Source organism: Eschrichtius robustus, chromosome 3 (assembly GCF_028021215.1).
Source record: "Eschrichtius robustus isolate mEscRob2 chromosome 3, mEscRob2.pri, whole genome shotgun sequence".
In the NCBI taxonomy this organism is placed as follows: domain Eukaryota; kingdom Metazoa; phylum Chordata; class Mammalia; order Artiodactyla; family Eschrichtiidae; genus Eschrichtius; species Eschrichtius robustus.
Genome location: NC_090826.1, coordinates 22364569 through 22435056, shown reverse-complemented (window position 1 = coordinate 22435056; position 70488 = coordinate 22364569). Strand labels below are relative to the sequence as shown.

At 44.8% G+C, this 70488-nt stretch overlaps 3 protein-coding genes across 3 annotated transcripts; 1 reads left to right on the top strand and 2 right to left on the bottom strand.

The window, feature by feature from the left end:
• Positions 1-11959: 11959 nt before the first annotated feature.
• Positions 11960-29679, bottom strand: SESN2 (sestrin 2). The gene is made up of 10 exons (XM_068539277.1): positions 29236-29679; positions 22376-22441; positions 20322-20519; positions 19753-19935; positions 19429-19641; positions 18693-18843; positions 18276-18394; positions 17729-17919; positions 14597-14741; positions 11960-13819 (listed from the first exon to the last, which is right to left on the bottom strand). Exons 1-10 carry the CDS (start codon positions 29296-29298, stop codon positions 13733-13735), a joined length of 1416 nt encoding a protein of 471 aa, XP_068395378.1. The 5' UTR covers positions 29299-29679; the 3' UTR covers positions 11960-13732.
• Positions 29680-42051: 12372 nt separating this feature from the next.
• On the bottom strand, positions 42052-44127 carry ATP5IF1 (ATP synthase inhibitory factor subunit 1). Its single transcript, XM_068537829.1, has 3 exons — positions 43977-44127; positions 43791-43882; positions 42052-42323 (listed from the first exon to the last, which is right to left on the bottom strand). Exons 1-3 carry the CDS (start codon positions 44061-44063, stop codon positions 42179-42181), a joined length of 324 nt encoding a protein of 107 aa, XP_068393930.1. The 5' UTR covers positions 44064-44127; the 3' UTR covers positions 42052-42178.
• A 2102-nt stretch (positions 44128-46229) lies between these two features.
• Positions 46230-68645, top strand: DNAJC8 (DnaJ heat shock protein family (Hsp40) member C8). The gene is made up of 9 exons (XM_068539276.1): positions 46230-46329; positions 49016-49117; positions 58176-58232; positions 60754-60820; positions 61338-61432; positions 62971-63042; positions 65710-65801; positions 66682-66757; positions 67825-68645. The coding sequence occupies exons 1-9, from the start codon at positions 46252-46254 to the stop codon at positions 67945-67947; spliced, it is 762 nt and encodes a 253-aa protein (XP_068395377.1). The 5' UTR covers positions 46230-46251; the 3' UTR covers positions 67948-68645.
• Positions 68646-70488: the final 1843 nt, after the last annotated feature.

Below are 70488 nucleotides of genomic sequence, written 5' to 3'. Positions count from 1 at the left end.
TCTTTGCTTGGAATTAGACTTTTACCTGTCTTTAGCTCCCTATGAGACTCTAAGCTTCTTGAAGAAAAGGACTACATCTTATTCATCTTTCTATTTCCTAAAAGTCTGTCACAGCAATCCTCTGCCACTTAATCAGTTCTGTGACATTAGGAAAAGCCCTTCCCCTCTTTGAGCTTTGACTTACTCTTTTGTAAAATAGGGATGATGGTGGTCCTTACCTCACAGCTTTTTGTGAGACCTGAAACACTCATGCATAACTTACTGAACATATACTATGTGTGTCATCATGTGCCTTATAAAGTGCAAATACCTAGTGCTAGCAGATCTGGGACTCAAATGTGCTTTTCTAAACCGGCTATGCTCCTAACCACTATTCCAAACAGCGTCCCATACTGGAGAAAGACAGTGCCTGGCACACAGTAAGAGTACAGTGAATGTTGCTAAATGCTTGGCTCTGTTGAATTGAATCAAATTCTGCTTTGGCCCCGCTTTCCCCTGGACTGTGGTTTGCCCCTCTTCAGTTTATCCTACCTGTGTAATCAGACCACGTGACACCTCCCTGGTGGGGGTGCCCCACTTAATTCCTGCTGACCTGGAATGTGTCTTCCCAGCACTCCTGCAAACTGGGAGGAGCCTATGGGCTGTAAATTCTGGATCTGGGACATCCCAGAGGTCTTTGCACCAACCCAGACAGCAGCTGGAACTCCAGCCGAGAGAGACACTGCCTGGTGGGGGAGGGGAAATGTGTGAGCCATCTCATCCTTCCCCCCAACAGAGGAGTCCAATGTCCAAGGCCTCCGGTGTCCTGTCTTGGACGTATTCCTCACCTTTTGGTTTCTGGGGAATTTGTGGAGATAAAACCACTTCATTGTGAGCCTCCTCACTTCGTAGCAACTTTGTGGCTAGATATTTGAGAAAAGGACCATGGGGAATCTGGATCTGCCAAATTCATATTCCTGTTCCTGGAAACGTGTTTTCCCCAAAGTTATTTGTTTTTCATTTACTGAGCAGTTGATATGTGCCAAGTGTTGAATTGAACACGTTATGTACATTATTTAATTCAGGATTTCTCAATCTTGGGACTCTTGATTTTTTGGACTGGATAATTCTTTGTTGTAAAGGACTGTCCTGTGCATTGTAGGGCAGCATCCCTGGCCTCTATCCACCAGATGCTAGTAGCACCTGCCCACTTGTGACAACTGAAACATGTCTCCAGACTTTGCCAGGTGTCTGGGGGGTGGCGGGGGGAGCGGCAAAATCATTCCAAGGTGAGAACCACTGATTTAATGGAACAGACTCTACAATATACTGTGGAGGGGGAAAACAGATTGTAAAACAGACCGTTTACTATGTTGCCATTTTGTTAGCATATTTCGACATAGAAGGAAGATCTAGAATATAAATTCTACAAAAGAATAACAGTAGTACTCTCTAGGGGTGGATTTTTTTAAAATAAATTTATTTATTTATTTACTATTTTTGGCGGAGTTGGGTCTTCGTTGCTGGGCGTGGGCTTTCTCTAATTGTGGTGAGCGGGGGCTACTCTTCACTGTGGTGTGCGGGCTTCTCATTGCAGTGGCTTCTCTTGTTGCAGAGCACGGGCTCTAGGTGCACGGGCTTCAGTAGTTGTGGCACGTGGGCTCAGTAGTTGTGTCTCGTGGGCTCTAGAGCGCAGGCTCAGTAGTTGTGGTGCACGGGCTTAGTTGCTCCGCGGCATGTGGGATCTTCCCTGACCAGGGATCAAACCTGTGTGCCCTGAATTGGCAGGCGGATTCTTAACCACTGTGCCACCAAGGAAGCCCCAGAAATTTCTTATAAAGTTAAATATACAGGGACTTCCCTGGTGGCGCAGTGGGTAGGACTCCGTGCTCCCAGTACAGGGGGCCCGGGTTCAATCCCTGGTCAGGGAACTAGATCCCATGTGCATGCAGCAACTAAGAATTTCACATGCCACAACTAAGGAGCCTGCCTGCCGCAGCTAAGACATGGCGCAACCAAATAAATAAATATATTTTTAAAAAAGGCACTTCCATACTGTTCTCTATAGTGGCTGTTACCATTAAAAATAAATAAATAAATGAATAAATAAATATACATTTACCACATGTCCCAACAATTTCATGCCTATGGTTTTACCTAAGAGAAATAAAAATCTATGCTCACACAAATAGTAGCTTTATTCATAATAGCCAAAACTACAAACAACTCAAATATCCATTAACTGGTGAATAGGTAAACAAATTGTGATATATTCATGCAATAATATTCTATTTGGCAATAAAAAGGAATAAACTACTGATACACACAACAGCATGATGAATCTCAAAAGCATTATGCTAACTGAAAGAAGCCAGCCACAAAAGCTTACATCATGAATACTTCCTTTTATATGAAATTCTAGAAAAATCAAAACTATAGTGGCAAAGCAAAACCAGTGGTTCTTAGGGGATGGGATTGGGGGAAGGGACTGATATTAAAAGAACTCAAGGAACTTTTGAGGGGGGATTAAAATATTCCATATCATGATTTTGGTGATGGTTAGGTGACTGTATACCTTGGTCAAAACTCAATGAGCTGTACATTTAAAATGGGTAAATTTTATTGTATGCAAATTCTACCTCCGTATGGCTCACTGTAAAAGTTTTGATGCCATGACAGACCTATTAGAATGACTAAAATGAAAAAGACCGATTATACCAAGTGTTAAAGAAGATGTGGAGCAACTTGTGCTCTTGAACACTGTTGGTGAGAGTGTGAAACAGTACAAACTCTTTAGGAAACAGTTGGGCAGTTTTTTGTGAAGTTAAACATACATTTGTCATACAACCCAGCAATTCCACTTCTAGGTATTTACTCAAGACGAATGCAAATATATGTCCACAAAAGGACTCATAACTGAATATTCATAGCAGATTAACATAAGTAGCTCCAAACTGAAAATAAGCCAAATGTTCAACTGATAAACAGAGGAAAGGCCTGGGGTATATTCATACAATGAAATAGCACTCAGCTATAAAAAGGAATGACCTACCAATATAGAAAACTCATGAATAAACTTTAAAAACATTAGGCTGAACAAAAGAAACCATACACAAAAAATATATACTGTATAATTCCACTTATATGAAATTATAGAACAGGCGCAACTAATCTGTACTTGAATGCAAAACTTTTTAAAAGGAATGGCAAAATAGATCCATCAAAGATATTCAAGCAGGAGAATTACATATACAAGGCTATGTTTGAGGAGATGACTTAACACCTGTTTGATGTGATTAGAACAATGAGAAGACAATTTGGTTTTCTTTCTTATATAATTTGCTGATTTTTCACATTTTAAAAACTAAAAACAAAGGTGGTGTGATGAATTGGGCGATTGGGATTGACATGTATACACTGATGTGGATAAAATTGAACCTGCTGTATAAAAAGATAAATAAAATTAAATTTAAAAATTTTAAAAAAAACTAAAAAAAAAAAAAGTTGCTGTACTACTCAGCCATAAACAACAATGAAATAATGCCATTATTCATCAACATGGATGGACCTAGAGATTATCATACTAAGTGAACACAGTCAGAGAAAGACAAATACCATATGATATCACTTATATGCAGAACCTAAAATATGACGCAAATGAACTTATCTATGAAACAGAAACAGACCCTCAGACATAGAGAACAGACTTGTGGTTGCCAAGGGGGAGGGGGGTGCGAGAGGGATGGACTGGGAATTTGGGATTAACAGATGCAAACTATTATATATAGAATGGATGAACAACAAGGTTCTGGGACTTCCTTGGTGGCGCAGTGGTTAAGAATCCGCCTGCCAATGCAAGGCACAAGGGTTGGAGCCCTGGTCCGAGAAGATCCCACATGCCGCAGGGCAACTAAGCCCGTGCGTCACAGCTACTGAGCCTGCGCTCCATAGCCCGCGAGCCACAACTACTGAGCCCGCGTGCCATGATTACTGAAGCCCGCGCACCTAGAGCCTGTGCCCTGCAACAAGAGAAGCCACCACAATGAGAAGCCCACGTACCGCAAGGAAGAGTAGCCCCCTCTACGAGGAAGAGTAGCCCCCACTCGCTGCAACTAGAGAAAGCCCGCTAGTAGCAATGAAGACCCAACGCAGCCATAAATAAATAAATAAATAAATAAATAAATAAATAAATAAATAAATAAATAAATAAATTTACGGGAAAAAAAAAAACAAGGTCCTACTGTATAGCACAGGGAACTATATTCAATATCCTGTGATAAACCGTAAAGGAAAAGAATATGAAAAAGAATGTATACATACATATAGGTATGTATGTATAACTGAATCACTTTGCTGTACAGCAGAAATTAACACAATGTTGTACATCAACTATACTTCAGTAAAATAAATATACAAAAGTAAAAAATTAAAAAAGAGTTGCTGCCAGTTATGTGGTCATCCCTCCTCTGAGCCCCAATGTTCTGGGAACACCACCTTTTGCCTTTTGTTCTCCTAATTGAGAGGTTGTAACTTCTTTCTACAGTTTTTAGTCTCTGGGTTACCTCAGCATCTGTCTCTTTTCACCTTTATTCTCTTTTAGGATATAACTATGTATCTAATTACCTGTACTAAATCTTATTTTATTTATTTATTTACCTATTTATTTATTTGGCTGTGCTGGGTGTCAGTTGCGGCACGTGGGATCTTTAGTTGCGGCATGCAGGATCATTTGGTTGTGGCATGCGGGATCTAGTTCCCCGACCAGGGATAGAACCTGGACTCCCTGCATTGGGAGCACGGGGTCTTAGCCACTGGACCACCAGGGAAGTCCCTTAAATCTTATTTTTTAAAAAAAAGAGTTGCTGTAATTTACTCCAATAACATGGGCCAGGTATTGTTTCGTCATTAACTGTCTTAAATTTAGAGCAGACACTTCTCCTGATGATTTACTCTTTCTTTGTTTGATATAATGATTGTCTTCTTATTCAACAATAAGAGACCCTGAAACAAAACTTTATCATTTCCCTCATTTCTTCCTTTTTTAAAAAATAAATTTATTTATTTATTTATTTATATTTTTGGCTGCGTTGGGTCTTTGTTGCTCCACGTGAGCTTTCTCTAGTTGCAGCGAGTGGGGGCTACTCTTTGCTGTGGTGCGCGGGCTTCTCGTCGTGGTGGCTTCTCTTTTTTTTTTTTTTTTAAATTTATTTTTTATTTTTTATTTTTTTAATGCTATTCTTGTCTGCTTACATTCTTTTTATGTATGTATGTATGTATGGCTGTGTTGGGTCTTCGTTTCTGTGCGAGGGCTTTCTCTAGTTGTGGCAAGCGGGGGCCACTCTTCATCGCGGTGCGCGGGCCTCTCACTATCGCGGCCTCTCTTGTTGCGGAGCACAGGCTCCGGACGCGCAGGCTCAGTAATTGTGGCTCACGGGCCCAGCTGCTCCGCGGCATGTGGGATCTTCCCAGACCAGGGCTCGAACCCGCGTCCCCTGCATTGGCACGCAGATTCTCAACTACCGCACCACCAGGGAAGCCCGTGGCTTCTCTTTTTGCAGAGCACGAGCTCCAGGCACGCAAGCTTCAGTAGTTGTGGCACCCGGGCTCAGTAGTTGTGGCCCACGGGCTTAGTTGCTCTGCGACATGTGGATCTTCCCGGACCAGGGCTTGAACCCGTGTCCCCTGAATTGGCAGGCAGATTCTTAACCACTGCACAACCAGGGAAGTCCAATTCTTTTTTTTAAAATGTCTTTTCTTTAGAAATACTTAAACTAAATTTAAAATATTGCCTTACATGTAAGCCATCATCTCTCAAGAAGCAATCAAGTTATCCACGTACCTCTTATAACTTTGTAGGTATAGTTTTTAAGCAATGTTCAAACTGTCTTCACTAAATGGACAAATTACCATTATTACTAATTCTTTTCTCCAGTTAGTTATTGTCAAATTATCTAATGACTACTATATTCATTAGCAAGTGCCTAGAATGAAATATTGTCCTAAGCCTAGTGAAGTAATACATTTTGTTGCATTTATGTTTTTGTTCTAATTTTTGAATGCAAAACTTTGTGATTTACTAATAAAGAAATGGGTGATTAAGAACAACAATGACAAACTAACCTGTAGTGACAGAAAGCAGAGAGTAGGTGTCTGGGTGACACAAGATAGGGGATTGGGGGACTCACTGCAAAGCACCACAAGGGAATTTGATTTAGGTGGTGGTTATGTAGGTGTGTAATTTTGTCAAAACTCAAGGAACTGTGTGCATTTAGAAAGTATGCATTTTGGGCTTCCCTGGTGGCGCAGTGGTTGAGAATCTGCCTGCTAATGCAGGGGACACGGGTTCGAGCCCTGGTCTGGCATGTGGGCATGCCGCGGAGCAACTAGACCCGTGAGCCACAACTACTGAGCCTGTGTGTCTGGAGCCTGTGCTCCACAACAAGAGAGGCCGCGATAGTGAGAGGCCCGCGCACCGCGATGAAGAGTGGCCCCCGCTTGCCACAACTAGAGAAAGCCTTCGCACAGAAACGAAGACCCAACATAGCCAAAAATAAATAAATTAATTAATTTTTTAAAAAAAGAAAGTATGCATTTTATTGCATGCAACTTATACTTTAATGAGTTTTATTTGAAAGGAAAAATAAAACAGGGTAAAGAAATGCACATTAGAGGAGAATACCAACCACGAAGGGAAGAAAGTAAAACCTAGAGAGCCTGGAGGGTCCTGCTTTTGTTGGTCTATGACTTTGGCTCTGAGCTTTGTTTCCCCCAAATCTTCCCCAAATCTTCCCTATCTTTAAGACCTAGCTGAAATGCTGCCACTTCTAGGAAAGTTCCCTGGCTTCCCCAGCCCATAGTGATTTATCTTTGAAGTTAATATTGATTCTGCATATTAAAACAAAAATCCTCCGTAAATGAGTACAGTGCTTTCAGTTTAAATGCTTTCAGCCCACTATTTCAGCTGATTCTCACCTTAACCACCAGTCAGGGCAAGGATTATTCTACTCATTTTAGAGTTGGGAAGACTAAGGCTTAGGAAGGGAAGTAACTCACCTAAATATTACAGCCTCCAATTCCTAGGCCTCCAATGCTCCTTCCTCATTGGAGGGGTGGGTAGAAAGAGCACAGGTCGAAGACTCTAGAACTCCTGCTAATTTGCTTGGCAGATTCCTGGGCAATATTAATATTGCTAGCCCTCAGCTTCCACGGCTGTAAAATGGGTGAAATCCCTGCCTGCCTATGTCCCAGGGTTGTGGTTAGGATTGCAGAAAACAGTCCCTGGTTGGTGAATAAGTTATCAACAAGTATTTAATGCAACCAACACACATAAATTGAGCACTTAACTCTAACACTATGGCAGACAGTGGGGGTACAACAGCGAACAAGGAGACAGGCAAGAAGCAATAAAGATTATGAAAGGTGCTGAAGAGAAAAGGGGTGGAATTAGGTTGAGAAACAGGGATCAGGTCAGAACTCTGACGAGATGATATGAAAGGTGAGGACTGAAGGTTTAGAAAGAGCTAGCCCCCACACAGGTCTGGGAGAGGAGCAGTCTAGGTAGCGGGAATTCTATATTATCTTGCATTTCACAACTCCCATTTCACAGATGAGGAAATTGAGGCTATTCATCTGAAAGAATAACATTGACCCAATCCCTGTCTTCCGTTGAAGGGAGGAAGTAAATTAACTAAACAGGTACTCTATGAACATTTCCTCATTTGATCTTGACACTAATAATTTTTGATGGTAATGTTCCCATTTTATAGATGAGGAAATTAAAGAAAGTTATCAAAGGTCATATAGGTACTTGGTTCTGTTTACTTACACTCTGCCTCATTCCAGATGGACTTGCACTCAGATTTGAGCCTTGTCTGACTCGTTCCAAAGTCCAAGCTCTCTCCCCGACACCAGATTGACGCTGAGAGTCTGAGAGCTGGCTATGGAACAGACAACTAGCCAGAGCAGAGGCTGAGTCCAAAACATGGGGAGGCTGTTATTTCTGGAACACTGTTGCCCATATCCAGCACTAGACCAGGCCTCCTGGTGGATACGAACCTGTATTTCACACCTATTTTATTTATTCAGCCCCTACCACATGCCAGGTCCTGCTCTGGGCTCTGGAGATAAAGCAGTGAACACACTAGACAAAAATCCTCTGCCTTCATGGGGTTTGCAGTCGAGTGGGGAGATGAGTGAGCCCCACAATGGTTATAATATTAGACATAAAAAACGCCTTCATAAAACAGAGGCGCTAGGTAAGCTTAGGCCAAAGGAGGAAGATGTATACTCAGGGTGGAGGTGGGGAACCAGAGAAACATTTTTGGTTAAGGGGATTTTTTTTCTTTTTTAATAAATTTATTTATTTATTTCTTTTTGGCTGCATTGGGTCTTCATTGTTGTGTGCAGGCTTTCTCTAGTTGTGGAGAGCGGGAGCCACTCCCTGCCGCGGTGCGAGGGCCTCGCACCGCGGTGGCCTCCCGGTGTGGGGTGGGGGCCTCAGCGGTTGTGGCACGCGGGCTCAGTAGTTATCGTTCACGGGCTCAGTAGTTGTGGCTCGCGGGCTCTAGAGCTCAGGCTCAGTAGCCATGACACATGGGCCCAGCCGCTCTGCGGCACGTGGGATCCTCCCTGCCCAGGGCTCCAACTGTGTTGCCTGCATTGGCAGGCGGATTCCCAACCACTGCGCCACCAGGGAAGTCCGGTTGAGGGGATTTTTGAGTCTCCATTCCATCACGTCCATCTGTAAAAGGGAGACAATACTAGGCTCTATAGGGCTGTTGTGAGGATGAAATGACGTCATGCTTGTGAATTACTTAGTGGAGGACCTGGTATGTAGGCAGTCCTAAATTAGTCTTACTACTTTCTTCACTCCTTCTTCTGATAAATGCTATCTATTGCCTTAGTTTGGGCCGCTATAACAAAAATATCTTAGACTGAGTGGCATAAACAACATTTATTTCTCACAGTTCTGGAGGCTGGGAAGTCCAACATCAAGGTACCAGCCAGTTGTGTTCCTGATGAGAGCCCTCATCCTCGTTATGTCCTCACATAGTGGAGCGAAAGTGAGAGAGAAAACAAGCTCTCTCCTGTCTCTTCTTAAAAGGGCACTAATCCCATCATGAGGGGTACACACTCATTACCTAATTACCTCCCAAAGGCCCCATCTGCAAATAACATCACACTGAGGATTAGGATTTCAACATATGAATTTGAGAAGGACATGAACATTCAGTCCACAACATCTGTTTTGTAATAAATAAAATCTCCTTTGAAGACTTCCCATTGCCAATAGGATAAAGTCCAGAATTCTTAATATGCCAGATCTGCCCTAGGCTTTCTTCTTACCTCACCCTTCCTCATATTCTCTCTGCTCCCTCTGCCCTGCCAGGCTGCCTTCCTGCTTCGAATTTTCTCCCATGCTGTTTCCTCTGCCAGAAATCTTTTTTGCTCTGCACCCCTTTCTCCCCTCCCATCCTTGCCCGGTCCTCTCTCATCCTTCATGTCCGAGGTATTTCTCTGGGAACGGTTCCCCTGCCGCACGCTCTCATGGCTCCCTGTGCTTTTTTTCCCCCGTCCAGGACTCATCACAAGTATTTGTATGATGTTTGTCTTTAACACTGGATTTTAAAGTCCATGAGGGCCAGGACTGTATCTGTCTCATTCACTGCTGAACTGCCAGCATCCGGCAGTGTCTGCGACAAAGTAAACACTTGATAATGTTGGCATGAGCCAAAAAAAGGGGTTCCCCCCTGGAATGTGAGTTTAGAAACTCGGAATTGGGGCAGAAGCTCAAGGCTTCCCTGAACAGGAACCAACATTGAGGTCAGAGGTGATTCAGACAGGAGGGGAAAGAAATTCTTCTGCTATAACCAGCTGAGATATGGTTTTTCTCAGAACCAGGGGCATGACACGGGCTGACTTAAGAGAAGGTAAAGCATTCAGGCAGTGAGTGTACTTAACCTTCTCCCCAGAGATGGCAAGTGACTTGCCCAAGGTCTCCAGCCATGGGAGTGGGGATGGGAGTGAGGACCTTTTCTGGCCTTTTCAGCATTGCAGCTGTCGCCTCCAACCTCAGGAGGAGAAAGTTTGTGAGCCACTTCTCCATTCCACTTGTCCTAGGGCTCTGGTGAATGTTTGAAACCTGATGGAGGAGACTCACCCAGCTCCTGTTTCTACCCACTCTCAGCAGCCCTCAATCCAAGCATGGCTTCAAAAGTCAAACCAACCAAGAATCAAGTCACCAGAAACTTCTACTAACTCCAACCTGGGTAGACATGCCTAGGTCCTGGATTGCAGGTTGCAGAAGTCTAAAACAGATTCACTGGATCCAAACTGGAGCCAAGAGTTTTCAATTCCACATGCAAATCAGCTTGAACATGATTTTTAGAAATACAGACTGAGGGCATAGGGAGTTTGGGGACAAAAGCAATGCTCTGGATGGGACTTCCCTGGCAATCTAGCAGTTAAGACTCTGTGCTTCTACTGCAGGGGGCATGGGTTCAATCCCTGGTTGGAGAACTAAGATCCCGCATCCTGTGCGGCATGGCCAAAAAAAAAAAAACAGAGTGATGTTCTGGAGTCAGACTGACAAGGATTCAAATTCTATCTCAGTTTCATGATGTTGGGCACATGTCTGAATACTGAATGGCTCACTAGTTCAAGGTACCTGAACTGTGCTAGGTGCTTTTCATGCATTATTTAATCCATACAACTCTCCTGTGACCCTAAGTATTAATTCTGTTGCATAGATAAGGAAATTGAGGAGGGAGAATTGAGGTAACTTGCTTACGGTCAAACATTAAATGTCAAAGTTGGAATTTGAACCTGGGTCTGTCTGTTATGTTAGTGTTCCCTAGACTCTCACTTGAGGTTCCTTTTCCACATCTGTAAAATGGGACCACCACTCTTTTCTCACAGGGTTGCTGTGAAGATGGAGAGATTACTTTTGAAAACATCTGGAAACAGTCACTCAATGATGCTACCTGGAAAAGAAAATGTTTTGCCCTCGTTTTTTTTTTGGCAAACTTGAGGCACAGTGAAATTAATCAACCCTCCCCCTCCCAGGGATAATAAATGACTAAGTCAGGACCAGAATCTAAGTTTTGTACTCCAAGTCTGACTTACTTTCTCTCATACCCGATCAAATGACTCCAGAAGGAAGAATGAGTGTATAGGAACACTGCAAAAATGAAGAAGGGAAAGGGTATAGGAGAGTCAATCAGGGGAGGCTTCCTGGAGGAGACCCAGTTTTCATTTTATGACGGCAGTACTTAGAGGAAGTGGGAAGCCAGCAGGAGAGGTCTTAGCTCTTAGTCATGATGTGGTCTTTCTGATAAGCTTGCTAGAGTTCCTAGTGCCCAGAGAAGCTAAGAAGCTTGACCAAGGTCACACAGCTACTAAATGGCACTGGCACAACTTGGAGTCACATCTAACTCCTTATGCCTGGATCTGTCTCCTTGGTGCCGGGGAGGGAAGGATGAGAAGCAAGTAAGAGTAATGTGATGAGGCAGGAGAAACAAAGGGTCCCCCAGAAATTCTCAAACATCCTCCCTCTGCCACAGGCCAAGGCCTCAGGATCAAGTTGACCCCAGTTGCAATCCTGGTTCCACCACTGACCACTGACGCGGCCTCAGCAATGTCACTTGACCTCTGAGTCTCAATTCCCTTACAGGATTTTGCTGTGGATTCAGAGAAATGACTCCAAGTACCCAGCCCGGGGCCAGGCACAGTGAGAAAAATAAGATAGCCATTATTATTCCACAATGCCAGGCCAGCCACAGATGAGTGGCAGGGCTGGACACCCAAGGGACAAAAGTAGACTTTTAGTGCCAACCACTCCCAATGCTGCGGTCGTGGGCACAAGTGCTTAGCAGGGTAAGGGCTGGCAGGTCAGGTCCATGATGCAATCACAGCTCCCTGCTTATGCCAAGAGGTGAACCATGACCCTTAGGAAATGGAAAAACAGCCCATTAACAAGAAGTACAAAACAAAACCTCAGTGAACTTTTACTTCTCATCATACAGAACTGGTAGCAAAGGCAAAGATTTCTGCACTTGAACACTGAATACTCCTCCCCACCCACCCGGGGACATGTACAGTCATCTCGTCCCCTCTGGAATCCAAACCCCAATGCCGGGGCCTCTTCTCTCCTGCCCAGCTTCATTGCAGGGAGGGCTTGGAGGCCTGAAGGGGGTGCCAGTCGCTTGCCCATGCCTGCACGGGTATGAAATGTGGCACAATGACCAGGCTCCTCTCCTGCCCCACCCCAGAGAGGAGGGTCAGAAGCAGCAGCAGCTTGGCCCTTGCCTTTCTTCAGTCACCTCCCAACTGGTCAGAGGGGAGGCACTTACTGCCGGAAGAAGGGCAAGGGAAGTCATAATTCACAGCTTGTTTGCTACAGAAAGTGCCTGGGATCAGTCCTCGGCTGCTTCTGCCTCCAAGCAACCCACCTAAAATTGAGGAGAAGGGACAGAAATTGGGATGGGGGTGGGGAGGTCCTTGGCAGGTAGCCCGGAGAGACTGACTACAAGAGTGGGGGGTTCCCCAGAAGCCCTCGAGATCCTGCAAGGATTGCAGTTGGCTGCTGGCCTCAGAATCTGAGTGAAGGCTCAAATATCTCAGAAACTACCCCTCAGTCTGCAACTGTGGAAATGGAGGTCACCTGGCCAGTGCCAGGGCCCACACAAGAACCCTGGGGTCTCCTGCCTCTCCCCCTGAGCCATGTGCCACCTAAACCACCTAGAAAGGCTTGCTTTTTCAGCAAATGTTTGTGGCAGAGCCATGGGAGATAGCAAAGTGGGGTGCCAGCTTCTGCAGGGCAGGTGCAGCTCTGGGGAGGACAGATTTTTCCCTGTCCTTCTCTCAGACACTGACTATGGCTCTAGGGTTGAGGCCCTGAAGAACCTCACCCATAAAAAACCAAAATACAAAAAACAAAAAAAACCCCAAAATACAGAGAATGTATAATATAATACTCCCTCCTCTTCTAAAGGCAAAGTGACCAACAGAGAGTCCAAACTCTCTAGAGATAATCTGCTTGTTTGATGTGCTGGGTCTCTCTCCTGGGGCCTCATACCACCAGGTGTGGGAGAAAAGGGTAAAACGGCAAACAAAGGAGGTCAAAGGAACTGAACTAGGACTGGGGCAACCAGGGAACGAAAGGCCTGCAGGCTGCCTAACGGAACAGGCTTTTGGGGAGCCGGATGCACAAACCAGCTGTGACCTTGACTTTCACATTGATGGATGAATGGCAGGTGGGAGGTAATGAAGTCTGAGAATGAGGAAGCAGGAAGAAAGGCAAAGCCGCTTGGAGTGTCAGTCCCTGGAGGTGTTTGCCCCTCTCCCTTGGGGGCCAGCCAGGGACTTCCCAGGCCAGGAAGGCCAAAGTACTTGTGCTGCCCGGGCCCCTGCCTGCTGGCACACAAGTCTGAGCTCAGCTCATTTTCCTTCCTGTGCCCTTGGCCTCTGAGGGTAGGGGCAGGAAGAAGGGCCTTAGCGCCTGGAGATTTGCTAGTCCTCTTCCAGCTCCCAGGGGCAGAGCTGAGATCCCAGAATCAGTGCAATGATCCTGTCCATTCCAGTGAGAAGGAGGGTGTGGCTCGGGGGCTGCACATCACACACAGGCCCACCACCAGAATAGGGTGGGTGGGCGTGGGACAGGCAGGTTTAGGGTCTGCCTCCAGACAAAGAAGTCCTTGCAGGGAGAAGGATGCCCCCAGGGTCAGCTGCTCCAGGCCCAGGTCCTGCACACGAGTCAGGTCATGTAGCGGGTGATGGCGCGGAGGGCATAGAGCAGGGCGGCTTGCATGCGGGCCTCCAGAAGCAGCAAGTTCACGTGGACCTGGGGCACAGAACAAGGGCTTGTTGGCAACTGATGTCACTCCTCGCCATCCCCTTCCCTCCCAGACTGCCACTAGCCCTGACCACTCATCCTTCCCCACTCTTTTTTTCTTTTTTTGACCATGCTGTGTGGCATGCAGGATCTTCGTTCCCTGACCAGGGATTGAAACTGTGCCCCCTGCATTGGGAGCGCAGAGTCTTAACCACCTGACTGTCAGGGAAGTCCCTCATCCTTCCCTTTCCTACAGAGATGCCTTGACCTTTCCTAAGGCTCTAAGCAACTTGGTGCAAGGACTGTGTTAGGATTTCAAGCACATTTATCCCTATCACAGCTAATCTCTTCATCCCCCGAAACTAAAAACAATAGCTAACCCTGACATCTATTTGGGATCAGAGGTTTACATTCATTTTCTTATTTTATCCTCCCAGCAACCTTGAAAGGCAGGCAGTTTTTATTCCTATTGTAAAGAAAACAAGCTCAGAGAGGCAAAATGACCTGCCCAAGGTCACATGACTACCAAGTAATAGGGTTATGATTTGAACCCAGGTCCTTCTGGCTGCCACTGAGGACCCTGTGAAGCACACTCCTATTTTACAGGTGAGTAAATGGAGTCTGAAACCACACAGTGGAGTAGGACAGGAACCCAGGACAATACACCCAGGTGCCCCATCTGGCAGAACAGACTTAGTCTGGGGCACCTCACTGGGTCCCGACCCCTTGCCTCCTCCATGGGCCAGGCTGTCTGCTTCCGTCCTGCTCCTCCCCCGAGAGCCGCACCTTCTCTGAGTGGCGGAAGTGCCTCCAGAAGTGGTTGTACATTCTTCGGGTGGTCTTCTCTGGATAGCAGGCCACTGTCTTGATATAGACCTTGAGGTTCCGCTCCAGGAGCTGGTTCACCTCCCCGTAGTCATAGTCATCGTATCTGGATGGAAAGGCCCCAGGAGCATCACTTACCCTCTGCTCCCACAAGTATCTCCTCTCCCCAGCCCCACCCTGCAGAAGGAGGAACAGAGAGTGGCAAGAAAAGGCAGAAGGGAGGAAGCAACCAGAAACTTTGTTCCTCTTAGAAAAACAGCTGATGTCATATATCACAGGCCACTGGACTCGTAGGGGAATGCACAGAGGGTGAGCATGCTGTACTGACCATGTGATCATGTATTCATGGCATCCTCAAAACTACTGTACACTACTGTACACAAAACTATTGTATACAATTTATTGTATTTCATCAGCCTCAATTTTATAGATGAAACTGAGGTTCAGAGAAGGGAAGTCACCTGCCCTAGGGCATACATCTGGGAATGGGATTCAAACTCAGCTCTGCCTGACTCCAAGGTCATAGTCACTACTTTACAGCTGAGGCCATGCATGGAAGATGGGGCAGGAGATCAATGCAAATATTTACCCTGGAGAAGGAAGAGGGAAAGAAAAAAAGGAGCCGGTAGTCATTTTACAGATGGGCAAACTAAGGCCTGGGGAAGGCAATTAGCTTGTTCAAAGTCAAAGAGCAAGTTGGTGACAAGTCTAGAAGCCACTTTGTCACTCCCTAGTTCAGTGAGCCAGTGAGTCATCACAGATCAGTGTGGATGAGGAAGACTGGTTTTTCTTTTTTTTTTTTTAAATCAAAAAAAAATTTTTTTTTTTTTGGCCACGCCTCGCGGCACGTGGACCCTTAGTTCCCCGACCAGGGATCGAACCCGTGCCCCCTGCAGTGGAAGCACAGTTTTAACTACTGGACCACCAGGGAAGTCCCAGAAGACCAGTTTTAGACTAGAGGACAGATTTGGTAGACAAAGGTTTAGGAGTGAGGGCCATGTTGGAGAGCGGAGGAGCCTGGACCTGGCAGCTGGGCAGGAACTAGCCTGTGCCACACACACCCTAAGATGCCCGTCCATCCTTGGCCTTCCCTGGCTTAGAAACCTGCCAAGGAGGTTGGCCAGAAGGAGGCTGGCCAATTAAGCACAGCTCAACCCACTCAGTGAAATATGATTTACAGCTAGTAACGCACAGAAATGCACATTTTTCTACAAGGAGCATGTACCTTTTTAAAACTTTGGGGATTTTTTTTTTTTTGATGCTTGGAATAAATAGCTAAACTAGAAAAGCAAGAAAAAAAAATCATGTGTTCTCTAAAATATGCTCTCATTTGATTAAACTGAGCAAAATAAATACAGTAGACAAGAAAGTCTTATTTTTGTAAAATTATATATGTTTTGGTCATTTGTGCATGGAAAAAAGACAGGAAAGAAATATTTGACAATAATAAGAGCAGGTGGGATTATGGATGATTTTTATTTTCTTCTTTTTGTTATCTGTTTCCTAAATTTACGAAAAATCTGGCTCTTTACAAACATCAAGCATATATTTTAAAAAACGAAACAACAATTATAATTTCAACTATACAAAAGCAACTACATAAGAAAGAAAAAAAGCAATGGAGGAAAACATCTCAGAATGTAGATGTGGTTATGGAGTAGTAGAATTTTGGGAAATTGTTTCTTTCTTTAATTCTTTAAATTTCCCACAACATTATCAGAGTGAGGTTTTTAAAAATAAAAAAATTGTTCTGTGTATATTTTTGACAAGTAATTTCACATCTAGGGTATACCTACAAGGACTTAGGTATAGGGCTTCCCTGGTGGCGCAGTGGTTAAGAATCCGCCTGCCAATGTAGGGGACACGGGTTCGAGCCCTGGTCCGGGAAAATCCCACATGCCGCGGAGCAACTAAGCCCGTGCGCCACAACTACTGAGCCTGAGCTCTAGAGCCCGTGAGCCCCAACTACTTAGCCCACATGCAGCAACTACTGAGCCCGTGCTCCGCAACAAGAGAAGCCACCACAATGAGAAGCCAGCACATTGCAACGAAGAATAGCCCCCACTTGCCGCAACTAGAGAAAGCCTGCGTGCAGCAACAAAGACCCAACGCAGCCAAAATAAATTAAATAAATAAATTAAAAAAAAAAAAAAAAAGGACTTAGGTATAAAACTAGTCATTGCACATGGTATTTGTAATAGTGAAAAACTGCAAACCACCTAAATATCCAACAATAGGGAAATGGTTGGATAATTACACTTCATCCATAACAACACTATTCAGTGGCTAAAAAGCATGAAAGATCTATTCACACCAACAAGGAAGGTGGTTCACAATAGATTATTAGGTAAAAAAAGCAAGTTGCAGAATATATCAAGTATGATCCCATCAATTAAAAAAAAAACCTACTCAAAAAAAATCAGAAAATACTTAGGTAACAGAATGAAAATGTAATTCATCATATACTATACAGAGACAACCATTATCAAGTAGAATTTTAGGGTACAGCCTTCCACACATTTTCCATGCATGTACACACTTTCAGTTGAAAAAAAAAAAAAGGAACAAAAAGAAGATTCTGGTTGGTAGCCAGCTTTCTTTTCTTTCAATACAGTTTGACCATCTTCCCATGGCAATATAAATAAACCATTATTATAATTTTTAATAGCTGCATAATATTTCACTGAATGGATATGTCATTATTTAAAATCCCCTCCTGTTGGCATTTCTGTTGTTTTATTTGTTATGAGAAGAAATGCTACTTGGAATGAAAATACAAATATAACTCTCTCTCTCTCTCTCTCTCTCTCTCTATATATATATATATACACACACACACACACACACACACACACACATACACATACACACACACATATATATAAAATCTCCCTAGTTATCTCTAGGGGTCAGATTGAAGAGTTTCAAAAGATGAGCATGGCTATTATCTTTTATAATCAGCGAAGAAATACATTTGCTTTGAAAAACAATATAGGCAGGAAGAAAGGGAAAAAAAAACACACAGAAAAAGGAAACAATTGTGAGCTCAGATTGAGGGCTTGCAATACACTCATGCCCTGGTCTTGCACTCACCGGATGCCAAAGACACAGTGGATGTAATTCCAGATGGCCCTGCGGAGCATGGAGGTATCTACTCCGCTGTGCATGGCGATGGTGTTGTAGGTGAGGCTATAGGCTGCCTGGAACTTCTCATCCAGCAGCTGCCCACCCTCGGGGTAGAGCCGCTGGATCAGTGAATAGCCATGGTCCTCCCAGGTATAATCCTGAGGAACGCGGGAAGGGGTCAGTGAGGAGGATGTCCGGGGCCCAAGGCTAGCCGGAGAGACGCCATCCTCTGGAGCACACCCCGGCTCTCCATAATGTGTCTCTCCACCCCACAGATCTAACCCGCCGCTTGGTCTGGACCTGAGAAGCGGAGGAGGATGCCGCTTGGTGATGACTTCCTCCTTGTGATCAGGATTCCCTGAGCTTAGGGCACAGGTGGGTCCCTGCACATCCAGGGTCTCCCACCTCCATCGTGGAATCCTGAGGGAGAGAAGGTGCCCAAATCTCTAACTACACAAACCACCCACCCCTGCTTGCTTGTAAAGCAATACTAAGACCAGTGGGGAGAGCCTACCTGGGCGCGGAAGGTGGGGGGCGCCTGAGTCCCCCGCCGGGTGAAGTCCTCGTATCCGAAAGTGGGGTCTTCCACAAAGCACAGCATGTCTGAGTTTGGAGAGGGCTCCAGGATGTCCGCTGAGGACGTCAGAAAGAGGTCATGGTGAGGCCGAGGCATGGGGCACAGTGGCCTCCACTCCTGATTAATCACCATTAGGGGGCTGGGGAACGCAGAGTAAGGGGCCAGAGAAAGCCCCTCACCACATCGAGTGGGACCAAGACTTCGGCAGGAGCCAGGCCTGGGGGAGGAGGTAAGTCAGGCCTGTGGTGGCTGGGAGGTGGTTGCAGAGCTGCAGGGCATGGAGGTACCGGCTTCCCAGCAGAGATGATGTAAGGAGGGGGCGGCCCCTGAACCTGGACGCCTGTGACCCTGTACCTGAGGGGGTCACCAGCAGGCTCTCTGACTTCTCCAGCTCGAAGCGGCTCTCCATCTCCTCCTGGGAGGCCCCCTCATCCCGCAGCAGGCTCTCCTGCAGCTGCCTCATGCGCTCCATCAAAGCTTCCACGTCGCGGGCGGCCTCAAAGCCCTGCAGGAGAGACCTGGTGGTGACCATCTACTCTTCCTCCCTGGGCCCCAGAAACCCCACACGTCTTTCCCACATGCCGGGCCTTCCTGAACGATCGTAAAAGCCCCGCGGCCTCCTCTGTGCCAGCCACTGCACTGGACAGCTCACATGGCCTGTGCTTCCCAAAGTGATGTTTAAGAGCTAGAGAATAGACACGGCTTCTCTGAGCATCAACTTCCCTCACAGGAAAGGGCTTTTTAAGGTATCTGTATTTTTAAAATACAAACAAATAAGGCCACTTTATAGAATGAGAGGCAAACTTTGTATTTTTAAAGTTCTAAAAGTCAGTGACTTTAAGCCCACGGGGCTCCCTGCTGAGGCCAGTCACGTGGTTATTTCATCTCATCCTCACAACCCTTTATGAAGTGCGAGTCTTTATCCTCATTTCCCAGACGAGGAAACTGGGTTTCAAAATCAAATAACTTTTCTAAAGCCTCTCAGTGTGCGATAGGGAAGCAGCTTCAGATAGGGAGGCGCTGTCTTCTACCCAAGGACCAGAGGCCATGCCAGCTTCCTCTCCCACCAAGACTGAAGCCCGTGACTTACCCCAGAGTGGTTCAGTGGGTCCCTGCTGGGGGGTGTGCTCTGCTCACTGGGGGGTGAAGGGGCCTGGGGAGCGGGGCTGCCCTCGGGGTCCCCCTCAGGGAGGATGCCGCAGCCGAACACGAAGGAGGCTAGCGAGTGGCAGTGGGTGAGCAGGACCAGGGCCTGGATGAGCTCGGCCAGGGACCAGCTGTGCTCGCCTGTCTTCAGCAAGGCCTGGAGAGAAAAGGAGAGGCCAGACCTGCTCAGTGCCTGCCCTGGGCTGCCTGCCATGCCCCAGCCCGGCCCCCGTGCTCCCTCGGGGACCCGCCTCTCTGCCCACTGCACCTGGATGTGCTCCTTGGTGATGAGCCACGGCCGATGTGCCAGCAGCTTGTTGATCTCGCTGAGCTTGCGCAGCTTCTCAGGGGCACGGTGGAGGCCAAGCAGCCACTCAGGGTCACCGCCAGTCTGCAGAAACTCAGCCATGTGGGAGCCCACCAGGTAGGAACACTGGTGGCGGGCGGCGGCCTGCAGGTGGTGGACAGAGCCCAGATCACCCTCTTCTTTCTGTGCCCTGCTTGGGTGGGTACCCCATGGAGGGAACATCACAAGCCTCACTGTTGCCTGAGAGGCAGGAAACTTAGGTTCTAACCCCAGCTTTGCCACTGGTTTGTTGACCTCCTTTGGGCAGGTCACCTGACTCCTTTGTGCCTCAGTTTCCCAATCAGCAAAGCAGGCATTAAATATGCCTCTCTTCAAAATCTAAAATTCGATAAATGGTCAGATAAAGCCAGGGCTTTGCTCTATGCTGCCTCTCCTCCTTGTTTGTGGAATCAAGCCCCCAGCAAAGAGATCTGAGGACCGAATCCCCCAATGTGTCCACCCCGACAAAAGTCAGGCTCAGACAGGCTCACCATGATGGCGATGTAGTGGCGCCAGGAATTGGCCAAGGGCCCGTCCGTGTGCAGCAGCAGGTAGTGCAGGCGCCAAAAGCTGGTAAAGTAGTCGGGGTGCAGGCCCATCACCACTGCCAGGTTGTCCACCCGCCCGGAGGACATCAGCGCCTCCAGCCCCAGGTGTTGCTCAAGGCTCTCGGCTCCCTCCCGAAGGACCTGCCAAGCAAAGGTGAGGAAAGGATGGCTTCCCCTCCTGCCCTCCCCACCAAAGAGACCAACATATTCACTGGGATTTTAATAGCAAGGAACTGAAGACAACCACGATGTCCAAAAAAAGGAGAACAGGGGAGGAAAAGATATTTCATTAAATGATTAAACAAATACTTATTAGACACTTGATATAATAATAGTCGATACTTATATAATGCTCACTAAGTGCCAAGCACTGTTCAAACACTTTACATATATTAACTCATTTAATCCTCACAACTATGAAATTAGAGACCTGTTTTCTCCAGTTTTAGATAGGAAGCCTCAGGCACAGAGATTAAAGTACAGCTTCTCCTGCTTTCGTAGAGCTTCTATTCTTTTTTCTTTTTCTTCTTTGGGCTATGCCGGGTGCCTTGCGGGCTCTCAGTTCCCCAACCAGGGATTGAACCCAGGCCCTCGGCAATGAAAGCTCAGGATCCTAACCGCTGGACTGCCAGGGAATTCCCCACAGAGCTTCTATTCTAATAGTGCAAATCCGTGCAGTGACTGGAGGTGGATGCAAAATAGTTCACATTTCCTGAGTGATTTCTCCACGCCAGGTCTGAGTTTGGAGCGTTCCCTGCCTGCATTATCTCACTGATTCTTCCCAGTTACCCTGTGAGGTGAATACTATTATTTTCCCCCACTGACACATGAGGGAATCAAGACCCAGAGAGATTCCATTCTGTGCTCAAGGTTACGGATCTGGTAAATGACAGAACCAGGATTCAATTCCCGATTAACCCCAAAGCCTATTTCTTTCCTTTATTACAGAAGAGGAGTGGTTATTTATAAGTGAAAAAATAAAAGATAAGAACAATATTTGAGCTTAAAATTCTGGGCTACCGACATAAATAATCAGCGGGTGGTTGTGTGCTTTCCACTTACAAAGGGTGGAAGGAACTGAAGGGTTTAGACGTTTGTTAACAGTTCATTAACTGCTTGGCCTACACATTTAGGAGAGCAAGGAGGACAAGGAAACATTTGTCTTTGTTCACTGAAGGCCAAAGAAAAAGAAGGAAACTATTATTTTTTAATTTGTCTGTTCATGTGTTTTGAAGTTTCCCCCACCACCGGGCACACACTGGAGTGTCAGTTCCATGATGGCAAGGATTTTTGTCTGTCTTGCTCTCTGCTGTATCCCCAGCACCTAGAACAGTGCCTGACACACATTAATCATTCAATAGATATCTGTTAAATAAGTGAATGGATGACCTGACTCAGTGGATGAAAGGTGTCTCTGTTGCATTAAGTGAAAAAATAAAACATAACAACCAAAAAAAACCCCACCAAAAACCCAAATAAACAACAACAACAAAACCGTGTTATAAACTATGACCTTGGCTCTGTGTGAAAAAAAGTCTGGAAAACAGCGGCAAATGGTTAACAGTGATTATCTCTGTGGGAGTGGGACTGTAAGAGACTAAAGCTTTCTGAAACATTGGAAATTTAAAAATAATGAACACATATTACTTTTGAAGTCGAAAAAAACTTTAATACACGCACAGTCAAGGATGAGAAGATAAACATGCATAGTTCTATCTTCTTAAGGAAATACAAGTCTTGTTCTGGGAATCACAAGTTTGGTCATTACCTAGCTGTGTTATTATCACTTTATCTCTTTGAGCCTGTTTCTTCCCAGCAAGATGGGGTTGATATGCCTGCCTCACAGAGCTGTTTTGTGGATTAAATGGGTCAAGAACCTGAAGGGGTAGTTTCAAACCTGCAATTTCAAGAGACCAGCAAAGCCCCCCACACACTCAGTGCCCCATGTCCTTTCTTCCCAGGGACCAACAACAATTCCTAACCCCTTCCAAGCTTACCTCCTCCACTGGAATGAAGGCGCTGGGCCCTCGAGGGCCTCGCCGAGCCCGGCTCTCCCTCTGCTCCTAGAAGGAAACACATCATGGTTAGATGGAGGTAAAAGCGAGGACTAAGAAGACAGTTCTCTCTCCAGTTTTCTCCTCCTATCCGAGGGGGTCACACTAAGTTTTTTTTTTTTTTTTTTTTTTAGGCTGCACCATGCGAAATGCAGGATCTTAGCTCCTCGACCAGGGATCGAACCCGGGCCCCCTGCATTGGGGGCACAGAGTCTTCACCACTGGACCACCAGGGAAGTCCCCCACACTGAGCTTTTAAAATCACCTTTCTGGCCCACCTTGCATGAAGCAGTCAGGTGGAGATATATACCAGTTTGGTGGGTGAAGAAAGGGTAAAGCGACCAAGAGAGCTTACCCCACAGGCTGAGTTCTTCAGGAACTGGGAAGGGACACAGGAGCCCACTATATAGCCCCAAGGGAAATATACAGCCACTGTGTTGCACATTTCCAGGAGGCCACCTTCTTGGCAGCCCTGGAGAACCTATAGAAGAACCCCTCTTGTTCGTATCCTGAAGCCAGGTTACCAAGTCCCCTAGATTCCTATGATGCAGCTTCAGCCTCTCTCAAATGGTCATTTCTTCATCCCTCCCGCCATCACCACCTTATAGACAGACTACCACCACCTCTTGTGTGGACTACCACCCACAGCCTCACCAATGGTCTCCCTGCCTCCACAGCCCTGTCCTCTCCTATCCATCCTCTACCAAGTTAACAGAACGAATGAATAAATAAAACATCCTCCCCCAACCCCACCTCTGGGACCAGGAGCAGATCTAGTGAGTACATGACCCTGGTGGTTTCTAAAGAGGGCAAACTTTCTGTAGCCAGTGTGCACTTTCTCAAGTGCAAATCTCATCACTGGCTTAAAACCCTGCCTCCGCCTCCTGTAGCCTTCCAGACCATTAGTGGCTCAGGCCCACCGTGCTCCCACTGGTCACACCTTTTGCAGAGCTAACTCTGTCTTCCAGGGTTTAAGAACCTTTCTTCTGATCCTCATCTGTGACCCCCCAATTCCCAATGCTTTTGCTTCTGAAAACGTTGCCTTCTAATTGTCTGATATAGGTCTCCCTACTACCAGATCACATTCTGCGGAGAACAGAGCCAGGTAATTCACACTAGTCTGTGAATGAAGAAAACAGAGAAAGCAGAGAGGCGTGGAGGGCAGGGCGGTAAAACGCTGATGGTAGCGGCTATTCTGACGTGGGTATATTGGAGCCTCTATGGAAACCACCAGTTTTATTTATCCATTTGTTTTGATACCTGGGAGGGGGCTCTCAGCACTGGCCTTAGAAACAGTTTATCCAAACCAGTCATACCCTCACTGGACAGAGATGGTGTCCTTCTAACTCTCCCCTCCTCATTCAAATGTAGACTTACTGCTAATCCTCAAGTGTCCAGGGACTAAAGATTATAATTGAACCTTCCTTTTCACATAGCCAAAAACCCCCTGAGGGAGGCAGAGCTCTGGGGCTCTGAAAGACCACAAAGGAAAGAACAAGGGTACAAAAGTCCCAGGCATGTGTACCAATTCTGCTGCCACTAACTTGCTGTGTGACTCTGAGAAAGTAACCTAGACTCTCTGGGCCTTAATCTTGGACAAAGAAGGTAGCTGGGCTGACTGCTTAGGCCCCTTTCAGCCCATAGTTCTGGGATCTACCAGGCCAGCCTGGTCCAAGTCCAGCATAGAAACCACCACAGTCCCCAAGCACTCCCGTTTCACCTTCCCTCCTCCCTCACCAAAGAGAAAAAAAACCTGACAGCTCTGTCTGGGAGATAAGGATTGCTGACTCCACAAACTGGGCCTCCCCCTCAGGGGACCTAAGGACAGATAGAAAACCACAGCCAGGTGTGGTGGGGAAGGGCAGGAAGGAACTGGGGGAGTTGGGGGGGGGGTGGGACAGGGAGGGCCCACCAGGGTACTAGCGAGGGACAGCGAAAAGCTTTGGGAATCCCTTCCCACTCTAAAATCTGCCCCAGGAGCTGTCAAGGGAAGAAACTGATGCCTGTGGGTCTTTAAATGATAGGTCTGGATCTACCAACATTATCAGCCCTGATGAAGATGATGATGATGATTGTGACGATAGAATACTGTCAAAAGATAGGGGCTCTTGACACAAACTGCCTGGGCTCAAATGACAACTCCACCACCTATTATCTGCTAGCTATGTGAGCCTCAGTTTCCTCACCAAATTACGGGGTAATAGTACCTACTGTCACTGGGTAGTCATGAGGATGTAATGAGGTACTGCCTGTATAGGCCTTAGCTCAGTACCTCTGTCACAGCAAGCACTTAACAAGCCAGAGATCATTAACCTCATTGTTATTTCAAACAAGGGCCTCTCAACCCAAGCTGCACATTTAGAATCCCTTTGAGAAGCTTTTAAAAAAATACCAATGCCAAGGCCCAGCAATTCTAATTTAATTGGGTGGGGCCCAGCATAATTTGCCAGGGAGGGAGGGCCATTGTTTCACACCATTTATTGATCACTTTCTCAATTATAAGGCACTCTGTTAAGTGCTTTCCAGGTGGAACCAGAATTAATCTGTTCACTCAACAAATATTTTTGATGACTACATTGCAGGCAGCAAGAGTACAGGAGTGAAAAGACAAAATCTTAGCTTTCCCAGAATTTACGATCTAAGGGAGAAAGACAATCAAACAAATGATGAATAGGATTTCAAATCATAGATTATATAGATGGGGTGGGGAAGTGTGTGCAATATTTCAGTCCTAGTAGACAGGGAAAGCCACTGAGGAGACAACCTTTAAGTTGATATCTAAATATCAAATATCTAAATGAGTTGATGGGCCTGTAAAGGGCCTATAAAGATCTAGGGAACCAGCATTCCAGTCAGAGGTAACAGAAAGTGCAAAGCCCTGAAGGCAAGACCAAGTAGATTCTAATCCAGAGCTCCAGTACCCTGAATGCTTCCCCAACCTAGACACCCAAAACTTGAGAGGAAGCAGACAGGGCAGGGGCCCACCACCAAGAGATGACACCTCCAAATCAGCCCTCCCCTACTTCCTGGGGTAGGAAGTCAATAATAATAATGGTGGGTAACAACGCTGATTACCATTGGCGAAGCATTTATTTCATGTGCACTTTAAGGGAGTTCTACTACCAGAGCTCCCATTTTACAGATGGGGAATAAGGTTCAGAGAGGTCAAGTCACTTCCGGTCACTCAACCAGGAAGGAGGTAGCAGAGTTAGGATACAAATCAGGTTTCCTCAACTGCAGAAACTTCCTATTCTCTAAACTTCTCAAGGTTTCAGAAGCCCCAAGGCTTTGCCTCTGGGGTTCACCAGGAATGAGAAGCTCCTTCTCCCTGTCTACATTCCCAGGGGATCCACTGCCCCAATCACAGCCCTTGTCATCCTGCCTTGTTTCTTACCTTGAAAGCACACACTGGATCTAGTTCTCTGTTGTTACCCCAGAGTTTAGCACAGTGAGTCCAATAAAACTTTCTGCTATTATGAAATATTCTTTATCTGCGCTGTCCAATAAATATGGTAGCCCCTAGCCACAGTGGCTGAGCATTTGAAGTGTGACTAGTGCAACAAAAAACTGAATTTTTAATTTTAAAAAATCTAATTTATCTAAATTTCAATAGCCACATGTGGCTAAGGGCTACCATATTGGACAGTGCAGGTTCAGCACACGTGATAAAGGCAAGATCCCCGCCCTGGCTATGCGGATAAAGAAAGGAAAACCAGAGGGGGCGGGTGACCTACCCAAGGCAACACAGCTAGGATGGGGCAGAGGGAAAACCAATGAGTTCCAACTGAGGGGACCACACAGGGCAGCAGGAACACTGAGATCAGACAGCCGTCTGGGTGGCCACTCAACTAAGAGGGCTTCAGGCAAGTTGTAAAGAGAGGATAATACCTCAGAGCTCAGTGTCTGGCTCTTGATTTAAGCGCTCACTAAAAGTTACCTTTCATATCAGCTTTCATATTACCTTTCACTAGCACACTGGTTGCATCTAATCTTCATCAGTTTGGGGGTGGGGTGGGGGTCTCTTCTGCACACAAGGAAAGATTAAGGTTCCAAAGGTTAAGCACCAGCTGACAAGAGGCCAACCTGAGATTTGAATTCAGCTCAGTCTGGCTTGCAAGGGTTCTGTCCACCACCCAGATCAGCCTCTTGGAGTAGCCCCAGCCTTTATTCTTGGTATCCTATCCAGAGCCTGCAACCTCCAGGACTCAGCTACGGAGACTTCTGAAGTCACTCTGCCAGCTGGGAAGGGGCAGAGACTCCCCTCCCCGTGGGCTGCTGAACTCAAGATACTTGCCTGGGTTTACACCTGAGAGGGAGACAGAGCCCAAGCAGCCTCCGATCTCCAGCCTTGCAGGGAGGGGTGTGTGAGTGGTGCATATAAACTCATATGCCCACCATGATCTGGCCGATTTCTTACAACCATCTGGAGGGAAATACGCCTTCTTATCCCTTCTTCAGAGACAGCTCACTGAGTTTCTTTTGGAGCTCAGATCTGACTTCAAAGCTTGCACAGTTCACAAGGGTCAGCTAAGCCAACAAGGGGCAAATAGTTACGAGCACCTATTAGGTACTAAGAACAGTGCTGGGGATGGGACCTACAGAGTGTTTCTAGTCTAGCAAAGGAGACAGACAAGAAATTCCTGATGACACAACTGTTATACTGTAATTGGGATAACAGCTCCTGCAATGGAGAAGGGCAACAGGAAGCAGGTATGCAGAGGGGAATTATCTGGTGGGGAAGGAAAGACTTCCCTGAGGCAGTGATGTTTCAGGAAGCGATTCTAGAGCCCAAGAGGGCTCTGAGAACATACCACCAGTACTAGAGTGAAGCGTGTGAAGGCCTTGACCCGGTGAAAGCGTGTGTGGCGAAGTGATGGGAGTTGAGGGGACTGTACATTCCTTGTTCATACTTGTCCAACTTCCCTTGGGCCTTGGGCACCCGGCTCTGTAAGTTCAGCACCCTACTGTCTTCTAAAGATTCTGCTTAAAACAGACATTCTCCCAAGGTCCTCTTTTCTTGAGAGAGAATATGTAGAAAGGGGTCAGACATCGCCAGCTTCCTCCCACCCCCGCCTGCTGTTGACAGCTGGCTTCCATCTAAAGGCCACACCCTCAGAGCCTTCCCAGTCCACCTGGCACACACTCTTCTCCCCAGATAACTTCCCAGACACTGTCCCAAAGAGGGATGGACCAATTCTCACCTCAGGCAGGAGGGGTGGGCTCGGACACCCCCTTGTGAGACACCCTGGGGAAAGGGAAATATGTGTTGTGGCCACAATCTAAAAATAGCTAGCGTGTTTGATACAGGACATAGTTGCTATGCTCTAGGCACTGTGCGTTGGCCTTTGCATGTATTCTCAGTTAATTCTCCCAACAGTCCTTTGGAAATATGACCAAATCTCCACAGGAGGAAGTTGCTGATCATAGAAGTGATCACTTGGCCAAGGTCACACAGAAAGTGAGTGGGAAGGCTGCAACATGAACCAGGAGCACGCCTGCTCTAGTGCCCAGGTGCTCCAATAAATAAAATTATTTCCATTTTTTCATAAAGAAGGAAACAGAATAATGTAGCTTGGTCAAAGTCACGCAACTGAGAAGTGGCAGGAGCAGTTTTCGTCCCTCCACTTGAGGCTCCTAAACCATGATAGGGAAAGGTGACAAGCTAACAGAAAACCGGGGACCCCCGGAAACCATGCTGTTCAGAGAAGTGCAGCTGTTTTTCCCAGGGTCACAGTTCAGGACTAGCACTTGTCTGACTCCCAACCCCAGTAAGAACACTTGCGCCAGGCTCCATGCCTGTAAACTCAAGAAACAAGCAAAACTCTCCGTTGTGTCAAGCACACTTAGAAATCCTACAGACACCCGAGCCAAAGAATGAGCTATTCTGCTGGGTTAGTGAAGGAAGCCTCTCTATAGCCCCTCCTGGGCCTCAATTTTCTCATCCCGTAAATTGGGGCTACTATTAATGGTATAGCTCATATTTTGCTAGTTTAATCCTGAGGACTCAGCGAAAAGGCAAAGCCGGAGCCTGGCATCCAGTAGGTGCGTGATAAATAAGATGGCCATTGTCCGTGGCGGTGGTAATGGGGGAGGGGGTGTCAGATTGGGTCCAGCCGTATTCCCAGCCTCACTGCAAAGAGAGTCCCTCCAAAACAAACTTCTGGGACGTCAGACCACTTAGTAGGGCACAGCCAAATCGGCGCTTGGCTTCTGGTGTCGCGGCCAGGGTTTTCCCCCTCTCCCCCGAGCTCTGGCCGCGGCGTACCCGGCAGCCCGCCAAGGCCCCGAAGCGCCCACGCCCCCAATCCAAATCGGGGGTGCAGGTGGGGGTGGGGGACGAGGTCGACCTCCGTTGGCCAGCCCCAAGTGCTCCAATCCCCGAGCGGGGGCACTGCAGCGGGTACATATCCTACCTAGAAACAGTTCCTCTAGCCCCAGCCTAGAGGAAGGGATCTGCGGAAGGGGGCGGGGAGGAGGAGTGGTCGGGCCGCTGCGCCGGGATTTGCCTGGACTTGAAGACTCCCTCGACTAGGGCCCAAACCCAAGATAATGTCGAGAAGGCTCCCCTCTCGTTGGCCAGGAGTCCAAAGGAGCCTTGGAGGGCTCTACAGCCCCGGGGGTAGGGGGAGGAGGCGGAGGGAGCCGAGGCTGCCAGTTGATGCAACCCCACTCCGGCTTGCGCGCTCCACTCCCCCTCCCCGAGCCGGGTGGGGGTTGGCTCACAGACTCAGCTCGCGACAGCCCGAAGCTCGGACGCGGCTCTGGGTTCAAGGGAAGAGTGGCGTCGCTCGGCCGCTGCTTACCTCTCCGGCCCCGGGCAGGTAGCCCTTCAGCTCGGCGCGGCACTCGGGGTCCGCAACGATCATGGTGTGCGCCAGGACCCAGCCGCGGCTCGCCGACCGCCCGTGCACCCGAGGGGCTTTCGGACCGACGCGCGCAGGAAGCCGGGACTGCGGGCCGCTGGGAGGTTCTAGAGCCCCGGGGTGTCTCTCGGGGTTCCAGAACACTCCGAAAGCCCAGGATCCGGGAACGGCCGCCGCTGCGCTGGACTCTCCGCTCGTCTGGCTTCTGGATGGTGAATGGCCTCGGGAGCCTCGCGGCGCAGGGGTTTTCACGGCTCGGAGCGCCTCGGAAGTCCGCAGTGGCCAGGGCTGCTCGCAAACCCAGCGCTCCTCAGCATCCCCACTGCGGAACTGCCAGCGCTCTCCGGGCTCTGACACCAGCAGCTCCGCTCTGCCCGCCGCGGTCCCTGGGGAAGGGCGGGGACACAAAAGCCCCGCGCCGCAGCCAATCAGGTGCCTGTTTCCTGGGGAGGCGGGGCGACACCTCCCTCAGGAGCCTACGGCTCAGCCAATCGGCACCGGGAAGCGCCCGGGAACTCTGGGAGCTGTAGTCCGCCCCGGACGAATGCTGCAAACTTTTGCAAGAGGGTTTAGTCAGATTGTTGGCAATACCAGACGAGAGTGACATTCCGGAGAGTCATTAAAGCTGCATGATGAAACGGGACTTCACCGGGCTGGGCCAGAGAGCCGGGTGTGAAATCCCTCCCAAGTATGTTCTTCAGCTTTTCAGTTCCTGGAGGGACTGGTTCGGGTTAGGAGAGGTAGTGCTAATTACAGAGCTGACCGCCAGATCTTTGGAGATCAGAGCACACAGCCCGGTTCCTCTGGCCTCCGGGAAGGCTCCATCTTAAAATGTACCAGACCCAGGGAATCCAGCTTATTTGTGGAGTCTCTGGAAAAGCCTTCATTCATTGAAATGTCCATGGCAACCGCAGGTCTAACCTCAGTCCCTGTTGCTGCAGTTTCCCCTCTTCTGCTCCCTTGGGGCCTCCCACCCTGTCTTCCATCCCCCTCTTCTAAAAACTTTGTGACAAGGTATTGTACTGTTTTTTTTTTCTCACCTCTCTCTGGCCACTCCTTCTCTGACTCCTCTTTCTCCTCCCACCTCCTGGAACGTGGGTGTTCCCCTAGTTACTGTTTTCATCTTTCCTCTCTCCAGGCACACTCTCCCTCCCTGATCTCATCCATTTCCTGGCCTTCAACTCTCCATTTGGAAGTAAGTCGCTTCTACCAGCACCTCAGCACCTCAAAGCTGAATTCGTCTTCTTCTTTTCCCTTCCCACAGCCTCTTCACAGTTTTTCTTCAGAGCTCCACTTTTTGTTTCAGATTTAAAGTTACTGTTTACTTGGGACAGAGAATCCCGACAGGAGCGAAAGTGGACTGGATGACCTCCGACATCCCCTCTGAGACTTGCTGGGTCTAGGCTTAGGATTCCAAAGATGACCCTCTGACTTGGTCATCTGCCTCCAGTCTCTTGGGAGAAGTAAATTAATCTCACCCTCTGATGAGCTCAGGCACTTGGGCTGGGGTTCTATTATAACACTTATCACAGTCTACCTTGGGTTGTATTTTTCTGTGTACATGTCTTATCTGACCCTTTTGATTATAAGTTTCTTGAGGACAGGGTCCACATCTTAACATCTTTGTCTTCTGCCCTATGCCACCTAGCACAATGTCCTGCCAATAACATGTTCTTGTTGACTAAATCTTCCTTTGAATTGAATTCCCCTCGAAATCACCCCCCACCCCAATATGTCAGATTCAGCTTTTATTTTCAAAATCTACTCTGTAATGTCAATGTTTAGATCAGCTTTACTGGTATTTCATCGGCCACAGAATAAAGGTCAAACCTCTAGATTGACATTCAATATCTGCCAAGATCTGCCTCAATTTACCTTTCTAGCCCTATCACTGGCCACCTTCACGTTCCTTGTTTGATCTTCAAGCCTTTCTCTGCAAAGCTCTGGCCACTGAACTCCAACCCAGCAATCAATGCCTTTATTGGTAACTGTGGCCTGAATGAAGGCTTCAAAATCCTACTTCCTATAGAAAGTATTGCTTCTTTAGCTCAGCTGAAAATAATCTCTCCCACTGTTCAACTCCTCAGCACATTGTTTCTACCTTTTTGTACCACTGGCCTTCAAATTTGATGCATCCTTGTTATGGTGTCTGAATGTCTTACCCCTTTTCTCCAACTAACAATGGAATATATTATTGACCACTTTTGCAAAGTGAGGAAACTCGAGTTCAGAAAAGTAAAACTTTGTGTCAAGGTCATACAATGTCTTCTTTTGACTGCACCAGACTGTGTCAGAACTCCTTTAAGGCAGGAACTGTGTCTCTCTATCCCCCACTAGCATGTAGTGAGTCCTCAGGAAATACTTTTGAATTAATGAATATGAGTTGCTCTCCTTTGTAGAATGACCCTTCAGAACCTTCAAGGATGCGACTAAATCATTCCCAAGGCTTCACTTACAAAGCTAGTGAATTTGTGAAAAGCAAGAGATACTGATATTCTCAATTGGATGAGATTTTGTGACCCAAACTCCTTGGAAGGAAAGCTCAGAAGGGATGCAGATACTACCATTTACTGAGCTCCAACAACAGTCCAGAATACATCTGTTATCTCATGTAACTCTCACCACAATCTCATGAAGTAGGCATTATGGCCCCATTTGACAGATGAGGATACTGAAGCTAAAGAGGTGTGTTGACAAAGTTCAGACGACTTAGTAATATGTTGAGTAAGGATTCAAACCTAGTCAGGGATGACTCCAAAGCAGAAACTCACTGCACCACTGATGAGAGAAAGACCTGAATATGTAAGAAGCAGGCTGGCACAAGGAACTGATGCATAAAGCAGAATTCCAATATATTAATTGGGAGTGAGAAACATAATTGTCAAGTGGCCTATAATTGATGGGGCAGTACATCCCTCTTTATAGGACAGCCTCCATGAAAAGCCAAATTATCATCTGAAGGTGGCTAGGGCATTTAGAATCTGAGCAAAAGCAGCCAGTGAAAAGATGAATCCCTGAACTAACTCCACTCAGAGCAAAACTGCTGGTTAGGGCTCCGGCTTCTTCCCTCTCTTTCATTCACTAAACATTTATTGACCATCTAGTGTGTACCAGGCACTGTGCTGGGCTCTGGAAGTCCAGCGGTGAAGCTTTCAGCCCAGGAGGACATGGCCAGGTGACATTGCCTGGGTTTGTTCCTCCCCTCCCCCATGCCTTGTATTTTTGGCTCGGAAAGATCCACCTCCTGTTGCCATACTCTCCACTCTTGCATCAGCTGTGTTGAGGCCACTGATTGGCCAAAGCTTTTTTTATTCCTCAATCACATTCCAGTCCTGAAGATACATCTAGGTTGGATTTGAAATGTTTCTGAGGTTTCTTTAGCTTCAGACCCTCTCGCAGATTTTAACCCTAATGGGATTCTCATCTGTTCTGTATTTATTCTTCCTAAATTAATTTTCTAATCCCCAATTCTGGGATCACTTTACTATAGTAGAATATTCTTGTACCCTGACCAGATCTGGGGCTATGATTTACCAGTCCAGATGTAATTTTCTGAGCTCTTATTGTTTTGCCACGCGCTCCCCTCCCATCTCAGAATATAATTTCTGCCTTGGGGGAATTTCAGGAAAGAAACCCAACTCCAGCTGGTTTATTTGATAAAACCAAAGCAGACTCAACCTCTGTGGCTTATTCATACATTCATTCATTTAATTACTCATTAAGCAGGCATTTGGCTAGGTGCTGAGGGAGGTCCTTCTGGCTGACAGGTCCTGAGCTGTCAAGCTATACAACCAAAATTGAAACTGTACCCAGGAGTTGTGCATTAGGGGGCACAACAGCCACAGACTCTTGAAAACAGAGCCAACTCTCTCCTTCTAAGAGCACTGCCCAGGAGTCAGGCAACTAGGGTGCTAGGTTTTAGCTATGTGACCCAAAAGTGAATTTTTTTTCATCTCTTGGAATCTGTTTCCTCATCTGGAAAACAAAGGAATTGAAATTAGCTCTAACCCTCCAGAGCCACTGTGGAAAGAACTGATGTTGGGCAATACATATAATTCGGGTTCATCGACTGTATCCTGAGGACAGAAATCTTCAAAAAGGTTTCAAAAAGTTCACCCCTCTTAATAAGTAAAACAAAAAACCCGACGAGCTCCAGTTTGGTTTTGTCGGCTGTGAGCCCTCAGCGAACCCTGCAGGCAGGACTCCGCTATAGCTCAGAACGGGCTGGGGAAAAAGGTGGTTTTTCAGTTCACCGAATCGTCAGGTCCTGAAAAGAGGTCAGGCAACAGCTAAGTAAAGGCTGTGTGGTTGCTGAGGATTCCCCTGCTGCCACCAGGAACCAGACTCCCCAAAGACCCCCAGCCCGGAAACACTTCCCCTTGTTTTGGCTTACTCTCATCTTACAGGCAGGAATCCTGGGGTCTAGAGAGAAGGCATTTGCCCAAGGTTCCCCAGGAAGTTGGCCACAGAGCAGTATTTAGAACCTTGGGGTCCGGGCCCCCAGTCCAGGGCCACCTGCACCACAACAGACTGCGCCAGGAGCCTCACATTTCCAGAAAGAAGTGTTTTTGCTCTGGTGTTTTGCTCACCCTCTTTCCCCCTTTCCTCCAGGCCTAGAGGCTCCAGATATCCCATTCTCAATCACCCTGAGGCCTGTCACTGGAGCAATGCCCCAGGGCCTTGCCACCAACCTGTTCCACCTCTTCCTACCCTCAAAAGCCTTTCGTTACCCCCCCACCCAAAAAAAGTTGTACTTGGGAGCAGGATATCAGAGTTGAAGGGTCCAATTCTTATAGTTTATAGCTGTGTGAACCTGGGCAAGTCACTTCACCTCTCTGAACTTGCTTCCCGTTATGTAAAATGGGGCAATAACGTTTACCTTCACAGGGACTATTGTGAGGATGAGAGCTGATACATACAAATCCCTTAACAAGGCTTGATGCAGATTAAGTGTTCAGTAAACTGTAATTATCATTTAAATTGTTACTGTTGTTCTTATTTTAAAGTACCTAGCTCAGTGACTGGTAGGTTGTTGGGTGTTCAAGAAAGGTGGTTATCACCATTAAATTAAAAAATTTGGATCACGAAGCCTGGCAGTTAGCGGGTACTGAATAAACGTTGGTTAGTAATGTTGCTTTTTTGACCCAAGGGCGCCCAGTACATTTGCAGCCTAAAGGTCTCTCCGTAGCAAAAGCAGCAGCTCTTACTTCTTTTCGCTCAGCAACAGGCTTCTCTTATGAAAACCACGGCGGCCAATGAGCAGGAAGGTGGGCGGGGTTTATCTGGCAGCCAATAGCAGCCCGCAGCGGCACTCAGGATAGGCCCAGGCTGGTTTCCAGGCTGGTTAGGGAAGCTAAACCCCCAGGCTGATTGCTGAGCGGGGGGGTGTCTCCAAATTCTCCTCGCTCTGCTTATCAACCGGGCTCTGATTGGTGAGGACTGCGGCGGCCCGCCCCTCCCTCTGCCCGATACCGCCCCTGTGGGAGGGGGCGGGGACTACCCCATTCGCTTTCCATTTCTTTTTTCCCTCTTTCCTTTTCTTCTTCTAATGAACTTTTGGTTTTAGTTCATGTTTTTCCCTTCCAAATTATGTGACACACATTATTGCAGAAGATTGGAAAATACAGAAAAGTATAAAGATACAAAAGGAATAACCCGAAATGATATTCCTCCACCCCTCCTTTTTTAAAAAATGTTTTTCAGGCTTTCTACCCTAACCTGGTATTACTCCTGTTTGTTCTATTGTAAAAGTGTAAAACTGGAAGCGACCAAAATGCTCATCAGAAAGGACTGGTTAAAGTAATAAACAGATTCTTCCACACAAGGGAACATAACGCAACAAAGAAGCAGAAGGAGACAGCTCTACGTGCTCTGTTGTAGGTGCTCTACGTGAAATGAAAAGGTGTGCTGGATTTTTTTTTTTTTATAAATATGCTTTAAAAAATTTTTTTTCTATTTCTTTAATTAATTAATTAATTATTTTTTTGGGCTGTGTTGGGTCTTCGTTGCTGCACGCAGGCTTTCTCTAGTTGCGGCGGGCGAGCGGGGACTACTCTTCATTGCAGTGCGCGAGCTTCTCATTGCAATGGCTTCTCTTGTTGTAGGAGCACGGGCTCTAGGGGCGCAGGCTTCAGTAGTTGCAGCACGCAGGCTCAGTAGTTGTGGCTTGTGGGCTCTAGAGCGCAGGCTCAGTAGTTGTGGCGCATGGGCTTAGTTGCTCCGCAGCACGTGGAATCTTCCCGGACCAGGGCACGAACCGTGTCCCTTGCACGGGCAGGCGGATTCTCAACCAGTGCGCCAGCAGGAAAGCCCAGGTGTGCTGGATTTAATGTTAGGTTAAAACAAAGAAACAAAAAACCAAGTTGCACAGTGATACATTTAGAATGATGTCATAGATATGTTCGTGATTACATAGAGGCAACAAAAGTCTGGAAGGATGTGCAGTTTGCAACAAACTGTTAGGGTCCAGTTACCTCTGAGATAAAGAGATAATAGAGAAATTATAAGACGTAATACACTACACTTATTTAATAATTGTTTAAAAGCCAAGATGTATTACGTTTGTAACTTAAAAAAAAAAAAGATCCTTTTGAAGAGCGGGGGTGGTGGGGGAAATCCCTTCAAAATTCTAATCCTACTACCAAGAGAGAATCAATGTTAACATGTTGGCTTTTATTTTTTTGTGTATATTTATTTATTATATATAATATAATATATTACTATTATATATTTATTCTTTAACCTATGCTTATATTTACAGTATATAAATTATGTATGGTTGTGTAGCCTGCTTTTTCCACTTACTACATTTCGTGATAATTTTCAAAATATTAAATATTCCTTAATTTTTAAAAAATTCATAATGTGATTTTACTGATAGGTCATGTTTTTAGTAATTTTTTAAAATAAATTTATTTATTTACTTATTTTTGGGTGTGTTGGGGCTTCATTGCTGCGTGTGCGCTTTCTTTAGTTGTGGCGAGCGGGGGCTACTCTTTGTTGTGGTGCGAGGGCTTCTCATTGTGGTGGCTTCTCTTGTTGCGGAGCACAGGCTCTAGGCACGCAGGCTTCAGTAGTTGTGGCACGCGGGCTCAGTAGTTGTGGCACACAGGCTTTGTTGCTCGTGGCATGTGGGATCTTCCTGGACCAGGTCTCGAACCTGTGTCCCCTGCATTAGCAGGTGGATTCTCAACCACTGCACCACCAGGGAAGTCCCTCTTTTTTTTTTTTTAATTGAGGTAAAATTGGTTTATAACATTATGTTTCATGCATACAACATTATAATTTGACTTCTGCATACACCATAGCATGCTCACCACCAAAAGTGTAGTTTCCATCTGTCACCATACAGTTGACCCCCTTTACCCATTTGGCCCTTCCTCCACCCTGTTTCCCCTCTGGTAACCACCAATCTGTTCTCTATGTGTTTGTTTTTGTTTTGTTTGTTCATTTATTTTTGTTTTTTAATATTCCACATATAAGTGAAATAATATGGTATTTGTCTTTCTCCATCTGACTTATTTCACTTAGCATAATACCCTCAATGTCCACCCATGTTGTTGCAAATAACAAGATTTCTTCTTTTTTTATGGTATTCCATTGTATATTTATACAACATCTTTATTTGTTCATCCATTGACGGGCACTGAGGTTGTTTCCATATCTTGGCTATTGTAAACAATGCTGCAATGAACATAGAGGTGCATATATCTTTTCAAATTAGTGTCCTTAAACATTTCTTTCTTTCGTTCTTTCTTTTTTTTGACCACGTTGCGGGGCTTGCGGGATCTGTTTCCTGACCAGGAGTTGAACCCGGGCCATGGCAGTGAAAGTGTGAAGCCCTAACCACTGGACCACCAAGGAATTCCCCTTAAACATAATTTTTAATGGTTGCAGAATGTTCATGTGTCATATAATTTGTTCATTAATACCTATTGCTGGACATTTTTCACTACTTTATATCAAAATGAGATAAAACTCTTACATACAAAATATTGCATTGTATTCCTGATTAGTTCCCCAGGTTAAATTTCTAGAAGCAAATTCATGAGTCAAAGGCTATGAACAAATACATTTCTCTTGATGCTAATTGTAAAAACTTTTAGAAGTTTATTTCTGTGAATGTTATTGATGCCTTCCTTAGGCCGGGCTGCCATAACAAAATATCATAGATTGGGTAGCTTAAAAAAACGAAATTAATTTTGTCACAGTTCTGGAGCCTGGAAGTCCAAGATAAGGTGCCAGCATGTTCATGTACCGGGGAGAGCTCTCTTCCTGGCTTGCAAATGGCTGTCTTCTCCCTGTGTCCACAGATGGCAGAGAGTGAGCAAGCAAGCTCTCTGGTGTCTCTTCTTATAAGGGCACTAATCCCGTCATGAGGGTCCCACTCTCAGGACCTCATCTAAAATCACAGAATGGGAGAAAATTTTTGTGAATTATATATCTAGTATCCAGAGTATATAAGGAATTCTGGGGGCTTCCCTGGTGGCGCAGTGGTTAAAAATCCGCTTGCCAATGCAGGGGACACGGGTTTGAGCCTTGGTCCGGGAAGATCCCACATGCCACGGATCAACTAAGCCTGTGTGCCACAACTACTGAGCCTGCGCTCTAGAGCCCGTGAGTCACAACTAATGAAGCCCATGTGCCACAACTACTGAAGGCTGCGTGCCTAGAGCCTGTGCTCTGCAACAAGAGAAGTCACTGCAATGAGAAGCCCTTGCACCGCAACGAAGAGTAGTCCCCGCCCGCCGCAACTAGAGACAGCCTGTGCACAGCAACGGAAGACCCAATGCAGCCAATAAATAAATAAATAAATAAATAAAATCTATATAAAAAATAAATAAAATAAAGAATTCTGGAAACTCAACAACAAGAAGACAATCCAATTCAAAATAGGCAAAGGACTTGAATGGGTGTTTATTCAAAGAAGATATACAAACGGCCTATTGGCCAATATCATTAGTCATCAGGAAAATGCAAATCAAAACCACAATGAGCTACCACTTTACACACACTAGGATAGCTAGAGTCAAAAAGTCAGATATAACAAGTGTTAGTGAGGATGTGGAGAAACTGAAACTCTGTACATTGCTGGTGGGGATGCAAAATGCCACTGTGGAAAAACAATTTGGCAGTTCCTCACTAAGTTAAACATAGAATTACCCTATGACCCAGCAATTTCACTCCTAGGTATGTATCCAAAAGAATTGAAAACAGGTGTCCAAACAAATACTCATACAGGAATGTTTTTAGCAGCACTATTCACAACAGCCAAAAGGTGGAAACAAGCCAAATGTCTATCAATTGATGAATGGATAGTCAAAAGTGTGGTATATCCATACAATGGAATATTATTCTGCCATTTAAAAAATGGAGTGAAGTACTAAAACATGCTACGTGGATGAACCTTGAAAACCTTATTCTAAGTGAAAGAAGCTAGACACAAAATGTCACATATTGTATGATTCCATTTGCATGTGACATTCAGAACAGGCAAGTCAAGTCTATGGAGACAGAAATCAGACTAGTGGTTGCCAGGGGCTGGGTGGAGGGGTAAATGGAGAGTGACAGCTTAATGGGTATGGAATTTCCTTTTGGGGTGATGAAAATGTCTCAAACTAAATAGAGGCAATGTTTGCACAACATTGTGAAGATACTAAATGCCACTGAATTTTACACTTTAAATGGTTAATGATTCATTTTATGTTATGTGAATTTTACCTCAAGCTAATAAAAAGAATGATGAGCAAGGAGGTACCTGTGGCATCTGCTAATTGAGAGGTTGTGTCGGGTGGCACCAGCGTGTGAAGTGCTGGCGTACATCTTGTACTTCTTTGTTCCTTTGCCTGCTCAGAAGCTTTTTGTTCCTTTCCAATGTTTCCAGTTCCTGCAAGTAGGGTACAAGTGGCTTAGGAGTTTTCTGCTCTAATAAAGGACTGCACCTAAAAAGAAGAGGGAAAGGAGCAAAGGAGGGAGAGAGGATGGAAAGAAGGAAGGAGGAAGGAAGGACTAAGAAGTAGGAAACGGTGACTGATTCAGCTTACAAACGGCCAAATCAGCCCTGGGAAGATTCATAGAACTTACCACACTACCTCCTCCTCCCCCATTGCTCCCTCCAGGCTGCAGATAGAAAGGCTGAAGTATTGTCAATTCCCCAGGAACCAAGGGTCTCTCTCAATGCCAGGCTTTTTCGGATGCTGTCCCTCAGTCTTTTTTTTTTTTAAATTTATTTATTTTTGGCTGCTTTGGGTCTCCGTTGCTGCGCTCGGGCTTTCTCTAGTTGCAGCGAGTGGGGGCTACTCTTCGTTGTAGTGCATGGGCTTCTCATTGAGGTGGCTTCTCTTGTTGCAGAGTACAGGCTCTAGGCACGCGGGCTTCAGTAACTGTGGCACGCAGGCTCAGTAGTTGTGGCTCATGGGCTCCAGAGCGCAGGCTCAGTAGTTGTGGCGCACGGGCTTAGTTGCTGTGTGGCACGTGGGATCTTCCCGGACCAGGGATCGAACCCGTGTCCCCTGCATTGGCAGGCGGATTCTTAACCGCTGAGCCACCAGGGAAGTCCCCTAAATATAATTTTTAATGAATACGTTTTAGAAATCTGAAAATGGAATACATAGGATATGCAGCAATGCATATTCAAGAATAGTGGAATAACCCAGGGTCATCCCCAATTGTCCAGGCATGCCCCACCACCCCCAGCCTGTCCCACAGTGAGGAGGTAGCTAACAGGCAGCTGAACCGCTACACTGGAACTGCAACTCAAGACTGTGGGAGCAGGAGTTCTGAAGTAAAATCCTTGCTCAGCACAAACCTGGTTGTGTGACCTTGAGAAAGTTATTCACTATTCCCTGCTTCTGTTACTTTGGTTATAAAATTAAGCTAATGGTATGAACCTATTTACCAGAAATATCATGAGATTTAATGAGCAAACAATTATAAAGTGCGTAGTTGTGGCTCGCTGGCTCAGTAGTTGTGGCATGCGGGCCCTAGAGCGCAGGCTCAGTAGTTGTGGTGCATGGGCTTAGTTGCTCCGCGGCATGTGGGCTCTTCCTGGACCAGGGATTGAACCCGTGTCCCCTGCATTGACAGGCAGATTCTTAACCACTGTGCCACCAGGAAGTCCCAGTTTAAAAAAAATTTTTTATTTAGGTTTCGCCGGGTCTTAGTTGCGGCATGCGGGATGTTCGTTGTGGCATGAGGACTCTTAGTTGCGGCATGCATATGGGATGTGTTCCCCGATCAAGGATCGAACCCAGGTCCCTGCACTGGGAGTGCAGTCTTACCAACTGGACCACCAGGGAAGTCTCATAAAGCTCAGGTAGTCTTAAATTAGGCTGCTCCAAAAATTCATTTAACCTTTTTAAGAATTCAAACTCACGATTCCTCATTTTCACTTTAAAGTTCCAACTTTTTGCTTGTTTGATTCAATCATCATTAGACTGATTTTTATTTAAAATATAGGACAAGAGCAGATGGTACACTGCTATTGAGGAATCAACTCAGGAATATCATTCCCAATAAGGAAATTATTGATTGTAAGTCATGAAAACACTGTCATCTTCAAACTTAAGAGTTTTGTTTTGTTTTGTTTTGTTTTTGGCCACGTCGCTTGCGGGATCTTAGTTCTCCCATCAGGGATCGAACCTGGGCCCACGGCAGTGAAAGCAGGGAGTCCTAACCACTAGACTGCCAGGGAATCCCCAAACTTAAGAGATTTTGTATGCCTTTCTTTGGTCACAAAAATGCAAAATGCAAGATATTACTTGTTCCTCAACCAATTTTTAAACTTTTCAAATTTTGTAGTGTTCTAAAATTTTAAAAAAGGTATATGACTTAATATAACCATTTCTTGCACTTCATCTTTGAGGTCATTTTGTTGCTGGCCACTAGAATCTCAGCACTCATACCTCAAGAGTACCATAAATAAACTTTTCATCAGCAGCATCATGGACAAGTTTTGGAAACAGCCATTGTGTCTGGTCTGCAAGGGCGGGGTCAATGACTTATCCAAGCTGTTATCACTCAATGGCCCTAAAGGCTTTTGTGTTAATAGGGTCTTACAACAAAAGACTCATCACAGTTCTGGGGCAAATGATCTACTGAGCTGGAGAATTGAAAATGTCTTGCCAATGGCCCATAGGTCACTTGATGTTTTGTTTTGTTTTTTGTCTGGACGAATTACACAAGTAGTTTGTATAATAATTTAGCTAAACAAGGCCTTAAAGTCTAATTTGAATCAAGAGCATACTCGGCAAAGCAAAATATAACCTAAGAAATAATTCTGATTCTGGGCTGTTAACAGATTTGATTAGGAGTCAAAACACCTGGATGCCAAGGCAACACATGATTTCTAATTCCAGCCTTCTCAACCTGCACAAGGATAATTAGAACAAGGATAACTAGTTCATATGAAGAGCTGTTTACTCCATTTTATAAATGCAAAATGGTGTGATTATTGTTGGTGCCCTGAATTACACCTTTTTAAGCAATCACTCCTGTTTTCCAGGCTGCTCTTGACCTTACGCTTTGGATTGAGGTTTATTCCTTAAGAAGCTTTCTCTGAACACCTCTTGACTAGTGTCCGACGGCGAAAGGGGCCTTTCCATTCTCCGTGTCACATTGGTCCCCCCATGTTGCACAGCACTTATCACACTGTGCTTTGTCTCCAAGTTCCCTACTGCTGGTACCCTGTCTGATTCACTTTAGTGGTTCAGTAGTGTATCCCCCTACCCCTCTTCAGACAGAAGGCATTAGACACAGTTCACTGATGACAATTTATTATAATTTGTTGGAAGCATACAGATAGATATTAATTAAACCAGAACTATGTCTGGTTTAATAGAAGTGGGCAATAACAGGTAGCCATGCTATAGGGAACTGTGTGCACTTAATCATCATCATGTTTTAGTTTCTTGATCGACTGCTTGTGCCGCTCAATTTCTTTCTGCAGGTGCTCAATCTCCTTCACGTGATGAGAGATCTCATTTTCATGGTGTTTCTTCAAGGCTGCCAGCTGTTCTTTAGCACGAGCTCTGCAAGGACACAGGGGCTCTTGGTTTAATCCCAATCCTTCGCCCCAAAGAGATCTCTAAGCATAATCTGAAATACCTAAGGCAAAGAACAGGAGTCCCAATCCCATGGGAGTCTGGCTGGTCATCCTCTTCTACCCTCTCAAGCCCCATCTTAAGAATACTCCATCTTAAGGTGTATCATTTTTAGGAGATAACCAAAATGATTCCATTTTCCTGGTGCTAGTGCCTGAAATTCCACCGCTAATGATGGATTCCTTTCAGATTCAGTAGAAAACTCCAGAGAGGTACGACTTAAGTCCCTAACTGGGGGACTTATTAGAGGAACAACCCAGAGAACAGAATCCCTTTTGGGGGGGAAAAAGAGCAAAAGGTGGGGGTGGGATATACGAAGGGGCATAGTTAAAGGACAAATATATGTGTCCTATCCCAGTTAATCTAGGGCTTTCTTTACCTGAGAACTGCAAGACCCACTGTAAAGGCCAAAATGAAGGGAAAAAAAAAAAGAAGCGGTCTCTCGCAGTACTTGGCAGTCCAAGTTTAGGTCTCAAGAAGGGATGATTCAAATGTTGGTTCGGCCACGTATGGGCCTCTGTTTTCCATAACTGTACAATGCAGGAGGCCAATTAGATGGTCTCTAAGGGCTGCACCTTGTCTCTCTGGTACGGCAGGTGCCATGGTGGTAATTCTTAAGAGTGAGCAAGAGAGGGTGGAAGAGAAAAGATAGGTCAAGGAGAAGCAGAAGCTAGATTAGTTCCACGCTGCTCCTCACTGTGGATAGAAGTCACTGTAAGATAACTCGAGGTTGGTAAACAGGATAGGTAGGCCCAGCCCACGCCATACTCCTAAAAGCTGGGCTGGGTGGAGCAGGCCAAGTCTCCGAGGAGTGGGGGACGGGGTTCCAGCCATAAGCAGCTGCTAAATGCTCGTACGACCCACTCGCTCAGGCCAGTTGGAGAGGTGGTGGTGGTGGGTCTAGAAATGGCTGAGAGGGTCTGAGGAGTCAGGGAATCCATCCACGTGGGGCTAGCAAAGCTAAGGCCTGGGGTGATGGGTGGGTGAGGGCCGAGGGAGTCAGGCTCAGGGGGTCTGCATGTATTGGAACCGTCGGATCTAGACACTCTGGGAGGAATCTGGGGGGCGTTTGGCATGATGCGGGGTAAACTCCACGGGTGGGGATGGTAAATGATTCAGGAACAGATGAGCGGTGGTTGGCGAGTTCTGAAGACCCGCAGGTGGAAACGGCTTGGGTGTGGAGGCCTTGGGATTCGGCAGCGCACGGGAAGCGCCCTACAGGTGGCGACAGTCGGGTCCTCAAGTGTTGGGTGTAATGGGTTCAGGGGCCGGGAGTTCTACTGGGGGATGGGGCGCCCCAGGACGCCAGGGAGGGATGGGTGGGGCGACTGACAGTTGAAGGACTGGAAGGCCGTGAGAGATCTAGGGCTGGATTCGGGGTCCCGTGGGCCTCACCGGAAGTATCGCTCCTCTTCGGCCTGCTCTTTTTTCCCGAAGGCTCCACCGGCGTCCCGGACCGCGCCCGCACTGGAGCCGAGATTGTCTGCCTGCGGAGAGCGACGGGGGTATTGGTAAAGGTGAGGGCGGCAGAGACGGGATCTACGCTCAGGGCTGGGGCAACAGGCACCGCCGCCGACGTACCGATTCCGAGCCGAAGCCCCGGCCCTGCATGGCCCAGACGCTCCACACGCCGAACCGCGTCCGCGCCGCCAATGCCGTGGCTGCCATTGCTGTCAGTACAGCACCCCTCCAGTGACCGGAGGTGCAGCTTCTTCGCAGGAGCTAACGGCGCTGCAGGTCGAGCCGCCAATCGTTTCGCTGGAGAGGCAGGATGAACCTGGGAGTAGCGAATCACGAGAGGGAGAGGCGGGGTTCCTGTAGTTTTCAGCGAATCCTGACCGACAGGCGGGCCTATTCGTAGCCAACCCCTAGCAAGGGCTCCAGGGTCAAAGGACTGGAGAAAAATAATGGAGGAGATAGGAGAAAAGCTAGAACAGAGGGGCAGAAGCTTAGATTTCGGCTCTCGGATCTATGAGAATTACGCGTGACGTCCATCCCCACCTCACGATTCCAATCCTAAAGTTGTTATTATTAAGCATCCAAAGGAAGCTTTCCCTTTCCTGGACTACTAGCATCAATAAGATGGGTAATATGGGGTGGGGGTGGGCGGCTATGTCCAGGATGCCCTGACTTGGTCATTTAGGGTTGGGAAAAAAATTTTTTTAAATGTATGTGTATATGGTCAATGTTCTTTTGTTGCACTGACATTTCACTCTCAAGTCTCAGCTTAAATGTCAGCTCAGAGAAAACTTCTCTGAGCTCCTTCGTCATTCTATCATAGCCCCCTGTTTTGTTCTTGCACCTTTGAGCTTATGAAGTTATTAGGACCTTGATCAATCAAGTAGGCACTGAATTAATATTTGCAAAATGTATTGATATGTTATCAAATGGGCTTGATAACAGGACTTTTGGCAATGTGGTGCAATGAAGTGGAAAAGAGCATAGGTAGGAGTCTAGGGACGGCTTTGCCTTGACCTTCCTTAAGCCATGTAACAAACGCGAACAAGATAATAGTTTATAGCCTTTGCCTAGGTCATTTTCTCCCTCTGGGCCCACTTTTTTTCTCCTTTAGTTGAGAGGGTTGGGCCAGATCTTATGATTATAAAAATACCTTCTTTGCTTTCCATGAAATTGTTGAACTGTTTTTATTGATCATCTTTTGGTTGGAAAAATACCAGCCCTGGTTTGTATAAGTTAAATGGGAGGAAATAGCTGCAGGGCATATTTTCAGATGTTCATTTTAGAGAACTTGGAAAAACACGAAAGCAGAAGGCTAGAAATAATAATCACTCATAAGCCCACTATCTAGTAATAATTTTGTGTGTTTCTAGATATTTAAGTGCCATTCCCATTTCAGAAACTGTTTCTAGTTCTCAGATACTATTGTTTCTTGATTATCTCCTGGCTGGGCATCCAGTGGAGGGTCTTGCTGAGTTTGTGCAAAAGATCCATCTAGGTACTAGGATGGCTGTAATTAAAAAAAATGGAAAATAACAAGCATTGGTGAGGATGTGGAGAAATTGTAAACCTCCTATATCACTGGTAGGAATATAAAATGGTTCAGCCGGTGTGGAAAACAGCTTGGCAGTTGCTCAAAATGTTAAATATAGAATTACCAAATTCCTTTCTAGGAAATTGTACCCCTCAAATAGAAAACTGGTACTCAACACATGTTCATAGCAGCACCATTTCACAGTAGCCAAAAGATGGAAACAACCCAAATGTCCATCAGCTGATGAATGAATAAACAAATTGTGGTATACACATGTGATGGAATACTATTCAGCCATAAAAAATAATGAAGTAAAAGGCGAAAGATTTATATGATCTGAAGAGAAACCAGAGTATCTCAGAAATTAAAAAATAATAATAATAATAATGAAGTAATGATGTATGCTATACCTTAAATGAACCTGGAAAACATTATGTTAAGTGAATGAAGCCAGACACAAAAGGTCACATGTTGTATGACTGCATTTATATGAAGTGTCCAGAATAAGTAAGTCCATAGGGACAATACACAGATTGGTTGTTGCCAGGGTTTGGGAAATATGGGTACGAAATGTTGATTAGGTGCCGGGTATCCTTTTGGGGCCATGCAACTGTTCTGTAACTAGATAGAGGTGATGGTTGCACAACACTGTGAATGTACTAAAGGCCACAGAATTGTTCACTTTAAAATGGTTAATTGTATGTCACGTGTATTTAACCTCAGTTTAAAGAAGAGTTTACTTAGATTGGAGGTGTCTGGCTGGGCTGCGAGCCCTTTAAGAGTCACAAGGGGGAGAGGCGGACCTGTAAGAAGACGTGAGGTAGCGCTTGCGCAGAAGAGTCACATGGTGGCTGGGCCGGGGAAATGGCGGCTCCAGGAGAGAGCGGGGCTTCGGGTGGCGGCGGCAGCACGGAGGAGGCATTTATGACCTTCTACAGTGAGGTGAACACAGAGTGAGGGATGGCGGCAACGGGGCGACCCCAATAGGGCTACGCTCCCAGCGGGCGAAGGCAGTGGTCCTTCTGGCCTGGACCGTTGGGCAGCCCCTCCTGTCTGGCCTTTGGGGCGGTGGGGGCTTCGGGAGTGTGTGTGCGTTTCTTCCTGATATTGCGGCGCGGAGATCCCCTGGACGACAGAAAGGGGCGGGGGGTCCGGCATCTGCGTGGAGGCGGCGATCGTGGCCAACGAAGTGCTTGGGCGCGCGCAGAGTTCCCCAGGTCCGCGTAGTCGGGGGCTGGCAGCGGCCGGGAGGCTGGGCCTTCCTGGGGGCGACTTAACCGGCTTGGCCACCGTTTTTATTATCAACGGAAGCACTCTCTACTCTTAGTTATCTGTAGTGAGTTTTCCTGGTAGTTATTTCTGCCATTAGCGAACGCTAGGCACTGTGCATTTTGCCGTGTAGGCATTATCTCCCTTTTACAGATGACAAACCTGAGGTTTAGGGAGGTGAGATAATTTGTGCTGGGTCTTAGAGCAGATGACAGCTCGGTATCATGTTGGGAGGGAGTAAGTTTGGTGTGAGCCTCGTTTACTATCGCATCTCCAGAGCCTAGTACATAGTAGTTGCTTAATAAATATTTGTTGAGTAAACGAATGAATGAATAAATGGGTGAATAAATAAATGAAAGAAAAGAATGGGTTTTGGAGTCAGAGGACCTCGGATTGGATTCGTGCAAGGCAGTTAACATGACTGTGACAGAATTCTTAAAAGCCATTGATTTGGCAGTCCTCAATTTCCACGTTTGTAGAACGAAAGGTAATATTAAAACAAGAGTTTTAATGAGGGTTAAAGGGTTTAATGTTTAAGAAAGTTTCATGAGATATAAAGCAGAAGTATCTTTGTAAGAGTTAAAACAAGGCTGAAAGTGGACCTCTTTAGGTTGCCATGGACTTGAGGAATGGAGTTGCTCCCCACCTGGCTGTGAGTTACTGAGAGTTAAGCACCATGTCACATTCATCTTTTATCTCTGGTAGTTGTAACAGTGCTTGTTACATAGTAGTTTCTCCAAAATATTAAGTTTAAAAACAAATTAGTATGTCCATTTATAGTCTGTGCTTTCAAAATGTCTAATTCACTTGAAAGTGTTAATGCACTGCTACCAGTTTACTGGCTTCTCATGAGTACTCAGCAGTTATAGTGGAACTTGTTTTAATTACTCTTTCTTAGTTAAAAAAAAAAAAGCAATCCTGGTTTGTTTAATTTAATGAGAGAAAGTGTCTAAAGGAGGACCCTTTAATCATCATTAACTAATATTTATTGAGCACCTGATATGGTCTAGTGTACTGTTTAGGTCCTGGAGAAATGGTAGTGAACAACAGAGAGAAAAATCCTGTCTTCATAGAGCTTTCATTCTATTGAGAAGGATAAACAATGAATAGATGTACAATATACTGTCAGGTAGTGATAAGTGCTATGAGGAAAAATGAGTCTGGGAAAAGGAGAGTGGGGGGAGGGGCGTGCTATTTTACAAAAGAGTGAAGAGGGAAGATGCTGAAATGGATTAGCTTTTTATGTTACTGAGATCCTTTCCAAATGCATTTTGGCCATAGAAATAAAGATGGTATATATAACATGCCAGAGATTCGTTCCAACTAAAATTTCAGTTCTGACAGTGGCACCGAGGATGTTTTCTTGGGACTACCTGGTGCTTGTTCTCCTTAGCATTGTGTTCAGGTCAGGGATTTTTCTAACTATTAGAGTTAGAAAGGCGGAGTTATTTGCTCCCTCCCACACACTTTTTTTTTTTTTAAACGTTTAATTTAATTTAATTTAATTTTATTTATTTTATTTATTTATGGCTGTGTTGGGCCTTCGTTTCTGTGCGAGGGCTTTCTCTAGTTGTGGCAAGCGGGGGCCACTCTTCATCGCGGTGCGCTGGCCTCTCACTATCGCGGCCTCTCTTGTTGCGGAGCACAGGCTCCAGACGCGCAGGCTCAGTAATTGTGGCTCACGGGCCTAGCTGCTCCGCGGCCTGTGGGGTCTTCCCAGACCAGGGCTCGAACCCGTGTCCCATGCATTGGCAGGCAGATTCTCAACCACTGCGCCACCAGGGAAGCCCCACCCCCCCCCCCCCCCCCCACTTTTTTAATGCTGCTTTTAGTGTACATTTCAGTGTAATTGTATTTTTCCTTTCTTAAAAAGTTGTAAATTAATGTGAACATTCACAAGTATATCGTTCATCATTAGAGGGGAAGCTCTTTGAAGGCAGTGGCTGTGATTTATTTATTTTTGAATCTTCTTGCTGCCTTGCTCTGGCGTCAAACTGTTGGGCTTAAAATTCTGGTTTATAAATTGGGTGATTGGGAAAAAATCTGGTTTACAGGTTGGCTGGTTACAAGTCAGTTGACCTAACTCTCAGTTTTCTTATCTGCGAAATGGGGATAATAGTGGTACCTACCATATAGGATTGTTGAGGGGAATAAACACCTGTAAAGTTTTTACATTATATTAAAATTCAGTAAATGGTAGCTGTTGTAATTATTTCTCAAAGTGTTTAGCAAAATACCTTGAACGTGTAGACACGCAAATAAATGTTTACTGGACATGTCTGTGAGTAACTTGTTAAGATGACAATTCAGAGTTCATTACTGAGCTTTACTAATGAGGTTTTTATCCCCTTTATTTTAGGTGAAACAAATAGAGAAGAGAGATTCAGTTCTAACATCCAAAAATCAGATTGAAAGATTGACTCGTCCTGGTTCCTCCTACTTCAATTTGAACCCATTTGAGGTGAGGTATCTGATGTTGCTGTGGCCCTTGATAGGGAGCTTTACATAGCTGCAGGCAGGCTTACCTCGGAACACACACCTAATTTGTACTATGCATAGTTGGAGTTGAACTTTGGTGGTTTATTGTGAGCAGAGCTTGCTCTCATCTTTTAGTAACCCAAATATATATGGATTTATTTTCAAATGTGAAGGAATAGCTAGCCTTGGTAAATTTAGGGTCTTTGATTTAATTTGTTAAAACTTTTCTGTTTTACCACAATAAAAAAAACCTAACAACCCAAAAACGTTCACAAGATTATAGACAAGCAAATACACTTTTTAGCTTCCTTAGTTTTATAACTTTAAATGTTTCCTGATTATAAAAGTAAATCATATTTCTAATAAAAATTAGAAATATAGAAAAAGCAAGAATAAAAATCATGTATAATCGTACCTAAGAAAACACCTGTTTATGCTCCAACTGTTTTTAGTTTTATTTAGAAACAAAGAGGGTCATGCAGTTCATGCTGTTTTATTTTATTTTATTTTTTTAAAGTTTTTTTTTAATATATAAATTATTTATTTTTTTATTTATTTAAATTTTTGACTGTGTTGGGTCTTCGTTGCTGCGCGTGGGCTTTCTCTAGTTGCAGCGAGTTGGGGCTACTCGTCGTTGGGTGCGTGGGCTTCTCATTGCGGTGGCTTCTCTTGTTGTGGTGCGCGGGCTCTAGACATGCAAGCTTCAGTAGTTGTGGCTCACCGGCTCTAGAGTGCAGGCTCAGTAGTTGTGGCACATGGGCTTAGTTGCTCCGAGGCATGTGGGATCTTCCCAGACCAGCGCTCAAACCTGTGTTCCCTGCATTGGCAGGCGGATTCTAAACCACTGCGCCACCTGGGAAGCCCCATGCTATTTTATTTTATTTATTTATTTTTTTGAATTTTATTTTATTTATTTATTTTTTATACAGCAGGTTCTTATTAGTTATCTATTCCCATGCTATTTTAAATGCTATATTGTTACATAAACTATTTTTATACACTTTTTAAAATATTTTTAATTATTTTTATTTATTTATTTATTTATGGCTGTGTTGGGTATTCGTTTCTGTGCGAGGGCTTTCTCTAGTTGTGGCAAGTGGGGGCCACTCTTCGTCGCGGTGCGCTGGCCTCTCACTATCGCGGCCTTTCTTGTTGCGGAGCACAGGCTCCAGACGCGCAGGCTCAGTAATTGTGGCTCACGGGCCCAGCTGCTCCGTGGCATGTGGGATCTTCCCGGACCAGGGCTCGAACCCGTGTCCCTTGCATTGGCAGGCGGATTCTCAACCACTGCGCCACCAGGGAAGCCCATATACACTTTTTAAAGTCTCAATTATTATTTCAACAATTCCTTTATTGTACGATAATTAAACTAGTTTCTAATTGTCACAATTATAAATAACTTTGAAATGAATGTTGTTACATCTTATAAAAAACACTTATTGAGCACTTATAAAAAAAAAACCTTTTCTCCACTTTATTTTATTGTGGTAAAGTATACATAACGTAAAATTAACCATTTTAACCATTTTTAGGCATACAGTTAAGTGGCATTAAGTACATTCACAGTGTTGTGCAATCATCATCCCTCTCCATTTCTAGAAGTTTTTCATCATTCCAAACTGAAACTTCAAACCCATAAAACAATAACTCTCCAGTCCTCCTACCCCCAACCCCTGGTAAGCTCTATTCTGCTTTTTGTCTATGAATGCCTATTCCAGGTGCCTCAAACAATGTTTGTCTGTTTATGTCTGGCTTATTTCACTTAGTATAGTATTTTCAAGATTCACCAATTGTTTCTGTTTTTTTGAAGAATTTTTCAAGAATATTTTTCATTTTAAAACAATCTCAGATTTGCAGAAAGGTTGCAAGTAAGTTGTCAATATGACACCCCATCTCCCTGAAATACTTTAGTGTATTTTCCAACGAACAGCATTCTCCTACTGAACCACAATATAACAATCAAAACCAGGAAATAAATGTTGATGCATTTATTTTACTATGTGATCCTCAGACCCCATTCAAACTAGCTAATTGTTTCAATGATGTCCTTTATAGCAAAAGGATCCAGTCTGGAATCTCTGTTACATTTAGTTGTCATGTCTCATTAGTCTCCCTCAATCTGGAATAGTTCCTCAGTCTTTCCTTGACTTTCGTGACCTTGGCATTTCTGAAGATTACAGGCCAGTTATTTTGTAGCATCTTTCTCAACTTGAGTTTGTTTGATGTTTCTTCACATTAGATTCAGTTTATGCAGTGTTGACAGGAATAGCATAGAAGTGGTACTGCATTTTTCTCTTTGTAACCTGTAAAGTGGTACATGATTTTGATTTATCCTGTTATTAATGATATTACTTGATCACTTAAAGAGGTGCCTACTAGGTTTCTTCATGAAGTTAACTTTTTTCTCCTTTGTAATTGATAAGTGTTTTATGAGGAGGTACTTTGAGAATGTGTGAATATACTGTCCTTATCAAAGTTTCAGTTTATTCATTTGTCAGTATAGACTTGGGGTTTCCTATTTTATTCAATGGGTTATAATTTGATATTACTTATTTCGATGCTCAAATGTCCCAAATTTGACCAGTAGGTTACTTTTAAGCCTTTCCTGTCTTTTTGATATGTCTTCATCATTCTTTGATTACTAGGCACTCTTGTACTTTTCCTGACCCAGCCTGGAATTAACCATTTCTTTGAGGAGTTCTGATTCCTTTTAATGAAGAATGATATTTAGAAATCAAGATTTGGATGCTAGGTATACCCATTGCCATTGGGATGTCACTACTCCCAGACCCTATTGGTAGACAGAGCTAAGGAGTTTGTGTGTGTGTGTGTGTGTGTGTGTGTGTGTGTGTGTGTGTACATACACATACATGTATTACATAAAAGTTCAATCCAACATCACAGCGTTTATTCTAGGGTTTTTTTTCTTTCCATGTTCATAGTTCCCTTCTCTGAGAAATCTGGCTCCCACTGTCTTTAATATATATATTTACTTAATTGATCCTCCTGTATGAATCTGATCTCGATCTCCCATTGCCATTCCTTCCCTCATGTGAATGACCTCCTCACCCTGCTTCACTCTGACACCAACACCGGGTTGCGTCACTGTGCAAAAACCCTTCTCCCCACACCTGAACTCTAAACTCCAGTGCTGGGTCACCCTTTGGTGTGGGTATGTTTCTTACCTGGCTCTGCCTCCCTGTGCCTGCCCTCCACCCCCAAGAGCTCTCTTCGTCCCTCTTGGGCTCCAGCAGCCTCCCCACCAAGCAGGCATGCTTCCTTCCTACCTGCTCTGGTCTTGACACCCTGTGTCAGGCTGCCTTCCTCTGGGAACACCCTCCTCATCTTTATTGCGTTCTGACTCCACACTCCAGGCGCCCCCTGCATGGAGGTCCTCTTCACTCTGCTCACGTTCCAACTCTCTGTGCCAGTTGTACTTGGGCTCCTACACCTCAAGTTGGGCTGCCCTGTTACGTTGGATGCTCTCCTACATGGGCACCCACCTCACCAGGCACAGGCTTCCACACCCCATGCTAGGCTTGGGCTTTGTGGATATGTCCTTGCTTGGGCTCCTGCACCCTGTGCCCTCCCATATTGACAGCCTCACCCTGCTTAGGTTCTAACACCCTATGGCAGGCCACCTGTCCATGGAGATGCCCTCCTCAACCCACTTTGGCACTTTATGTCAAGTTACCCCTCTGTGGATGCTCTTCTCACCCTGTTTGGGCTCCAGCACCACATGACTAGCCGACACTCCTCGTGTGGTTACTGTCTTCTTTGTCCCTGATGGGCTCTGACACTCCGCTCTGGGCCATCTTGACTCCTCACCCAAAGTAGATGTCTACTTCGCCTGGCCCCACTTAACATATTTGAAAGGGAAGAGGAAGATGAAAAGCTTAAAGAGTATTTAGATATGATTTTGGGGAGGGCGTAGGGGGAGATAATATGTTTGAAAGGTGATAAAGAATTTGATGGTATGTCCTTTCTGTTTAGTCATATATATATTTTTTTAATATTTATTTATTTGGTTGCACTGGGTCTGTAGTTGAGGCAAGCGGGCTCCTTAGTTGTGGCATGCAAAATCCTAGTTGCAGCATGCATATGGGATCTAGTTCCCAGACCAGGGATCGAACCCCGGCCCCCTGCATTGGGAGCATGGAGTCTTATCCACTGTACCACCAAGGAAGTCCCTAGTCGTATTTTTAAATTGAGATAGTATGTACTGTGAAAAGGGGACACATGATCATATAACTTACCTGTTTATTTAAGATAATTAGTGTTTCCTGTGGAGATCTGTTGATGAGGAGTAACAGATTGTTGGGACCAGTATGAATGCTAGGATTTTACTGTCCTACCAGTTAATGTGGTCTGGAAGTAGAACTCACTGCCCCATAGCTCCTGTCCTGATTATAGGAAGTGTGTTTGTTTTTTAATTTTATTTATTTTTTTCGCCGCATGGCATGTGGGGTCTTAGTTCCCTGACCAGGCATTGAACCCGGGCAGTTCGCAGTGAGAGCTCGGAGTCCTAACCACTGGACCACCAGGGAATTCCCCGGAAGTGTGTTTGAAAGTGTAAAGAATATGGTAAGGTTGACAAACCTGGGGAGGTGCCAGATTGTGTTTGAGTGAGCAGGACTCCATGACTGTCCATTAGAACTTTTGTCTTTTCTCTTTCATACAAATATGCTGGCCACTTTATAGGATGGGTGTCATTGTCTTTTTTTTTTTTTTTTAATTGAAGTATAGTTGGTATACAATGTTGTGCTAGTTTCAGGTGTACAGCAAAGTGATTTAGTTATACTATATATACGTGTGTGTGTGTGTGTATTCTTTTTCAGATTCTTTTCCATTATAGGTTATTACAAGGTATTGAATATAGTTCCCTGTGCCATATAGTAGGTGCTTGTTGTTTATCTGTTTTATATATGGTAGTGTGTATCTGTTAATCCCAAACTCCTAATTTAGCCCCAAGCCCCCGCCAGTTGTCTTCTTACAAAGTTGGTTTTTGACCCTAAGTCAGGGTCCAGCATCCTCCCCACCAAGCTAGGTGTTCCTAGCAATTTAGGAAATCAGTAACTTCTGTTTTTTCATGCAACAACTACTGGGACATCTAAATGAATCAGACTTTTCTCCAGAGGTAAGCAGACTGGTTTTTTCCTAGTAAGGAGAAGTGATGCAGTAATAGCTGTCCTCTTGGCTATAAATTGAAACGTGAGTAGTTGTCCTATATACCATCTTCCTGAGCAGCAGGTAGAAAAGGGACTCTGATGGGTCTTATTACAGGAATCCTAATCCAGGGGGCATTTTCCCCCCCTTCCTGCCATCACTGCACTATTTGGATGCATTTCTAACCTTCAGCCATTTTCTAAACATCTTTCTTATGCATTCTACAATTGTTCTTAGGTGAAGGGCCCTCCCCTACTTCCTTCCATAAGCTTAGATGAACCTGTGCGCCTGCTCAGTCCTGCCTTTTTCATGTTCCTTTTTTCTGTTTAACTTTATTTTTTATAAAGATTTTATTTATTATTTATTTATTTTATTTATTTTTGCAGCAGGCGGGATGCGGCGCGAGGGCTTCTCTCTAGTTGTGGAGTGCAGGTTTTCTCTCTCTAGTTGTGGCGCGCAGGCTCCAGGGCACGTGGGCTCTGTAGTTTGCGGCACGCAGGCTCTAGTTGAGGTGCACGAGCTCAGTAGTTGTGGCGCGCGGGCTTAGTTGCCCTGCAGCACGTGGGATCTTAGTTCCCTGACCAGGGATCGAACCTGTGTCCCCTGCATTGTAAGGTGGATTCTTTACCACTGGACCACCAGGGAAGTCCTTCTGTTTAACTTTAAAGCCCCAAAAGGCAGCACCACAGACTTCGTTTTCTGTTTATCTTGTTTAGCACATTGGGAAGAAAGGTATTTATCTCACAGGATTCTGGAACTTGCACATTATTAACAGGTCAGAGAGTTCAGTTGTGACCTAAGACTGGATTCCTCTTTCAAGCAGAAGATCCTAAAGGACACTATGGCAGTTTATTTGAGTTCAGGAACTTATATAAATGCCACAGTCAAGCATTTTTGTTTCTGTGTGATGATTTATTAACTCTCTGAGGTCCAAGACTGTGGATTTTTCTTTGCAGTATCCCCAAAGCCTGAGACACAGTGGGAGTTCAGAAAAATCTTCCAAGAATCTGAGCAGACCTGTGTGCTTCCTTAGAGCCATACTGGTTATATGGTATTTATCATTTTGGTAAGAATTGTGACTTGTCTGCTCCTTCCCTTGTGGACCTTAAATTCTATGAGAACAGTAGTGAGCACAGGATCTAGCAATCCCAGGTGCTCCATAAGTTTGTACTGAATGTATAAAACTGGCTTCGAAGGGGTTTGGACCGCAGGTATAGGCCCATTGTCTTCACTGTGTTTCATGGCCACATATGGCAACTCCAACTCTTAATGATAGAAAAGGAGTCGGATTAGCTAGCTTTGAAGGCACTCAGTGAATATATGTTGCTAGTGATCAGTACACATATGATATGACCCTTGGAAAAATAACTTTTGATGTGTGTGTGTTTGTGTATATTTATACGTACCCTCTTCATTTTTGCCAAATCATCTGAAAGTAAGCTGCAGACATTGATGCTTCATGCCTAAGTACTTTAACATGCATCTCCTCAAAACAAGAACACATTTCGACATAACCACAACACCATTACCACACCTAGGAAAAACCACATTACTGCAGTTCAGCAACATCATCTGGCATGAAGTCTACACTCCAATGACTCCAATTGTCCTAAAAAAAATCTCAATTTTAGCTGTTTTATTTTTTAACCTGGGAACCAGTCAAGGTTTATGAATTACATTTGGCATGATTAGTTCTAGGCTATAGCTTTATTGAGGCTTTTTTTTGTGTGTGAAGGTGGGATGATTTCCATCCTTTCACATTCATTTTGAATACCTTGTTGGGTTTGCTGGACTTTGGTTTGCTCTAGTACATTCCTTTTCCCCAGAACCAAGGAAAGGTAGGGTTCTCCTCTGAATATTTGTGTATGTACAGTTACCTCCCTTTGTCTGTAAATCTTATGTGGCTGCATTTTTCCTTTTGAGTGACTTTTCCCCGGTTCCTTTCTCCCTTGGGAAGGTATGATGGGGCGCACTCACTCTTGAAAAGTCTTTGTTTTAAAGTTCTTCTTCCTTTTCCCTCACCCCCAATTGTATGCCTGACGTTTGAGAATGGGTATGCTCTTGTAGTAACCTTCAAAAGTCTATTGAATGCAGGGGTGATTCAGCTTCATGGCCTACCAATAACTGCTGCTGTAGGTGGGCTGTTTGAATGTGTTGAAAGCTTGCTATAAATCTTGACATTACTTGTTGTCAAGTTTTTCTAAGACTCTGTAAACATCTGACTAAGCTTGGCAGATTACTTTTCAGTTTTAATTTCTCTGGTATGTTTTTTTTTTTTTTTATAAATTTATTTTATTTTTGGCTACGTTGGGTCTTTGTTGCTGCACACGGGCTTTCTCTAGTTGTGGCGAGCGGGGGCTACTCTTCGTTGCAGTGCGCGGGCTTCTCATTGCGGTGGCTTCTCTTGTTGCGGAGCACAGGCTCTAGGGGCATGGGCTTCAGTAGTTGTGGCATGCGGCTCAGTAGTTCTGGCTCGCAGGCTCTAGAGTGCAGGCTCAGTAGTTGTGGCGCACAGGCTTAGTTGCTCTGCGGCATTTGGGATCTTCCCGGACCAGGGTTCGAACCCGTGTCCCCTGCACTGGCAGGCTGATTCCCAACCACTGCACCACCAGGGAAGCCCCTGGTGTGTATTTTTCAAGATTTCTTACTTTTTTTTTTTTCCTCTTTGCCCCCTTTAATAACTGATCGTCAGTTCTATTAACTTCAAGTGCGCTTATTTTTGACCTCTGTCATCATTCCTTACCAGTGCATCTCAAACTGTAATATGATTCAGATCACCTGGGGATCTTGTTGAAATGTTGATTCTGATTCAGTCACACTGAAGTGGGGCCTGCTTTTCTGAATTTCTAACAGACCTTCTTACCCTCTGCCCTTCAGCACCTTCTTCACACCTTGAATACTAAGTACATAAATGTTAGGTGCTATGTTGAATCCATGGACTACACTCTGAAATCCTCTGGTTTAATTGTATGTCTTATAATAAAGCCTTCTTTGAAAAACTTTTATTATATGGTAATTTAAAAAAATGTTTCTCCTGCTTATTTATCTTTGCATTTCTAGTGTATAGCAGCATGTTCAGCAGGTAGTAGCTGCTATGTAAATGTTTGAATGAATGTGTGTTTTTGTGGTGAGGGAATCAGAATCCTTGATGACGAATGTCAACACCAGGATACCCAGGGTTGGAGAAGAATGATAAAACTTATCTTTAAATAAGTGTTGCTCAAAAAATACAGATTTTGCTGTCATTTGGCCGTACCCAATTCTACTAAGTTCTACTGAGCTGGAACCAGACTTTCCTAGAGTGAACCCCTGGCATTGCTCTCAGATTTCCACTCTGGGTTGAGAACTGTTGAGCCATGTAAATTATAACGTGGAGCCAAGTGGACATTTCTTGATTGAGATGAAAATCAGCTGGGGGGGGGGCTTTATTTGAAGATCTACAGTTCTCCCTCATTAAAAAAAAAAAAAAATCAGGTAGCCAGCCTAATTATTTTCATGTTGAGTTGCTATACTTTCTCCACATTTGCAAAGGTAAGTAGAGGGTGGGTACTTTTCTTAATAATGAAGGAGAAAGGCAACATTTTTCTCATGGTCTGTAAACACGTCCCTGGGTGTAGGGTAATTTATTACTTTTCTGATGGAGTGAAAGAAACCACTGAATTAATTTGAGAACCCTGAAACACTATAGCTATTATTCTGTTACTGGTTTACTCATTTATATTTCTTGAACATTTTTTAGAACTGTATGCTAGGTACTGTTCTAGAATGCTGAGTACTGTTCTAGATGCTGATTATAAAATGTATAATTATTGGGCATCTCTTAAATCTATAAATTCTTTTAATCTCTTTTACAGTTTTGATTTTGATTCTTCCAGGTTCTTCAGATAGATCCTGAAGTGACAGATGAAGAAATAAAAAAGAGGTTTCGGCAGGTATGATACTATATTCCTGTAATAGGTGGAGTTTGAACCTTTTAAAAATGTATTGAGCACATGATTCTCTTAGGACTTGAGGGTTATTATGAGGACATTCTGTTATGACTTTTGGGCCAAAATTTAATCTTTTTTTTTTTTTTAAGGCTATGTAACTCTGAAAAAAAACTTACAGTGACATACAAATCTTAAATAATTTAATGACCATAGCTTACCTGTGAATAGGATGAATTTTACATCCAAATAGAATCTCTCCAGTTCCTTAATTAAGAGAGAGAAGTACAAGGTAGAGTAGTAGAGCTTACATGGTGTCATACTTATCAAATCCCCTGGCTTCTAGGAGATTCATAACAGTGTTTTATTTTTAAGTTCATTTAGCAGTGTTAAGTGATTTTATTTTTAAAGTTCTATTCCTCAATAATTTTATCTTTTGCAAACTTATATGAATACTCAAAAGATACCTGGTTTAATATAGAGTGCTTTCAGAAAGTTCTCTAGGAAAGGAGATCCACAACCTCTGATTCTTGCCCATTCTAATATTTAATAACTCAAGCTGTAGAGTTTTATAGTAGCCTTTTAAAACACCCTTCCAGTTTTGAAAGCTAACCCCCCAGCCTTTTCTTCTATGAGTTGAATAATCATACTCCCTGTAATGTCTTTGCAAGTTGGATTTTCTGTATATTTCATGTCTTTTTTTTTAAACTTTCCTCAACTTATATCTTTTATATACTTCATATTTTAATAGGGCCTGACCAGTGCTGAATATATTTCTCAGCTCCTGCATGACAGACTTGTTAATATCCAGTGTTAGGCTTGCTTTTTCAATACAGTCATTGCCTCCACATTGCTGACTCATAATCATCTTCTGATCTACTATTAAGCCAAGGTGTTTTTATCTTTGCCTACTCAGTCATTTCCCATTATATAACTTCATAGCTTTTTTGCTTCCTGACTTCTTCTCTGCACTTATATTCAACTTTTTCCCCTTCTTCTAAAATATCAAGTTTTCTAATGTAATGCATTAGAAATCTTTCCCAATTCAATAAGCAATCATTCAAATTCATAGTCAAAACTTTTAGACTATTTATGTAGCTATATGAAGAACTCAATAAGAATTCTTATTTAGTCATTAATAGAGCCTAATAGTTAAGAGTGTACGTGCTGGAGCTGTATGACTTGAGTTTCTGTCTTGGCTGTACCTCTTACAAGCAGTGTGAGCGCTGGCAAGTTACTTTCAACCTTCCTGTGCCCTGTTACCTCGTTTGTAAAATGCATGTAATGATGGTGGCTGCCCCTGGGGTTTTTATAAGGATTTGAATGAGGCAACACACCTAACGCACTTAGAGTAGGTCTTGGCCTATGGTATGTCCTCTTCATGTGCTAGCTGTTGCCAGTGTGTGTTAGTATGCTAAGTTCTTTACTCATTATCTCATTTCATCCTTACAACAACCCAGTGAGATATAGGTATACAGTATTGCCCCACTTAGAGAGGAGGAAACTGAGGCGGAGATAGATCAAGTGAATTGCTCAAGGTCTCACAGCTAGCAGGTGATCTAAGTTGAAATTGGAACGCAGGATTTTGGCTCCAGTAATGCTGGATTTAGCAGTAGATCCCTACTTGATGTCATCCCCGAGCACAGTCCCTCTGTTCAAACTGTTTCTGTCTGTCGGTGATAGTAGGTCAGTGGTTCTTAACCCTGGCTGTCTGAAAGGATCACCTATGGAGGTTTTTGCTTTTTAACTTTTTGTTATAAGACATTTTTGTTATATTTTAAAAAGAAAGAATAAAGCAATGAAAGCCCGTATATTCACCATCTATGTGCAACAGTTCCCTTCATTAACTATATATGTATTTTTGGCAGAACTGTAAATTACAGACACTATGATACTTCACCCCTAAGTACTTAAGCAGTTATCCCACCAAAGTAAAAAAAGGACATTTTCTTGCATAACTACTTGTCACACCTAACAAATTAACACTAATTCCTTACTATCATCTGATACCCAGTCTAGTAGAGGTTTAAAAAGTACAGATGCCGGAGACTGATTCAGAAGGTCTCAGGCTGGAAAGTAGACCTCTGTACTCCTAAAAATCTTCACAGGGTTGGAACGCAGCCAGAACTGAGAGCCACTGCTCTATATTAGAAGTTCTTTTAAGAAAGAGATGATATCTCAGACCTGTTTAATCCTCTCTAGTGCTCCGTATAAGAAACATAAAAGGAACTTGGTACTTTTTGTTCTTTCCTTCCCCCTCCCAAATTATGACAACATCTTCATAATGCTTGGCTTACATTTGTTCTCAAATAAATGTTTTCCATCTGTGCAGTTACCTGTTGGTACTTGAATTTTATTAAGGACTAACACTTCTGGGCATTTTATGATATTTATTAATTTTTAAAAAATGCTTCTGGCTGGCAGTTTTTGCCCTAATAAGAGCTTTTGGTTGTAAAGAGGCACAGTGCAGGCGAAGAGTTACTAAATGTTCCTCTTATTGACTAAGCTATCTTTTCTCTTATTATAGTTATCCATATTGGTGCATCCTGACAAAAATCAAGATGATGCTGACAGAGCACAAAAGGCTTTTGAAGGTATTTGTATATTTACCTGCTTCTGAGAAACATATTGTCAGTGCTCGGGACTAACTGTTCCTAGTCCTGGATCAAGAAAAGAATGTTACAGTTTTGTCTTCTGGTCATGAAGAAGCTGTGGTTTTCAGTAGAACGGTTGTCATTCAAAGCAGAATGTTGCTGTTTAGAAATAGACCTTAACTTTGGTTTGTTAAAACTTTTATGTGCCAACAAAGATTGTTACTGCATAGGATCATTTTTTTCCTTTGAACATAAAAAATAATTGGAAGAATTTGATCACTGAGTTAAATCTAGTTGTGGTGTATTTAACCTTGAGCATATATTTAATTTTTTTCCAAGGCTCTCAAGGAAAATCATTGCTGTAGTTGTATGTTTTTAAATCAGTTTAAAAACAGTAAATAATTTAACAAAGTAGGGAATGCTTTTAGACGGCACAAGTCCATTTACACTGCCTGAGTATAGTTCAGACTTTGAGAGGGTGTTTGCAGAAACAGTTAATTTCAATGTTTTGCATTAGCTGTGGACAAAGCTTACAAGTTGCTACTGGATCAGGAACAAAAGAAGAGGGCCCTGGATGTAATTCAGGCAGGAAAAGAATACGTGGAACACACCGTAAGTATTTATAGTGCTGCTGTGTTTACAGGAAGTATTAGTAAGCCTTGGGCGCCTTGCCTTGTAGGAGGGTAAATGTTAACATTAACATAGCAATGCCTGACTGGCCTGACTGGCCTGACTGCTCCTGTGGTCTCCACCACTTTGCTGTGGTGGTCATGAACAGTGCGTGCCTGAATCTGGCATTCACTCCTAGAGCTTAGGACACTGCTCCTCCCTCTTTCCCTTGTTGTGGAAAGAGGGTTTTTCTTGCTGTCTCATCGCAGTACCCCATTCTGAAAGTGGAACAGTGGAGCAGCCATGGTGTGCTTAACCCTGGACTTCTATTCTTGTCTCTGTGAAAGGGTTGAAACAAGGGCTTGAGAAAGGCTGGCAAGGGGATATGAGTAACTATTTTAAAAAAAATAGGACGAGATACATGTCTGTATTAATAATAGGGTTGGGAAGGACTCAATGGAAATAAATTCAGTTTTAGCTGTCTTTATTTTTTTCCATTACCTAAATCTCCCGAGTGGTGGGAAATGTTAAGATAGCTTCCTTGAGGTAAGAAAGGTCTTTGTTTTAATTTTTTACTTGCTAGGGCAAGAATCTTGAGGCTGTTTTATAAGAGCAGTTTCAATTGGGAGTGAATATGGATGCGACCTTTTCTTTGAAGAGCTTTGGAATCTGTAACAACTGTATAACCAATAATAGTAATGAGGCCAATTTAGATGAGGGACATGAGTAAAAAGAAGAGACAGACTGCCATAACTGTGTCTTGCTGGTCATGTGTTGGAATTTGAGGGCCAAATTCTGGTAGAAACCAGAAAAGAACCCGACAGTTTGTCCCTGAATTATTGTGATAGTTACCCTTCCTCTGTATTTGGCGTGTAAAGGAGCTACCCTCAGGCTTTCTGACCACAGGGTGGCAGTAGGGCCTTTCTGAGCTTGGAAGCCACTTGGCTTTTTGCCGGACTGAATGGTAATTTAATGGAGTAATGTCATTCTTTTGTGAATGGATATCTTTATTTTGGGGGGGAATCTCAATGGTGGCCAAAGTGATGAAAACATCAGTTAATGTGTTGTGAAGATCGTTGGTTTAAGGAGGTTTCACAGTGAAAATTATCCAGAATGCCGTTGCAGAAATGCCAGAAAACAATCATATTTGATGCTGCAAATTCTGTAGCTTCTTTAAAACTTGACAAATGTACTTTTTGTTTTGCTATAAACACATAACCACAAGCCATGAAAGATAAATGCATAAGCTGTTCAGTGTATCAAAGGCTCTGTGGATCTGGCCTAGGATCTGATAAGTTGGGGACAACTCCCCAGCTGGTCCCCTTGTGTTGGATTTTAGATGAGGTTAGAGAAAGGGCCCCTGGTTCCTAGTTTTCTTTGATTGCGTTGCTGTTTTGGAGGGGAGGGGAGTGGCTCATCTTTTTTCAATGCAAAGCTTTTGTTAATACCTGTAGAAAAGTGCACATATTCTATGTATGCAGCTTAATGGATATTCTCAAAGTATGAGTGCTCATTTTTTGATGGAAAAAAATTCTTTTTAGGTGAAAGAGCGAAAAAAGCAATTAAAGAAGGAAGGAAAGCCTACAAATGTGGAGGAGGATGATCCTGAGCTGGTGAGTTAAATATGGGAAAAACCACCTCATCTTGTGTGAATGGGTCCACTGATTGGTGGGTTAAAGAGAGGGAAGCTTAAGGAATGCTGCGTACATGCTAGAAACATTTTCGCTTAAAATATTAAAATGTATATTCATTCTCCTTTTTGAAAAATCCACGTTTTTTTGGACATAGGGCTATGGCCTTCCCTTTGAGGGGTTGTCTGCTCATTGGAGTTCGCAGTTGACTTTATTTTATAAAATACACAGAGCATTATCCATAGTTTCTGCTTTTAATTTCTTTTGAAGAACATTGAAAACTTAGGTACCTGTGAAGCAAAGCAAGAGCAGAATCCTAGATGGTTTTTTCAGTCTTTTCCAGATGTCTCACCTGTACCTAATTCAACAGCGGTTATTTTTAGGGACTTGTGTTTGACTCTTTCTAAAGCATTCCACTTAGTTTTAAAAGAACCAACAAGCATTTATTTTGATAACCACACTGATCAATTTCTGTGATGTTTAAATCACATAAGTACAGTAGTAATTGCAACTGGGATAGACAGCTTTGGGAGCAACCACAAATGACTCTTGGCAAACAGCTGTCTACAGCCACGGGTACCCATTGTGCTGCAGGTAATAATGTGCTTCCAGGGAAATGGCAAGCATCTGTTTTTTGTTTTTTTTTAAAATTTTTATTTGCGCCAGGTCTTAGTTGCAGCTTGCGGCCTCCTTAGTTGTGGCATGCAAACTCTTAGTTGTGGCATGCATGTGGGATCTAGTTCCCTGACCAGGGATTGAACCTGGGCCCCCTGCATTGAGAGTGCGGATTTTAACCACTGCACCACCAGGGAAGTCCCCGAGCATCTGTTAATCCCGTGGGTTCTTCAGTGGAGATTGGTTAAGAGAGAGATTCTACTTATATATTTGTGTCTGATTGCCTCACTAGCCTGAAAAATTTTAAGTCATCTTAATCTTGCCTCAAGTTAGGTCAATAAATAACTTAATCCACATGCTTATTTTAAAAGATTTATAGAGGAGCGGCTGTCTTACTAGGGAAACTTCCTATCAACTTCTTCCATCAGTGATTTTAGTTACAGCAACTGGTCCCCTCTTCTGTTTGGTAACACTGCTTGAGAACTGTTAGGCCGTCTTTTCCACTAGCCACTTGTTTTGGGTTTACTCCATTCCAGTATTTTAGTTTTTTTCTCCTCAGCCCTACTTTCCCTTCCCTTTAATTATCCTTTTTAGTCTTTTCTGAAGACCCTCTTATAAATATTCCTTGCTCCTCCTAAGTTGTTAAGAACCTTAACTTTTTTTAGTTGTCTTTTTTTCCTGCTTATAAAGGAACACATGCTAATGATAGAAAATTTGGAAAAAGCAGAAAAATATAAAAAATTAAAATCACCAGAAACTGTTCATCCAGGAGCTTTTAAAAATATTGAAATATTCTTTACAGATTCCTTCACCTCTTTGATGTTTGTCATTATTAGGGGCTGGAGTTTGTCAGCATTGCTTTCATTGAGCAGTGCCTGGCAGGTATCAGTATTAAAGAGAAGTGACAGTAATTTGGGGATTCCTTTACTTCCCCTTTTTTCCATATGTCACTCTTGCTCCAGTGTCTCTGATTTTAGGATATAAATCGTATGAAATCTGGATGATGGGTTATTTTTTATATTTCTTTGTATATTTAAAATACTTTATATTTGGGGGAAAAAGTTTTAAAGATAAGAGTTTTGTTTTCTATCTAATGCTGTGTTACCTGTTTCTGCCAACGTAAGAGTCAGAATATAAGCTCAGCTGCATACAACTGAGACCCCAAATGACGGTGGTTTGAACAAGTCGGTGGCTTTTTTCTCTCCTGTGTAGTGGTCTTTGGGAAGATGGCTGCTGGACTGCGTGTCCCTCAAGGACTCAGTGTCCTCCTTTCTGTGGCTCTGCCAACAAGTGTGTTGCCTCCAATCTCACAGTCCAGGAAGTGTCATCACCTCACCCATGTACAAACAGCAGGATAGAGGAATAGGGCAGGAGGGATAAGTGTGCTCCCTCTAAGAACACTCCAGAAAGTTGCTACATCACTTTTCCTTATAGCTCATTGGCGAAAACAAGTTACATGGCCACGCCTAACTACAGAGAAGCCTGGGAAATACAGGCTTTTGTGCTGGGTGGCCATGTGCTTTAAGATAAGGGAGTGTACAAGAAGGTAGAACACATCATGGGGCGAGGATAGGGGACAACTAGTAGCTCTGCCACAGTCGGGAGACTCCTGAGACTAGTCTGATAGCACCTGCATATCTCCAGGACCTCTCTTGGTGCCTAGCTCGGAGTTAATTATAACATATGCGTGAAAAGAAAGAATGAAAGTTATTTCTGGAAGCTCTTTGGAGGAAAGGGCCCTCCAAAATTTCAATGGTTGTGATAAGTGGGTAAAATTTTTTTTTTTCTCTTATTGGTGCTTTTTACCAGAGCAAGGCTCCTCTGTATCATCTGAATGGTGAAAGTGGAAAGAGCTCATAGGAGGATGTGTTATTTATCTCCCAGGAGAGAGCCAGCATCCTGAAGTGGTTCTCTCTGGAGAGTCTTTTTTCCTTGCTGGTCTAATCTGCTTTTGTCCTGGGCTCCATCTAAAAATATTTGATTCAAATTGCTGGTAAAATATTTACTTTGCTTTTCTTCTTAATTTTTTTGTAGTTCAAACAAGCAGTATACAAACAGACCATGAAACTCTTTGCTGAGCTGGAAATTAAAAGGAAAGAGAGAGAAGCCAAAGAGATGCATGAAAGGTATATATTAGTATATTCGTTTAAGCCATGTCTGAATACCTAGATTAACCAAGATGGTCTTCGGAGATTTTCCTGATGAAGGAATTATGTTACAGTACATCGTTTAAGAGACTGTCTAAAATAGTTATCTGAAACAGCCAAACTTTTGAATCACTAGGGTAAGGAATTCTCTCTGACTTTTGGGAAATATTGAATAGGCCTGTCCTTAGGGAGTTTATAATCAAGAGTGCTGTGTGTTTTCTTCCTGATTTCCTGGAGTGAAGTAGGCAGTTATTCAGGCCTGAGCCTTTTGTGTGACTAGTGGCTGCAGCTTTGGTGAGTATGTAGTGTTGTACAGTGTAATCACTTACAACGGATTTATTGCCGGAAAGTATGATTTCCTTTGCTCATCAGAAATCTTGAGGTTAATTTAGTTTATGTATTTTGTATTGTTGATTGGTGTTTAGCAATAACTAGGTTTTGCTAGTTGGGGTTATGTGAAAGGGCCTTGTTTTAGGATAGGGTTTTGTCCAAAGAGCCTCTTGAACAAGAACCTCTGCTATTGTAATGGTCACTCTACTGAAGTAAGGTGGCCTGGGTTCTTGAGATGGCTTTGTCAGGGACTGGCCCTGGAACCTCCGATTAGTGTTGGCTGGGCTTTGACGACCTTGTCTGTCTATCTCTGTGACAGGGGTATCTGTATCTTGCCCCACAGTCTCATCTGCATGTTTTAGAATGACATTTGTGCAGTGCTTTGAGCCCTTTCCAGACAGCCGTCTTTGGAGAACTCTAGGGAATTGGTTTACTTTATATGCTTGCTTCTGTGGGGAAATGCCTAACTTGTATGGTTAACACAGTCTCCAAGTATCATATAAGTCCTATGGCCTGGTTTTCCTCCTAGGAAGCGACAAAGGGAAGAAGAGATTGAAGCTCAAGAAAAAGCCAAACGAGAAAGGGAGTGGCAGAAAAATTTTGAGGTAAGTTTCCAAGGTGGCCAGGGACTCTTATTCCAGAGTAAGAAAACTTCCCAGCATAGAAGCTTGATTCCTGGCCATTCCCAGGACTGACTGGGGTGGACAGTCGGGGAAATGGCTTATGTGGGGAAAAGCGGGGGCTTTGGGGACTGAGTCCTGGCTCAGCCACCTCTGCGCTCCGTAGCTTGGCAAGGGCATGATAGGCACAGCTGCCAAGTGGGCTCAGGAACAATGGTTTACACCTCTAATTTAGGGGGTAAACGTGGAGTAGCGCCCTATTTAGAGGTCTGTTAGTAGAAACTGAGGTTCTTGTAACCCCGGTGTCCTGCCTGCAGAGAGACTTAAGGCTTGATTCCTCTTTGACATCCTGGTTATATCCTTCAGGGGCTCAGCCAGTTTCCTGAATTGAGCAGCGTTTGGTCTTATCTTCTGTAAGATTTAGGACTCAGGGTAGGGATTGGCTAACCAGCGATGATGGCTTTGTTTCTGTCCCACTGAGTGAATGCAGAGAGAGAAAATGAGTAGGCCCCTCGGTAAGGGGGAGGGATCCCAGTGGTCCTCCCAGCACAGCTGGCCAGGCATTGTGCTGGCTTTGCGCCTCCATCCAGGTTTTAAGGGGCAGAAGGAAGGTGCCGGGGGAAAGAGCGGCTGTACTGCTGGCAAGCCAGACGGCTTTGAGAAAAGGACGCAGCCTCTGAGCCCTGGTGTCTTCGTTTGTGAAATGCCAGTGGCACGACACACCGCAGCTTTTTGTGAGGGTTAGGAATAGCGTGCAGTAAGTGTCTAGCCCAGAGGTACCCAGCAAACAATGGCTTTGTTGTGTTGAGTGTTATTCGTCTCATCCTCCTTTCCAGCCTGTGGCAGCCTGTGGCTTATCCTGCCTTCTAGGGGTGGTATGACCCTTTCCTGGGCCCATGGAAGGGGCAGAAAAGCTCTTGCTCTGTTCTACTCTTGGATTCTTCCAGAGGACTGGGCTGGGCCGAGCTGGGCTACAAGGGGGATGGCACAGCAGGCTCAGGCCCTTCCTTTCCCTAACTGGTTTCCTCACCTCAAACCTCTTCTGTGCTTAGGAAAGTCGAGATGGTCGTGTGGACAGCTGGCGAAACTTCCAAGCAAATACAAAAGGAAAGAAAGAGAAGAAGAACAGGACCTTCCTGAGACCACCAAAAGTAAAAATGGAGCAGCGTGAGTGACCAGCTGGGGTCACAGCCACAGAACCTTCCCTCACCTGTCTCCCCTCCTGCTTTGAAGGACTCATTCTTTCCTCCCATTTTCACCCCAACATAGAGTAGTATTTGCTTTTTAGTCCATTTTGTTTTCAATACAATTTAATATCGATCAGAGTAATTCTTTTGTACATTGAAATGAGGGGCCTGGTTTAAAAAGAAACCTACCCCTACCCCTAGACCAACCGGGATCTGGAAGGTGCCGCCATTGGTGCTGCCTTCTCTTCCCACAGCCTGTAACTTAATGTTTTGTACTTCACTGAATTGTGATGGTTAGAAACTTCGTGTATAGCTTGTGGAAATCATCCAATTAAACATATTGCTTAAAATGGTGTTGCCATGACTTCAGAGACAAGCCTGGGCCACCTTAGGAAGCCCCTTTCCTTCAGTTGCTTGCTTCTGGGTGTGGCATCCTTCGAAGCCCCAGATCAGATGGGAAGGCATTGGACACACAGAGCAGTCACTCGATGCCCTGACGTCCCGTGGTGTTTGGCATGTGCTCTCCCGTCTGACTGGCCAATCCGTGTGGCATGAGGCTCCAAGTCACCCAAACCTGTTCACTTTCCAAAGAGCTAGCCATCCTCCCTCCAGTACCATTGTGTCCTAGCCTGTCTGCGTTTGTTAGTGGTAATATTCTCTGTGTGTAATAAATTTTTATACCCGAACCACTGGTGTACTGTTGCTCAGGTAGTTTTCCATGGGTGAGCCTCTTGTCGGGCTTGGCCCATCTGCAAAATTCTTTGGAGTTGGATGGACCTGGCTTCTGACCCCTTACTTGCTGAACCTTAATTTCTTCATCTGCAAATGGGAATATAGATCACTGGCAGCTTTCAGGGAGGATTAGGTGCGGCATATGTAAGGTAACTACCATAGTGCTCAGTGGGTGTTGCCAGGATTATTTCTGTGCAAAATGAAAATACTGATTATTTTGAGGATTAGATGAAATAATGTATGGACGCATCCTGCTTACGGTATATACTCCAGTGTCGTGCTGGCTGTGAGAGACAGGACCAGCCCTTGGGAGGGACATAAGGTGAAAAATAGAAAGGTGACACCTAAAATGTGAAGACAGGAGAACCTGGGTGACTTGAAGCCAGACTTTTGCATTGTTTTGTAGATGAGTAAAGATGTCCAGTAATCACAGAGGTACAATGTCTTGTATCGAGAGATCCTGCAACTTTGACTTGCTTCTCTATGGGAGGGGACAGAAGCTTGGGTGTCTTACTGTCCTTCCCAGTGCAGCTAAGCGAGTCCAAACTGCAGATGATTAGACCACAGGGGGTGGGTGGGAGGGGTTCTAGCTAAAACCTGACCGAGGCAGAGAGAGGGAACTGTTTAGTCACCCGCGGATGCGGATGTGGTGAGGGAATGCTGATCATCCTGGGCAGGGAGGTGCCGCCCACCTCACTCCAGGGTGTGTGTGTACACACCCACCCCTTCCTTAGAGCTCTGCAAGCTCGTGAGGGCCAGGCCCTGTCTTTGTCCTCCAGGAGGTTGTACCAGTGATCAGCTACTGGTGTGCTTAGGCACTCAACAGATACGCTGGCTTTGGGATAAAGTGGTGAACACCACGGGTCCCTGCTGCCGACCGCATCCTACTGGGGCGTGTGGATGGTGAACCGGTGCAAAGATCATGAAAGGCACGATGTGTCCACCGCTCCGAGGAGGGGACCTTTGATCCTGTTCTTAGCAGCCAGGGAGTGCTTCCTGGAGGAAGTGACCTTTTCAAAGTCGGATGTTTTCAGCTGCAGGGAATAACTAGCGTAAACAAATGGGCCTATTTTCTCGCGTAAGTCTGGCGGCAGGCAGTTTCAGGTGTTGTTCATGACCTCAGCAGTGCCACCGAGGAACCAGGCTCTTACTCGGCTTCTCCTCCCTCCTCTCAGGAGGGCTTGTCATCTTCCAGGTGTAGAGTCTCAGAAGGTGGTGACTGCACCACACCCCGTATCAATTGCCAAGCAGAAAGAAGTCGTCCATGAAGCAAAACTTTCCCCCAAAGGTGTCATTGGCCCCAAAATACGCGACGTGGCCACCTCTAACTGTAAATTCGGGAAAACAGCAAAGGAGAATGGGCAGGCCCTAGACCAGGACTTGCCCCTTGGGACTGGACACCAACTGTTTCCAGTAAAGTCTTGTTGGCAAGGAAGGAAGAAAGGGAGATCACCCGGCATAGGTGAGGTAGGACTAGAGGGGAAGATGTTTCCATCAGAGGGAACAGTGTGTGCAAAGACCTGGAAGTAAGAGCATAGCGCATTCTTGGAACTGAACACCCTTTGTCATGCCTGGAGCAGAGAAGTGGGGTGAGGTGAGACCAGGGAGATGAGAAAGTCATAATAAGGAATTTGGGTTTCAGCCATGACATCCCCTTTTCCCAGACGGCCTGACGCCTTCCCGTTTCCTTTCTAGCACACGATTGCCACAGACCCACTTGGAAAGTCAGCAGTGGTCCCAGCCCATTCCCATAACCCTGCTCAGAGCCATCTTTTCAGCGATGACCTGACCCGCGAG

Excerpts from the sequence above, each read along its gene's own strand:
- SESN2 (XM_068539277.1), bottom strand. The coding sequence starts at position 29,298 with ATGATCGTTGCGGACCCCGAGTGCCGCGCCGAGCTGAAGGGCTACCTG. Across the intron at positions 17,920-18,275 it reads CCCCCACCTTCCGCGCCCAG|GATTATACCTGGGAGGACCA; the intron begins GTAGGCTCTCCC and ends CGCGTTCCTCAG. Across the intron at positions 14,742-17,728 it reads CACTGTGTCTTTGGCATCCG|ATACGATGACTATGACTACG; the intron begins GTGAGTGCAAGA and ends CTTTCCATCCAG.
- ATP5IF1 (XM_068537829.1), bottom strand. The coding sequence starts at position 44,063 with ATGGCAGCCACGGCATTGGCGGCGCGGACGCGGTTCGGCGTGTGGAGC. Across the intron at positions 43,883-43,976 it reads GGGGCTTCGGCTCGGAATCG|GCAGACAATCTCGGCTCCAG; the intron begins GTACGTCGGCGG and ends CGCTCTCCGCAG. Across the intron at positions 42,324-43,790 it reads GAAGAGGAGCGATACTTCCG|AGCTCGTGCTAAAGAACAGC; the intron begins GTGAGGCCCACG and ends GTGTCCTTGCAG.
- DNAJC8 (XM_068539276.1), top strand. The coding sequence starts at position 46,252 with ATGGCGGCTCCAGGAGAGAGCGGGGCTTCGGGTGGCGGCGGCAGCACG. Across the intron at positions 60,821-61,337 it reads AGCACAAAAGGCTTTTGAAG|CTGTGGACAAAGCTTACAAG; the intron begins GTATTTGTATAT and ends GTTTTGCATTAG. Across the intron at positions 66,758-67,824 it reads AGTGGCAGAAAAATTTTGAG|GAAAGTCGAGATGGTCGTGT; the intron begins GTAAGTTTCCAA and ends TTCTGTGCTTAG.